Source organism: Megalops cyprinoides, chromosome 22 (assembly GCF_013368585.1).
Source record: "Megalops cyprinoides isolate fMegCyp1 chromosome 22, fMegCyp1.pri, whole genome shotgun sequence".
In the NCBI taxonomy this organism is placed as follows: domain Eukaryota; kingdom Metazoa; phylum Chordata; class Actinopteri; order Elopiformes; family Megalopidae; genus Megalops; species Megalops cyprinoides.
In genome coordinates this window covers 15,070,431-15,135,944 of record NC_050604.1, presented here as the reverse complement: position 1 = coordinate 15,135,944, position 65,514 = coordinate 15,070,431, and the positions used below count along the sequence as shown (strand labels likewise).

General features: G+C 41.7%; 3 protein-coding genes across 4 annotated transcripts; 2 read left to right on the top strand and 1 right to left on the bottom strand.

Moving 5' to 3' along the window:
* The first annotated feature begins 5,456 nt into the window (after nucleotides 1-5,456).
* LOC118769733 (mothers against decapentaplegic homolog 1) lies at nucleotides 5,457-17,690 on the top strand. 2 transcript variants are annotated; one of them, XM_036517020.1, is made up of 7 exons: nucleotides 5,457-5,514; nucleotides 11,143-11,701; nucleotides 14,589-14,852; nucleotides 14,982-15,098; nucleotides 16,304-16,525; nucleotides 16,797-17,053; nucleotides 17,347-17,690. In XM_036517020.1, the coding sequence occupies exons 2-7, from the start codon at nucleotides 11,302-11,304 to the stop codon at nucleotides 17,488-17,490; spliced, it is 1,404 nt and encodes a 467-aa protein (XP_036372913.1). In that variant the 5' UTR covers nucleotides 5,457-5,514; nucleotides 11,143-11,301; the 3' UTR covers nucleotides 17,491-17,690. The 2 variants fall into 2 exon arrangements, with proteins under 2 accessions (XP_036372913.1, XP_036372912.1); XM_036517019.1 differs by having other exon boundaries at nucleotides 14,979-15,098.
* A 2,742-nt stretch (nucleotides 17,691-20,432) lies between these two features.
* Nucleotides 20,433-25,362, top strand: mmaa (metabolism of cobalamin associated A). The gene is made up of 7 exons (XM_036517140.1): nucleotides 20,433-20,643; nucleotides 22,207-22,632; nucleotides 22,921-23,043; nucleotides 23,285-23,455; nucleotides 23,615-23,700; nucleotides 23,938-24,087; nucleotides 24,724-25,362. Exons 2-7 carry the CDS (start codon nucleotides 22,236-22,238, stop codon nucleotides 25,009-25,011), a joined length of 1,215 nt encoding a protein of 404 aa, XP_036373033.1. The 5' UTR covers nucleotides 20,433-20,643; nucleotides 22,207-22,235; the 3' UTR covers nucleotides 25,012-25,362.
* An 8,750-nt stretch (nucleotides 25,363-34,112) lies between these two features.
* LOC118769444 (endothelin-1 receptor-like) lies at nucleotides 34,113-47,260 on the bottom strand. Its single transcript, XM_036516544.1, has 8 exons — nucleotides 46,924-47,260; nucleotides 45,171-45,734; nucleotides 41,331-41,458; nucleotides 39,307-39,505; nucleotides 37,485-37,637; nucleotides 36,671-36,804; nucleotides 36,218-36,326; nucleotides 34,113-35,484 (listed from the first exon to the last, which is right to left on the bottom strand). The coding sequence occupies exons 1-8, from the start codon at nucleotides 46,999-47,001 to the stop codon at nucleotides 35,344-35,346; spliced, it is 1,506 nt and encodes a 501-aa protein (XP_036372437.1). The 5' UTR covers nucleotides 47,002-47,260; the 3' UTR covers nucleotides 34,113-35,343.
* Nucleotides 47,261-65,514: the final 18,254 nt, after the last annotated feature.

The window sequence follows — 65,514 nt, the reverse complement described above, 5'->3', positions numbered from 1 at the left end:
AGTGCCTTATTTCCCTGGGTTTGCTTCTGGCCTCTCTACCACTGATCTTGCATTTCTCCCATTGCTGTTGGGCCCCACACACACTCCTCCATTTGCTCTGTCAATTGCGACTGATTTCCTAACACATATTCTAGCACCTCCCCCTTCTCGGTTCTGAGTCAGCCTGTGCCATACCTAACCAGGATTGTTTTGGATTTTTCTGCTGTTTTTTCCATGATCCGTTTCATTTGGGAGGTGGTTACTTTAGAATATTAACTTGTTAGAAGCTCCTGTGGAAACTATTTTAATTTTATGTCTGCACCTATGGCAGTAACTGCTCTAATGTTTCCCTTTTCCCTTATGTGTGTTAGCAGACCATAACTCTACTGTACCACCCCTTTGACTATTTACCAGTTACATCCATTTAATCAGTACTGGCAAATTACTTCTGCCAGCCATTCAAATAAGCACTTACAACATTTCACTTGCTTTACCCTGAGGCCCTGGGTAAAGTTCTAATGATTTCCCACTTTGTAGTTTTCTACTAATCACCGCCCTTAATGTCAATGGTATCTGGATAGAGTGCATTTGGAACAGAAATTTGGGTTTTAAATAAATACGTTTTCAATTGTCTAAGACTCATTCATCTCTTTCTTGTTTTTATTTTATTATTAATCATAAAACAAACAACATAATATCACATCAAATGATGTTCCCCCTTCTTTAACTAGGGACCATATGTTGTCCATTTACTTTTGAGAAACGGTATATTTTAGGTAGGCCTCTTGACTAATGTCTCAGAAGATGTATTACACTGACCCTTGACAAACCAGTAGCTCCAGTCACACTTAGTGATAACTGCCAATAAATCAAGAGAAAAACTTGTCATTCTGTCTACACAGCCCTCCAACTTTACATGACACAGCAATTACCTAGTCCCCATATCCTGCTACATTAACACTCCACAGACATTGATTCTTTATTGGAAATGCAAAAATGTGAGATTGACTTCTCTGATCTGTGTCCCAAGCAGCTACTCTACAGAGAGTGGTAATTAAAACATGCTCACCCTCTCACGTCAGATCATCCAAGGTGCTCCCAATCATTCCTCAGTCCTGATTCCAAATTGATAGGATTACTTTCCCCTGAGTTTTCATCGAATGAGTTGAATCAGGAGCTCATACAGACAGGGGTTTGCAGTTCAAAGCTACTATAGTTTATTATACATATGCACATACAGAGACAGACTAGAACAGAACTCTCACTTGGGTGAAGTTCAGGCAAAATCTTCATTCAAGGTCACACCTATATATCATCCCAACACCCCTCCCTGTCACACCGTTATCTTTGTGTGGTCAGGGAGAGAGGCATCCTTCATTCCTGTCTTTCCTGACTAGGTCAGGGTAGGCACATAAAACTGCAATACTCAATATGTGCTGACCATTAATCCTAATGATTTGATTATCAAAATCTGCACCTGTTTGAAAGTGTTTCTTCCAGCTCCATGAGCTCTAACAACTACATATGATGAACTATAGGGAGGTATATGATCCAGGTGCACAGTCAGCCAGTGGTCACCTTTGCAAAGACATGGCCCTTGGGTTATCGGCCCGAAAGTACCCCTTGTCAGAACCTAAGCGCTTTCGCCCTGAAGTCCTGAATTTTCTAAGCTTTGGTCCTGAAGTCCTACATTTTGGTTCTGCAACCCACAGTCTTGATCCTGAAGTCCTATGCTTTTGTGTTGACCCTGAAATAGAGATGGCAACACACAGGAAGGCAATTCAGACTGAAACCCGACTCCACAGACACAGGATGTGGCTCTCTGGAGGGCTGTAAAGTCACCTCTTTGAAGGGTTATCAAAGGTCAGTTGGAGGTGGCTGGTCCAAGGCTGTTGTCATGTCTTGAGAACGCTTTGGTGAATTGTCATTGATTGATGGCTTTCCCTTTGAGGGTCATGGCCTCAGACTCTGAGAGGATTGGGGGTTGGTGGAGGGGGGGGGGGGGGTGCCTAATGACAGCAGGCAGCACTGGATGCTCAAAGCCAGAGAGCTGGAGGTAAATTGTACTGGAACAGTTAACTATATTACATTACACCACCCCCCCCCCCCCTCCACCCCTAACACAGACACGCACAGAACCATCACACAGCTGTGGCATGACATCATCATTCAGTCTGGATAAAGCTCCTGCCTAATAGTCAGTGTGTGGAAGACAGGCTTTCAGGTGCCATTTTAGGACATGTTAAACCTCTGCATGCCATTTTCCTATAGTACGCGTACACATGCAGTCAAGCACTACATATTTCTGTTTTATAGCAAGTTCAAAAAATGTATCAAGTATTTGTGAGGAGAGACTTTTTTGTCATTCAGATGGTATAGTCAGTTTAGCTGATTTATTTTCTGAGATGTTAACGTTAAGCTTCCGTTCGTCATCTTTATATCCCGTATGTTTAATCATTTTTGCACATCACTGGAAACGGCCCTTTTAACTTACTACTGTAGTAACCTTGATCTTTCATATATTTTGTTGCCTTTGTTTTGCCTTTCATGTTTTAGTATGAAAATGCTATGGTGTGCATTTTCGTGTGTTGCAAAAAAAAAAAAAAAAAAAAAAAAAAAAAATCCAGATATTCTTATATTCAATTTATTGAATCTGGTGCAGTACAAATTTCGCGCGCCAGTCATGCTGCTGCAGTGGCCGCTGTATCGGTGCCGGTATAGCAGTTTCTATCAATGATATATATCCAACCAACACGTGTTGACTTCCGTTTAGATATTCTTGTAATGTAATGGGAGTAGTCACGTTTCCAATGTTGATTTTTAGAGTTTGCAGTATAATTGAAATATATTGTAGAAACAGACATATAAGTGTGCATTCTATGTTTCTGTTTTCTGTCTGCAACGATTAAATGTATTTATCAAACGGCAATAACTCAAAAATAATACGCTGACGCAAACAGGTGGAAGAAACAATAGCTGCTTCTGGAAACCGTAGCACAATTCACCCTTTTGTGGAGTGAGGATTGATCGAGAGTTTGATCTTGAAGTGTGTTGCTTTATTGAAGCAATCGCCGTCCATTGAGCGCTCGCTTTAAGCTTTCGGCAGTTTTAGTCACCGCAGTACTCTCCTTTAGCAACGTTTGTTAGTTTACTGAAAGTGATTAATTGGTTTCGAAACAACCTGGATAGGGATCACACGACTGTGACTGCACAAAAAGAGAGACTTATTTTCATGGATGTTTGCTTCATTGTCTTAAAGGGGTCTAATCATAATCACCAAGTATTACCTATGCTGTGAAACATTTTGTGACGCGTCGGGGCACGCTTTAATTAGGACTGAAAAGACAAAGGACTAACAATCGCATCCAGGGGCATTTCCATTTTGATTGAGATTCGGCGGTCGGGTGTTCGTGTTGCTCCTTCTCATCACTCTCCAGACTCGCACTGTTTTCCCAGATTTCACATTCACGTGCAGCCTGCTTTCGCCTCACTCAGACATTCTGTCGCCAGCCGCGTGACGTAACCCGCGCTAGTAGCTTCCACTCGGAATGGTTTCCCTCCGCCGTCACCCCAGAGTTGGGGATAATCTAGTCCCGTTTGAGCGTTTCCACAGTTCTTTTCCCCTGTCTGATGCAAAAAGGTCACAAACCTTTTGTATAGACAAACAGTAAAACAGAGTTTACACGCATACATATTGTAATCCAGACAGTAAATGGGTTATAGCTAAACAGGTTTGTGGAATATCTTTGGCATGTCCAGAGTTCAATATAGGTGAAGCTGCATGCACTAGATAGGCCTATTGTATGGTAGAAATTCTGTTTTCCCCCCTGTATTATGGGTATGTAAAATATCAATTTATCAATTTATCAAATGTGGCTGGGTTAATTAATGTGGTATGAATTTACAATTTTTGCATTTTGTCAATATACATTCACAAGCTATGAATATACTTGCTTCAGCAAGTTTGGTAAAAAATTCTTTGGCTTTATTTCTGAGATAATGTATAAGAAATGTAATACACCAGAATGATTTTCTTTTCTAAATATCTGTTTTCACACATTAGTATGAAATATTAATGTGCTGATTTGATTCATTGATGAGTCTTCATTTTAACATGCTAACATGATCACAATGCAATGTTATCCAGTGTGCTGAAGAGAAATTAATGATGATGATCCTTTTGAAAATCGATGGACTGCAGTTTTCATATGAGACAGAAAGTCCTATGCTAAGGTCAGTCATGCAAAAAGCTTATTTCTGTTGCATGTCTTTTAAGGATTGGTTTTTGAGGTTTCACCATTTGAAATGTGATTCAATATTGTGAGATGTATAATTCTGAGATGGGTCATACTTATAAACAGGCTGTCTATGGACACTTCCTCTGACCAAACAGTAGCTGAACACACTAACTGATCACAGTCTCATTGAACATTCTGACTAAGAATTCTGAAAGCACACTCTTAACTGTAATATCGATTTTTAAGATATGATTTCCCAAAGAAAAAATGTCTCTGCTAACTATCATTAATGTAATTTACTTCAAACTATTGTGATTTAAGGCGAATTTATTTTATTTTATTATTTTTTTTATTTTTCACAGGACTGTTTTGACAGGTACCACTGTGGAAAAACAGACAGGTACACAGCTGTGTATCTGATACAAAATTCTGTATCTACTGACCTAATATAAGCATTCAAACACATGCAAAATATACAGAGTAAAGCGGTTGGAGAATATCATTGATAAAATCAATTCACAACACTGTTTTAATTTTTCTGTTCAGTCAGTCTGTTTGATTGTGATAGCGTATTAATAGCTTATAATAACAGTATAAACCTCCTCAGTGAAGGTCAGGCTGTCATTACACAGTATAACTAATAATTGCACACTCACATGCAATTCCACAGCAGCTTTATACTGCCATCTGAAGAAAGAACATTAAAATGATGGCCATATTTGTTGCTTCCCATATAGAGGCACCCATAAACCTATCAAGGGGCCTTACCTGCATGTTTTCCCAATGCCACAATTAATTACAGAACATTACACAACAATTACACAACATTAATTAGGCTTTCTAAAAGAAGTAATAATCAGATCCAAATGTGTCAGTTAAAATATGGTAATATATTGTCTAAAGAGTTCTGACATGCCCTCGGGCAGTAAGATCACAGTGACCAGTAAAGTGTTTAAGCTTGCTGAGTCTTGCAAACAAGACAGGCCATGACAATGAACTTGAACAAAACAGAGAAACAGCACCGTATGATTGAAACACTGTTGAACCAGCCTGTTGAACTCAGGAAACCAACGCATTGTAACATTGTTACACTGTTACATAATGCTTTCCACGGTGAATAAAAATGTTAACGTGTAAATGGGTTTGTTACTCGGGGACCGCCCCTGCCTGGATCCCGCGGAGTGATACCGACTCCTGTGCGGAGGGTGCGCCGGCCCGCGACTCACTGACGCCAGGGAGAGCAGCTCTAGCCAGGCTGTGTGTGAGCCTTGGAAAGGAGCTGGTCGGAGCATACGAGGTAAACTTTACTCTACTTTTTGACATAACAAAAACGCACAAGTTCCTCGAAAACCTGTATCTGTCTCTTTTACCACATTAACTGTATGCTAGATAATGCGTCTAAATGTTTATTTTGAATGGTAATAACGTGTTGCGGCTTCTCTTTGCAATCTTGAAAGTTTTCTATTATTATACTAGACACTAGGTAGCTGCCTCCCTGCTTACCCAGCTACATAGCTAATTAGCTTCCATAGCGGTGTTTATCATATGCTGTATTTCTAAAACATGTGCACATTATCTCTATAGTAGTTGAGATTAACACTGAAATAATTTTACTTTTAAGAAAATTGTTGTGAAGTTTCTGTAGTTATTAGCTATATCCGAATAGTTAATGTTGACATTTGTATTGCATGGTGATAACATTTTTTTTTAACTTGTTGTCATTGATGTCTGATCACTCACAGTTAGTTTCAGTGTTTGTTCAATTGCTTATTCAAATTAATTTGCATTTATGCATTTTTACAGTTGTAGTTATAGAGTTCATGGTTATGTGTATGTAGGCAATTCCTCAGGTCTCTGCATTATTAACCACAGCAGCAAGCCATTATCATGGACCATCTCAGGAATACGGGAGTCTTATAATGGTTAAGTTCGCATGCGCCTTTTTCAGTTCCCTGGGAGCTTTGTTCATGTGTACAGACCCTGTGTTTAACAGTCTGTGGTCGGAGCAGTGCAGTGGGCACCTCTGTGGCCTCACACCTCCAGGGTCGGGGGGTTTGAACCTGCCCTTTCCTGGGTGGAGTCTGCGTGTTCTCCTCCATGTGGGCTTTCTTCTGGTGCTCTGCTTTCCACACACAGTCCAGTGACATGCTGTCTAGGTTAATTGGCATCTATAAATTGCTCCGTGCCCTTTGTGTGTGTGTGTGTGAGTGTGTGTGTGTGCGTGCCATGTGATAGACTGGTGTACCATCCAGGGTGTGGTCTCCCCATGTATCTTGTCCCTTCCAGGTCTGGTTCTGGCTCAGGGATTGGTGAATGGATGGATATGAATGTTTGTATACCAATTATACAAGAAAGTCAGTTTCAGCCCTCAAGACAACTGCGCACAGTGTAACTATAGTAGAAAAATTAACCACATGAGTTAATCCTTGCTTTACAGTACATTTGTGAGCCATTCTCTGGATACATTAAATTTATCAGGTTTTCCAGTGCTGCATACTGAACAATGATGTGATCATATGCTAAGCAGAGGGTGTTCGCCCGAACACAGCCATAATCCAGGGCTTGTTGTCTTGAATGGTCTGATTAATTGTTGGAGAAATGAGTGTTACAATCGGGAGCTGTGTGCTGGCCATGTGAGGGGCTTCAGTCTGAGAGCAGGAATGCTTTAGATAGGTAATACAGTAATACTGTATCTGTGGCCTGAGGTCTGTGTTTAGGTTCAGGCTTTTCATTCCCAGTGTGCGTATATTCCCAATGTTCAAATTGTTTGTGTTAGGTGGTGCTGATCTGTGTGTTTTAATGGTGTGCACATTTGTTTAGAAACATCATTTTTGCTGGTCAGATTCAGATAATATATATAGCATGTAAGTGTGTTGTTTGCATTGGGCTGACACTTAGGGTGTGACCCAGCACAGCCATTTATATTAAGCAGTATTATAACAGGGTCTTTCTCAGTCCTGGTATAGAGGGAGGCTATAATTGAGCGTGAGGTTAATGGAGGCCCCATCTAGCCTTGATAAATAATGTAAGATCTTTATAATGCTGAGTCCCAGGGGAGCGCCCAGAGAGCAGCATTACTGTGTCCTCATCCTACAGGAGATCCTGAATTGATTAACATCCCTGAAGCAGCACAAAGTGATACAGGGTAGCATGAGGGGTCATCAGTCAAAGTCATGCCACCAGCACTCATGCTATGATCCATTTGGTTACAGCACAGGCCTACGCATGCATACAGTCATATAGACTTGCAGAGATATAGACTAGATCACGTACACAAAAGCACACATACAAACATGTACACACATAATCACACATACTGGCGCAAGGGATCTGTCAGTTATATCTACAGTTGCGTCTACCATGAAAAGAAGTGGCAAAATCTTTGCCTGCTCTAAAAAGATAGTGTGTCTGTGAAGAGCCAGTGTGTCGGCTCAGGTGGGAGGTGACCACAAGGTCATGGTTTTTATGGCGTTTTTTGCGGTCTCTCAGAGAGGATGTACTGTAAGACCGAGGGGGAACAGAGATGAGCGCGCGCTGGTGCGACCGAAACCCTGCGCAGGTCATGCGCCAGCTTGACATCATACCCCTGGCTGATATGATGTGGAGGGTGGGCGTCTCAGCCCAGCTCTGCCACACAGACAAACCGCCGTGTTTTAAGGACGATGATGTCATATTGATGTCTGTAGAGGTACACATGGGAGGAATAAGGGCACTGTTAATTTCGTCTGTGACACATCTCAGGCCTCGCATTGTCTCAAAGCGTCAGTACAGCCACATCTCGGCTTGTTATGCAAGAGTGTGATTGAGGCAGCGGTCAGATGTTATGCAGACCTCCAGGTCTGGAGGGAGTTAAAACTTGGGGAAAAACCATGGGCTGTGACAGTAGATGATTGTGCTCCCAGACCCAGATGTTTGAATATGTTTTCCTGGAAACTGAAATGCGTGGAATTTGATTAAATGTTGTTTTTTAGTGCCGGACAGCTGGTCTCAGATGTGCAGGCTCTCGGTGGCGGTGCGTGAGCTGGTGGGAGGGAGATTTGGGGGGGGGGGGGGGGTGTCTGCAAGTGTGTCGCGGGAGGAAAGCAGCACCCTTCTGGCTGTGTTATCCGTATCCTCAGGTTAGGGGGCTGCAGTAGGCTAGGGCCTGTGGTGCAGACCCGGTGGGTGCCAGGCTGGTTTTATACCGGCTCACTTTTTTTTAAAGCCTGTTGAATCTTAACAGGGGCAGTATGATGAAACATCTGTGAGAGTGCTCTTCAGTAAATCCTTTAAGGTACTCCAAAATTAACATCTGCCAATTCACAGATGCTGGTAGATTTTCTCTTAAGCCAGTAATTTGGAGGGTCACCAGTCACTCTGGCGGGTGCTTTTTTGTGTAAAAAAGAAATCATCATGGCCCGTTATGTTAGTCTGGCAGCCTTTGAAAAATGCAAGATGCCCAAATATACGCCCCTTTTGGACCGGGTCCTGTTGGTTTTTTCCTTTAGGTCCATGGCAGAACCCCTCTGTCATATTTGATTTTTGTAATATAGTACTGGTCATCTCTGTACAATCTGATTGTTCAATCACAAGCTGCATATGATGGCTTAATTCAGCAACTAAAAACTAACTAGCTAATTCTGGTCTGAGACGTAATTGCCCTTTACTATGCCTGTCACATATTTTGATAACTGAGTCTACTATCAGTTTAAAAAAGTGGAGGCACACTAACTACACTGAATCAACAGAATGGTAGAGTAATGAAGTCCATGTTCCGCATGGTACATGCCATCATTAAAAAGAGGAGACCCCTATCTTATTTTGAGTGTCTGTGTGAGTAAGTTTGATTCAGACTTGATCAAGCCTTTATGTCCTTAGATAATGTCTAGCGAGTTAACTAGTTAGCTAGTGGTAGTAGCAAACATTACTGTGGTTTAGCAGTCATTTTTAGCAGTAATGTTATCTTGCTGGCTAGCTTTTTCAGCCAACTACATACGTTGCTACCATATACATTTGTGTTTGTATATTAAATATTGGATTTAGTTAAAAAGTAGTTTGATTCATAGTGAATTATTTTGGCTGGTGAAGAATCCAATTGGCTGCTGATTTTTTGTCATCTACCAGCAACTCTGGCTGGTGGACCAATAAGTTAATTTCATACTCCGGGTGTAGATCAGTTATTTGTTTGAAGTGTCCCCATGACCCACTGCACTCTGCTCCTGCAGGGGTCAGGAGGACAGAGGCACAGCCTCTCTCCACCTGCAGGAAGTGTGGACCTGCACCGAGGCAGGAAGTGACGTCACCTGGCGCAGATAGGGGGAGATAAGCCCGGTCTCTGTCCCCGGGGAGCTGGCCTGACAATGTGGAAGGTGTCGCGGGAGTGTGCGCTCGACACAGAGGATGTCTCCCACCAAAGATGTTTTCCTTTCACGCAGCTTCTCCATATGGGTCCGCTTCCCCGCCAGTACCCCCCCCCCCAGAGGCGAGCGGCTGCGGGGCTAAATTTAGGAGGGACTTTGAGTTTTCCCCACGGCCACAGATAGCGGGCCCCACTGGTGCATCTCCTGGCTGTAAACAGCACCTGCCTTCAGAGGGCCTCGCGGTTCCTCTGCCGGCCTTTGTGCAGCAGTCACATAAATGTGGCTTATGTCTTAGCGGCGGCCCAAAAATAAAACGCCGCTCACGGGAATAAAATGCCGTCTGTGTGATTCGAATACCACTGCTGTGAAGAAGGTGCCGCGTGCAAGTTTAAAATACCTCACATTTGAATAAGTTACCGCTCGCGTGAATAAAACGCTGCTCATGTTTATGCTGGTGAACGCTGGGGGAGAACAGATTTTTATTGCTCATAAGGGGAAATTTGATATACTTCTGCGTTTACTGTCAGAGATGGGCTCATAAATAAGACATACTGCGTTCAAGAACTTTTAGGTCATGGGAGTCGGGGAAGAAGTCAGCATGTTGATGGAAATTATTCTAATTAAATCAAGGTTCATTTCTATTGAAATAGGCAATAGACACATAGACCTCTCTCAAGTGTCTGCTTCGCAGCTGGGAGCTTCATGGAGGGCAGGCTTGATACTAAAGGCATCATGGCTGGAAAGTGTTGTTTTTCTTTGTGTGGTGGAGGTGAGGCTGTTCCCAGCATACTGAATGCTTGGAATTACAGACAAGGTCTCCCTTTAGAAGGACCCTCCGTAACTTAAAAGAATGTAATTCTGCCGTCACTCTCATACTTTGATTGTAAAAAAGAATTTAATTTACGAGGTCACTTGCTGTCATTGACTCCAGGCTATTCTTGTTCTTGTATTCTTGTAGTTTTATGAAATATGTGTTTTTGTTCCCCCTGTTAATGGCTTGCGTATATGAGTGTACATTGTGAATTTGTGTTTTGGGAATACAATTAATGGCCATGTTTATTCTGAATCCCAGGATGAATTCCTCTTGTTATTACAGCGTGATGGGTTTTAAAACATTGGTTGTCCATATTTGTTTTGGAAGGAGCAATTTACACTTTTGATCCTATAAATCTGGTTCAAACCACAAGTCATTTCCTGTATTCTTTTCATTCTGCAAAATGGAAACCTGCCACCACAGTGCAAACTCAAAAATTGTTAAACTCTATCTGTTGATTAAATTAGTGTGTTTACTCATTGTGCATATCAGACAGGAGATTTGTGTGATCTCTTGCTATATAAATAAATGCTATAAGTAACAAATCACTGAAATGCAGATGGTCATCATCTTTTCTTAAAATTTTGAAATATTATCAAATGATCCTTCCTAAGGCCACATCTATTGGACTGAGATGTTCATAAAGAGGAAGTATTAATGTCCTAATATAGAGATAACAGATAACTGACATTTAGAGTCTTTTGACAGCATGCTGGAAGGAATGTGTGTTGGTCATTTGAGTTTGTAACGGTGTTCTGTTCCTCTTTTTCAGGTATGCTGAATAGGTGCTGTGATCTGCCGTGAAGACTGAGGACAAGCCCAGACTCACTGGTTGTGCTTTTCTGCGGTGTGAGGAAGAGGAGAGGCTGTGCTGCTGGGCTGCTCCTGGCTGTAGGGCGAGAGACAGGGCGAGGCGCCGGGGGGGGAGGCGATGAACGTCACCAGCCTGTTCTCCTTCACCAGCCCGGCGGTGAAGCGGCTGCTGGGCTGGAAGCAGGGCGACGAGGAGGAGAAGTGGGCGGAGAAGGCGGTGGACTCCCTGGTGAAGAAGCTGAAGAAGAAGCGGGGGGCCATGGAGGAGCTGGAGCGGGCGCTCAGCTGCCCCGGCCAGCCCAGCAGCTGCGTCACCATCCCCCGCTCGCTGGACGGCCGCCTGCAGGTGTCCCACCGCAAGGGCCTGCCGCACGTCATCTACTGCCGCGTGTGGCGCTGGCCCGACCTGCAGTCGCACCACGAGCTCAAGGCGCTGGACTGCTGCGAGTTCCCCTTCGGCTCCAAGAAGAAAGACGTCTGCATCAACCCCTACCACTACAAGAGAGTGGATAGCCCAGGTGAGGAAGCGCACCCAGCCTCACCATACAGTGGGGTAGCGTTACTGGGCCCAGGCACACTGACCTACATTACATAGATAATCTATATTTTAACAAGTTGTCTTTAAGAAAGGGGGCATAGGAGTTTTTTGTGACTTCCCCTTTTGTGCTCTTAAAACAGTCACAAAGTCACCCGCAGCAGGGTTACAAATGGCAGCAGCAACTGTAGCGGTCATTGCTGATGGAAACGGGAAGCAAGTTACAGTGAAACGGGAAGGAAGACTCCTTACATTTAGCAGTAAAGACACTAGATGGTGTCCCTGTTTGACTTGTGTTAATTACGCACACTGCAGATCCCTGCAGTTGGTAGTGAGAGCACTGCAAATGCAGCATCCATGTTATTCCAGTTGTTTATACCCAGCTCTGGTGATGACACACCTCTGGTGACCATGTGAAGCTGGAGCAAGTTCTTTCATTGAGATGCAAGGGAGCAGAGTGGAGGGGGAACTCACTGCCCTGGGTGCAGTTTTAACTACAGCCTATATCAAGTGTGTGACTATAACTTTAGTTCTCGCATGAGTCATCTCGTCCCATAGGACCTGCATGCATTTTCTTTTTGCTGTTCATACTCTCCCCCAAAAATACATCAGCCAAATATATCACCTTCCCTTTCTGTCAGAAAGGTATTGCACTTTCTCTTTCAGCCAGGTCTAACAGCTCCTTCTGTGAGCCAGGTGTATACCCTCCTTGTATCACCCTCATCTACTATTAACCAGATGTAGTACCCTTCATTTCTACCAGCTAGGTATATATTTTTGTGCTATAGTGTCACTTTACAAACACGTGAAAGAACAGCTTGTGAAGTAAAGACAGACGCTTCTCTTTGCTTGAGAGAAAAACACACCACTTGTTTTCTGTTGGCTAAGCAGAAGAAGGTCAGCTGACAGGACAGAAACAGCTGTCCACAGGGCCGTGGGGGAGGGGAGGAGGTGGGGGCCGCTAGGGGCAGGAAATTACAGCCCGGCAGAATGAGAGCCTTATTCTGGGCATGCTCTGGGGGCGGCTGCTGGGAACACTCGGAGGAAGTCTGTCAGCCCTCACAATGACAGGAAGGACCGAGGGGTGAGAGGTGAAACACCTGTCAGTCCACACCCTCCCTCCCTGCCCACTTTTCATGTCTGCCGAGGCCTTGTGACTCGATCTAGACGTGAGGCAATGAGTTCTGCTGCATTAAACCCCTGTATGTGCCCCACCATGTTTGTGCCCCGTGAGCTGTGTTTAAATTTTATGTGTGTTATATGTACAGCAATCATAATGAGTATCAATATTAAAAATAGTTCTGGTATTTAAACGTGTGAAAATAAGGAGGGCCGTGACAAAATGGCTCAAACTGCACGTGGTGTACCCCTGTCACAACCTTGGGAGAAGCCTTGGGTCATGTCACAAAGATGAGACAGTAAAATGCTTTTGCTGATTTTTTTGCTCTGAGGATGGTTCTTTATTTGACAGACAGTGAGGCCACTGTGTGAAACAGGCGGTGAGTGTTGAGAGAGTTTCAGTATGGCACTGTCCTTTTTTATCCAGTGTAACAGTAATAGGGCTAATGATGCAGTGCCTGACTCATGTCTCTTTTTACCATCAGCCAAAGCAAAACTCCCTGGCAGTCAGAATGGAACAGATTCATTTCTCTCTGTTTTCAGAGCATGATACTGACCTCACACTTATATTTCAGAAAGGGGGGAGATGGCAAAATGAAACTCCTATCTTTCTTTTGTGTTTGACAGCTTTGGAAGTCTTCCACATTGAGTTTAGCATAATGTATTTGTAGACGTTACAAATTCCTGAGAACAGTTCACCTCGGAGATGTTGTTTCAGTGCAGAATGTCTGGCTGGAAGGCACAAATACACTGAAACAACAACCCAGAAGCTGTAATTCCAAAAATGTAGGAACAACTGCAGTCAGTGAGAAGAAAGTGGAGATTTTACAGTGGAGTCATTAAATACTTTATGGTGTATTTACACCATACTGGCCAGACTGTGCTATACCCTGGCGTGGGCAGTGTAACGTTTACGCTACCTCCAGGTAAACCTCATCCATTTCCGATATGGTACTGGATGTGGCCAAAAGGTTGTGGAACGAGGCTGCTTTCACAAAGGCGATGGTGCTGATTTAATCAGCTGCTCTATGGGTATCCTGTTACAGCCCTAGAACTGAGGTAGAGAGACATTGCAGTTACTGAGGAGGGGAAGTGTACAGTGTATTCTTATGCTCATGAAAACCTCATTTCATTTAAGTATTGATAGATTGTTGCTGATTACCTAAAATGAAACCCTTGATTTCCCTACACAAGCAGATTAATTCATTTCAGATTAATTTAAAAATTTGCAAACTACACTCTGATTCTGATTACTTGGAATTTCCCTGCTACCATGTCGATCGTAATTAACTGGAATTCTGGTATCATGGTAGGAATCCACAGGCAAAACGCACATTTTGGAGACGAGCAGTCATATAATCACCCTCACCCATTCAGTTTTCATTTCTCTCATGCTTTCCACTTAATTTACGTAAGGACAACTGGAAACAACATCCACTCTCATTTTTTCTATTCGAAAGTTGACAAGTTCTGTACGCTTGGTGAAGAGCAGCTGACCTCTACTTGAACGGATTTGAGTTTGGGACTGCTAACCAGCCTCCTTGAAGAAGAAGCCATTTCGAAAAATAAATAAATAAATGAATAAAACCGACAGGGCCAGGTAGGCTCACGTGTGGCCAGTGAGAGCAGCGCCAGGGTGTCTTTACCACCTCACACAGCCCTCCTGTCAGAGGAGACTGAAATAAAGAGGCCCTTTCCTCTGTGCAGCATCTCTCCGATTGCTCCTTATTGATTTGTCTCTGTTCCCTCAGTGCTACCTCCTGTGCTGGTACCCAGGAACAGCGAGTTCAATGCCAAGCACAGCATGTTGCCTCGGTTTCGCAACCCCCTCCACCAGAACGAGCCCCACATGCCCCACAATGCCACCTTCCCGGACTCCTTCCCCCAGGCTGGCAGCCTCCCCTTCCCCCTCTCGCCCAGCAACAGTTACCCCAGTTCTCCGGAAGGGGGCAGCAGCTCCACCCTCCCTCAGTCACCGTCCAGCTCTGACCCCGGCAGCCCTTTTCATATGCCAGGTGAGGTGCCTTTGTCAAAATCAGTAAAGGAAAGCCAACAAATATGGTCATGCATTTCTGAAATGTCTAATTGAAAATTCATATTTGCTCATACGCGTATTTGATATATACCCTGTTCATATTCAGCAGAAACTCCCCCACCAGCATACATGCCCCCGGAGGAGCAGGTGACTCAGGACTGTCCCCAACCCATGGACACCAACATGATGGCCCCGCCCCTACCACTCGAAATCAGCAACAGGCCAGGTAACCCCCAGAAATGCTCACACTGTATTCAGTCCAGAGTAGGTCTGTGGCACACAAACAGCTGTGGAAAAACCTCATAAACATGCCGGTGTGTAAACAATTCCCCCTGAGGCTGACCTGAAAATACACCTCTGTTCCAGTTTTACATGTAAACATTTTTTGTAACACAGCACAATCAATATTACAGTTTATGTATGAATTATTATGATGTACAAATCTCCCAGTGGGCTCATAAAAGGCTGTCTTTTATGCGTGAATTTTTTTATTTTAACAGAAATGGAAATCCAGATGGAGTATACTTCAAATGCACGATTGCATTTGGTTTGTTTCATTAGTTATCTGGTCACTTGTCCTGTTCGTTATCATCTGAATAAGTTGTGAATCTGGAGCATTTTAATAGGCTGTATTTAACAGGTCTTTAGTGGCATAATTGCGGACTGGTGTTGTTGAATGACTTCGAGCCACACTGGCTCAGTTTGAACTGAGCCATGTTTTTGGAACGCTCCCCACCCTGGAAGTTGAGTGTGCATGTGTGTGTGAAATGGTGTTTATGTTTGAGCCACTATTCCCAGAAACTCTGTATTTATTGTTATACATCCAGTGTAAAATAGCAGCAGAGTGCGGCCCTGACATGCAGAGGAAATGGAGGCGAATGTTGAGATATTTGTTGGAGGTGGTGCTGGGTAGTTTCAGCTTTCCAAGCTGCATCCTGTGAAGTGGGTTGGTTTCCATTGTCAGAGTAGACAAAACACACCTGCAGGCCAGTGCCACTGTGTAAAGGAAGTTTGCCAGAAATACGCACAAAATAAACATTATTTTTTCCCAACGAGCAGACAGCTGGCATCACCTCTCTAAGATACTGAGTAAAGGGCTCCTAATTGATGTGTTACTGTACTTTTTACTGTACAGATTAATCAGTTTAATACACAGTTCCAGAATTGTGGAACTTTTATATGTTGTTTAGAATGTTCTTTTGTCTGCACTCAGTCAGTGTGCTTGAGGTATGCTTAGTTCTCCAAGACCTGAATGGGAAAATGCGGTGGAATGTCCCAAACTCTTGATGTTTTAAATGTAGTACTTCCATGAACTCTGCACGCACATTCAAGAACAAAACTCCATAGTGGTCAGACTGAAAGTCTCCCATAGCTTCAGGGTCCGGTGAGGTGTGAAGGTGTGAAGTGACTCAGTGCGCGTCTCCTGTTCAGATGTACAGCCAGTCGCCTACGAGGAGCCCAAACACTGGTGCTCCATTGTTTACTACGAGCTGAACAACCGCGTGGGAGAGGCTTTCCAAGCGTCCTCCACCAGCGTGATGGTGGACGGCTTCACTGACCCCTCCAACAACCGCAACCGCTTCTGCCTCGGCCTCCTGTCCAACGTCAACCGCAACTCGACCATCGAGAACACCCGACGGCACATCGGCAAAGGTAGGCTTGGGCGCGCCTCTGCGAGGAGGAATCCTCACAGCAGTAAAGGAAATGATCAAATCAGTCAGTCTTTTTGTATATTTCAATATGAGGGAGTGGGAAGATCTTATAAAAACTATTTTCAAACCATATACCATTTTACAAGTGTTGGCGCTGTGCGACATGACAGGTAGCTAAAATGTTCCTGGCAGACGGTTACATCATTTTCAGGATTGTTTGCTTTAGGTCTGTCTTTGAGCTGTCAGGCTGTGTGTGTGTGTTTTTTCATCAGGTGTACATCTTTATTACGTGGGAGGCGAGGTTTACGCCGAGTGCTTGAGCGACAGCAGCATCTTCGTTCAGAGCCGCAACTGCAACTACCACCACGGCTTCCACCCCACCACCGTCTGCAAGATCCCCAGCGGCTGCAGCCTCAAGATCTTCAACAACCAGGAGTTCGCCGAGCTCCTCGCCCAGTCCGTCAACCACGGCTTTGAGGCCGTCTACGAGCTCACCAAGATGTGCACCATTCGCATGAGCTTCGTCAAGGTAACATAACGGATGCCACTGCACAGCAGTCATGCACACACATATCCACCAAGACAGGCACACATCTGGCTAGACACACATGTACTCAGTGCCCACAATTGCACATAATACATACACATGCACACGCACACACATATACAGAGCTGAATTGCGTATATTTACACCTGTAATTCCAGTAAAACAGCTTTTACCTTCATATTTGAGCCAGGTGTTCAGTAGGTCAGTGTGCTGCATGGCGCACAGATCTGCGAGATGCATGTTGAATTTGCTCTTGATTTTGGCCTGTATTCTAGGGCTGGGGCGCGGAGTATCATCGCCAGGATGTGACCAGCACCCCCTGCTGGATTGAGATCCACCTGCATGGTCCCCTTCAGTGGCTGGATAAAGTGCTCACTCAGATGGGCTCCCCCCACAACCCCATTTCTTCAGTGTCCTAGACTGAACTGGGAACAGTAGCAGACTTTTATCACTTGCCTAGATGGAACTGGGAACAGTGCTGGATTTCATCGTTGACCTATACTGAACTGGGAACTGTAATGGTCTTCATCAGTGTCCTATATTGAACTTGGAACCAGTACTCAGGGGGGAGGGGGGTGTTTTACTTGAAGGACGTCCGAACTGGGCACATTGCAGACTGGCGGGGGGGGGTGACTACGTTTCTGGAAGATACTTGATCTTTGCGACCAACTGTAATAATCAGACCATTGTACTCATTACCAGTACCCTCCTGCTCTCGTTCTAGTGGTCTCCATTTCATCATGTTTCCAGTTTACACAGCAGTATTCTGTGGTAACCCCAGGCAGTCTCCTGGGGTGCTACAATGACACACCTGCGTAGAATGGAGGGAGTGGAAGGTGACCAGCCGGGCTAAAATGAAATGCATTCAGAAAGACTATATTAAAGGAATTTAAATAGAATAATTAGATTATGGCTGTAGTAGGATGGTATTTGAAATGTCTCCCAGACATGTAACTGTTCTTTCGTAGAACTGAGTAAAACGTAGCACAGGTTAAATAGAGGTCAAGTTCAGAATCCCATAGCTGATATACTCTCATGGGGTGGGAGGGTGGGTGGGATGGGGTAGTGTCAGTAGGATGGGAATTAAAAAAAAAAATGTGCGTAATGTTGCTCTATTTGTGTTCCGGTCGTGTTCATTCAGCTAAATTTAAATTAGTGTTTAGGTAAACTCACTATTAGAGTAAGTGCTGTGCAATCTGTTTGGAAGTGAAGATTTGTTTGACTAGTGTTGCAGGGTTACTGCAGTAGCTGATAATGTGATGACGCGCAGTTGAAGTTGAATATGTCTCGAGCTGTGCACGGTACAGCTCATGTGTTCAGACAAGGCTGCATTGCAGAGGTTTCTGTCCATCTGTGTCCTCCTATTTCATTGACTCTGCAGGGCTTTGCTGAACGACTGTTATAAAATAATGTGTTTGCCCGAGCCTTTTTTGATAACGAAGCATCTTTTGAGTTGTGGACTGAAAAACAAGCTGTTTCAATGCTGATCGAGTTACTGACAACCGTGAAAACACTTTTATAAAACGCAGACCTTTCATTTCTTACCTTTTCCTTTTTTTTAACCCATCTGCTATAAAATGTAAAATGTTTCTATTTTCTAAAAAATGCTGTTGTCTTGTACCTGCACTTTTTCAATGGCTCCCTTCCCTCTTTTGTTGTGGTTTTTGAGTAGTAATTCCTGAAAGTAGTTCTATTCCATGGCTGTCAGGCCCCTCCTGGAAGACTCAATAAAACTTTCAATACAACACTAGTCTTGTTTGTTCAAAATTAACATGTAAATGATGTGTTTATACTTAATAAAGTCAGAACCTGTTTGCTTTTTCATTGACTTTGATGTTAGGTCTGGTGTGAACTCCAAACATAGTGACCTTCACCTTTATTAATCGCATGTGTAAATTGTAACGAGGATATGATTCATCAGAAAAAAAATAAACACAAGCCATCTATTTTTGAGCTTCATGAGGTTCGGGTACATCTCATGGAGGATCACTGACCTCTCCCCCCAGTAGAATGTTTCCAGGTGTTAGTTCCTTCTTATGAACAGCTTTTTTTGAGTTCAATAAAATAAAATTAATCTTTGATAATTTCCACAAATTATTTATCAGAGATATGGAGATGGCAAAGGCCACTCAAGAATAATTCATCATTAATTAATAATTCATTTACATTAAAGCATGCCTTCTCAAATCATTATCATGCTATGGCTGTTTTCAACCACGACCAGAGCTTCTTGGCAGATACTACCAGATTTTTAGCCAGACATGTTCTGGTGTATGATTTAATATGTCTTGCCTCATGTCTAACAAAGGCAATAATAGTAGAAGTAGTTAGATCCACATTCATATTTCAATACGACCTTCATCTTTTGGACATCAAATATACATTTGATAATATTCACGAAGCTCCATTTTTGTGTCATCTGAAGAAGTACCAGGTGTACGTTCTATTCAGTTTTGCAGACCTGTGCATCTTATTTTTGGCGTTGTGGCTTCTTGTTTGCATTGCTGCTATGAACAACATTTTCATGTAGAATACATGAAATGGAAGATATCAAATTTTATTGAGGATAAAATCAACCACAAACACTACCTTTTGGGTTTGAATTTGCCTCAAGTCATTTTCCTCCTGGCGTGCTGAGATAAAATTGTCAAATATACAAGGTCAACCCTTGAAATCACATCTTTCTTGATTGTGGATACGACACTCTAAACTGGCAGATTAATATAAACATGGATATATTGGAAGGACTAGGCATCATGTAGTCTGTGGAGGGCAAAGATCCTGAAATATACCAAAATATGCTTAATATTTGCCTCATAAGTATGAATTCAGTGTGTAGCCTAAACTGCTTTACTGCCCTGTGTTTACATAGACCTGCCAAGTGTCTATAAACGTTTAACATTTGTGAGATTTTTATTTTTAGGCAAGGTATAGTTTGAAACTTAAGTCTGTGAATTTATATAGAGAATGAAATATTCTGGGAAACACTGTGTTACTTATATATTGGGCGGACAAAATGTTTCTGTAAACAAAAATCAAGAAAGCCTTTTTCATGTTTTATTGTACTTCGGCAAGTATAAGATCATCATAGTGTATGCTGGCATCTGGTGGTCTAATGGCGTTAGCGCATCTCCTGCTGCCACTGCAGGATTTTGGGATGCTTCTAATGCTACATCTCAAGACACTTGTTCCCCCCTTCCAAAAATATTTCTATAACGACTAAATAAAAACTAAAATGGCAACATAAATTAAGAATTGCAGCAAACATCTGGGACATTTGGTGATTCCTCGAATCTCGGACTTTCTGGGGGAAAGAGACTGAACGTCACAGGAAGTAGGAAGTGAAGCTACGGTATGGTAGGAGTCATCACGCTACCCACCAGTGACTTCTACTAACGTCTGTGGAGGTTGGCTGTTAGGTCAACCCTACTGCTATTTCAAAGCCAAGTTCCGATTCTCCAGATGAAACCCATACCGTGAAAATGCACAAAATCGGCCGTGGGAAAATTCTCACCAAGGAGTGACCATGAAAAGACATACCGGTACTAGGACAGGGCATTTTGCTGAACCGGGTAAGGGCTGTTATGTCAGCTGGCTATCGTTAGCTAGCGTAATGCAAGGTCCATTTGTAGCCATCGATCAGCGCCCACTAACGCGGCCTTTTGTGATTTTATTGGACTGGCCACAGTTACGAACCTAGCGATTTAGCTAGATAGCTTGTTAAAGTACAAAAGCAGGAAAAGTGGATAATCCACACGGATAGCCAGCCGGCTAGCTACATTATCAGGCTTGCTACCTGTTCTAGCAAGTTGGCGAGCTGTCCAGCTTTGTGTTGCATAATGATTTCTTTGTGCAGACAGCACAAAGTAATGTTCTCTGAATATAATTTCAATGCTAACGATTTCAAATGAAGTGTTTAACCGGCCCCAGAGTGGTTTCGTGCCAAGTGTACAAAGTTTTTCGCCCACCCTACTCATTTTACTAACGGTCACCTGGGGTTTTGTGTACTTGCTTTGTCTGGACGTTTGATTTCAGAAAATTTGAGAGAAGGAGGAAAAAAAAAACCAAACAAACATATCTTGTATGTTTGGCAGTTTGAGTACTGTGTTGCTGTATAACCTGGTCTGTGTTGCAAGTGACCACCTGCAATGTACCAAAAAAAAAAAAAAAACCCCTTAGCTGTCAGATTTTGGAATCCCTCAACTTCAGTTTAGATCTTTTGAAGCGCCCCCTCCCCTAAGTGAGGGCCGTAAACCATAATGGTTTAGTGGCATTTTAGAAAGCTTGTTCCTCAAAACTTTGAAAGTTCGTAGACTTGTACAAGTTCTGTTCAAACGCTGAAGCTAGACGATAAATCGAGTTTCCGAAAAGTCAGCACCGTTAGCAAAAACATGCTTACTTGCATTATGTATAAAAGTGCCTTTAATAAAAGACAGGCACGTAGATTGCAAAAATATGATGCCTAGGCCTAAAAAAAAAAAAATCGCGCACAGCATCTTTCCACCGCTAAAATTTAAGGTGAAATATGGCAACGTTTTATACCCTTCTCTGAAGTGTCCCTACAGGTGACCCAGATAATTAGAGAGAAATTGCCAATCAGCAAGGAGCGTACTGCAGCTGGTCACAAGGAATCAAATTCCAGGAACGTGCTCAACATGCTCAACAAAAAACTAGGAAATATGTCCTATGCCAGAAAAGAAATAAAATAAACAAAAGCAGGCACTTGCAGCTAACTAAAAAAGGCTTATGCTTGTTATTTTCCTAATATACTCTAACTAAACTTTGCAGTATGTATAAATTGACATTTATATATTCTTTTTATGGATGGAATTAAAGCTATGAATTGGTACTCATGATGGTAGAATTAAAATAAAGGCTAGATAGATTGTTGTAGTGAAGGTCATTGTTTCACTGTTGGTTTGAAATGGTTTTGGTTTGGCAAGTTCAAAACCCACCAGGGAAGTGTTTAATTTTCAGCAAAATCCGAGACAGAGGGTCTACTTGGTATGGAAAGACCTATGATGATATGGACAGGGCATGACATGTGATAATTTTATGAGTGTAGTTAGCTGATGGAACTGAGCAAGCAGCTCGGCCTCTATAATGGTATGTGACGGTATCTGTCTATCTTTTAGGTCTTTCTTGTGTAAAACACTACTGAACAATGGGACCTTCACAGGTCTTCACAGTCCTTCACCGTGTCGGCCTGCTGTCACCTCTGCGGACTGTGATCCTCCGCCGTGCCGCAGCGGGCTGTAACTCCGCCCTTCACTGCGGCCAATCAGCACGATGGACCACCTCTCAGGGGAGGAGCTATGGGACTGACTCCGCCCTGAGTCATCACATGGGGGAGCTGACTGACAGGGAGAGCAGGGTGCTGGACCGGCTGTACGAGGGGCTGGTGACGGGACAGAGGGCCTGCCTGGCGGAATCCATCACCCTGGTGGAGACACAGCACCCCCGGAAGAAGGAGCTGGCGCAGATTCTGCTCCAGAGAGTCCTGGCCTACCGGCGCCAGCAGGAGGAGGTCAACGGAGGGAAACCTGTAGCTTTTAGAGTGGGTCAGTGTTGTTGACCATCTCCTGCCATGCTCTGTATTACTTTTAACATGACTGCTGTTAGAATTCACATCCTGAGCACTATGCAGTAATGGCTTGATTTACAGTTCAAGTTCATCAGCAATTTAGTGCATAGTGTCCTGGAAATAGCCATGCGCACACATGCTGTAAGTTGACAGAAGAATTCAAAATACTTGTCTGAACTTTGTAATTTGAAATATTTCTGGGTTATGTTTGTGTGGGTGTGCAAGCTGTGGTGTAAACATACTGCTGTTTCCTATACTGCTTCAGGGCTGTCTGGTCCTCCAGGGGCGGGCAAATCTTCTTTCATTGAGGTTTTTGGGAAGATGTTGACAGGAAGTGGCCACAAAGTTTCAGTACTGGCTGTAGATCCGTCTTCCTGCACTACGGGTGGTAAGTTTAAGCACTTGTCAGAGCAGTTATGTTCCCTCTGGTGTTGTAAGAATATTGCTGTGTTAGCTCTAAGCCGCCAGCTGTCCACTCACATTATCACCAGCACTTTTCAATGATGTTAAGTGTTTTATAAATCATTTTTGTTCGTCCCGAGGAGGTAATTACGCATTCCTCACTGGGTTTTTCCAGTCCATGCAGTTGCTTTTGTGAAAACGATGAGCTCTTTCTGCCTTTGTTTTAGGGTCTTTAATGGGCGACAAGACCCGCATGACAGAGCTGTCAAGGGATATGAGGGCGTTCATCCGCCCGTCCCCCACATCGGGAACGCTGGGAGGGGTCACCAGGACCACTAATGAAGCAATAGTGCTTTGTGAAGGAGCGGGGTACGATATTGTTCTGGTAGAAACAGTAGGTAAGGTTCCGCTGTTCAGGTGTATAGTCTTCTATTTTTACTCAGTTTTACGGTATTATTGCACTGTAGTGTTAGTATATCATAGTATAACCCAAGTGTGTAGTATTGCATTAGCTCCCTGTTTCTACAGCTTCTGAACTTTATATTCCGTCATGTCAGGTGTGGGTCAGTCAGAGTTTGCTGTAGCAGACATGGTGGACATGTTTGTTTTGCTGATTCCACCAGCAGGGGGCGATGAACTACAGGTCAGTCTGAGAAAAAGCAGCATTAACTTGGTAGAAAATGATATTTTTTTAGCTAACATGCCATTTTGTGACTAGATTGTTTCCATGAGAATTTTGGTATAGAATTCAATGACACATTTTGCATTTGTTGCTATTGTAAAACAAGTTTCTAAAAAAATTGGCAAACTCATTTAAAGTGTTGATTTGTATACCTGTAGTTCTGTTGATATGTTACTGTAGTGCTTTTAATCTGTGCAGGGAATCAAAAGGGGAATCATTGAAATGGCTGATTTAGTGGTGGTCACTAAAGCAGATGGAGACTTGCTAGTTCCTGCACGCAGAATGCAAGCAGAATACACCAGCGCTCTGAAACTTCTCCGGAAAAAGTCCAAAACGTGGAACCCAAAGGTACACTCTCTTAGACAGACAATGTGGCATTTCCCTCCTGACCTTGAGTGACCTTTCACACGTGACCCTGACAGGTAGAATATGACCTGTCACTCCTGAACCCGAGGGAGTGTGCGACTTTCCATTCCTGATCCTTAGTCACACTTTAGTGATGCTGTGTGTTGTAGTGCACAAGTGACTGGTGGCACTGTCTCTGTTTCCACGTGGTCAGTCCAGTGGTCATAGTGGAGACAAGTTATCTGCTGGGATGTGTGCATTCTTCTTTAGGTAATCCTACACAAATAAACTACACACTTCAGTTACTTTAGTGCAATGGTTGTACTCTTGGAAAAGGGTGAACTTGCTGTATTGCTGCAATATTTTAGAGTAAGATTCCTGAGTCGTGCTCAGCTGGTCTGTTGAGGTCACTTTAAATCCCTGTGAAGTGATTTGCATAAGTCCTGTAATGGAACTGGTTGAACAGTCATTACTGTGAGATGTAAAAGTAGGCATCATCTCTGGCATCGAGTTGGAGAATCTCTGCTGCATTTCCGTTTGATAGGCAGTGTATGGCCCTGGGTTGTATGGCGTGATCCCGCTCAGAGGTGTGGCTTACGGGACGCGCCCCCCCCCCCCCGTTTTGCTGTCCCCCTCCAGGTGGTGCGGCTGTCGTCGCGGACGGGCGAGGGGGTGCCCGAGCTGTGGGCGACGATGCGCGAGTTCCAGGACGCCACGCTGCGCAGCGGCGAGCTGCAGGCGCGCAGGCAGAGCCAGCAGAAGGTGTGGATGTGGAACCTGATCCAGCAGAGCGTGCTGCGGCACTTCCAGGAGCACCCGGCCGTGCGGGACGGCCTGCCCGCGCTGGAGGACCGGGTGACCCGCGGGGACATCTCGCCCGGCCTGGCCGCCGACCTGCTCCTCAGAGCGTTTTCCTCAGCGAAGTGAAGCTCATTGCAAGACAGTGCAGCCTTGGAGCATAAGCACAAACACTGTTAAACACAAACTGCTGGACTGTTTTTGCAGTATGGAGGGAGAGTGATTCATTAGATTTTTATTGCATTTTTTAAAATTATCTGTTCTGAACTGAATAAATCAATGATGGTTAACGGAACCTGAAGTCGTCATACATCTCTTTGTCTGCACCTTTGTGGCATGTTAATGTGTGGTCTATTGGCATGTTAGCCCACATTCCTGAGCCATTATACTGTGGAGCAGACGTTCTCCAGGCATCCTGTGATCATGCTCTAGGCTCTAAGAGCTTCTCTGTGTCACCTGCATGTTTCAGTAGGCCTGAGGTACCAGGCTCTTCTCTGTGTGTCACTGAAAAAGGAAGTGTCACAGACCTGCTTCCACTCATGATCCACAGAACTTGGGGCCTATAAAATAAAGGCATTTAAGGCAAATTTCTATTCTTCCAGTTTGTAGCTGCTACTGCTACTGCCGTATTTTTTCCCCAACACAATAGACCACTTTTATATTAATAGAACTTGATTAGAATACGATTTGTATTTTAAACCTGCCTTTGGGCCCCAGGGTGATTACCCAGACCAGCCTGTGACCCAGGCGGCCATGCTGCAAGACCTGGCAATATGGTTGCAGCTGCACCTCGAGGAAAAATGTCTGCCAAGAGAACTGCTGCTGGGAGCGGGCCATCTATCCTGCCTGGAACTGCCTAGAACTGCTCCCAAAAAAGCCTTCCATCCCCTACAACAAGTGCTGTGGTAAAAGCCTTCCAGCTCCCAGAAATCTGTTCCAGTGTGAGAGCAACATTCATTCTTTACAAAATCACCCTGGTAACAGACATCTCCGCTGTCCAACAATTTGCTGTTTTTGTAAAGGCTCTTTTTTCAGTGGCAGTGGCTATTCTCATTCTGTTGATGTTGAGCAGGCGCCTCCCATATTAATCTCTGACATCGGTTTCTTATCTTGATGACATGTGCCGTGGGACCTCTGGTGATGCTCATTAGTGTTCATGAAATTGTTAAGGGTTATAAATATGTATTACCAACATGCGTGTGACAGTTCTGTGAACATCCAGGTATCTTTTGTCTGGGTGTTTCTTTAATGTAACCACTAGATGGCGATACAAATCAATAATTCAGACAAGTTTTCTCAGCTCCTCTACTACTGACGCAACTGGCATTCAAAGTAATAATAAACATAAGCAATGTTTTTGTTCTGTAGGAAAAAAATCTTGATGCATTTACAGTACAATTATCAGTTAAAAGATAAAAAGATTCTGTAATTCTTCTCTGTGCTTGGCTTTTTCCTGTCAGGGACCAGTGCCTATTTGGCTGTGTTTGGCTAATGTTTCAAACTTTTGAAGTAGAGACTGTCTCACAGTGAATGCTGCTGGCGCACATAAGAACAAGCTTTAAATAAATGTTTCTAATTAAGATTCCTGAGATGTGAGAGACGTCGAGGGATTATTGTCAAAGCTTTGAATTTCAGTACTGAAGCCCTTAAAAAAGAGCAGACATCAGCACAGTACAGCACGGCCATATAAATGTAATGTTTATGTTTGACCAAAGCATTGTTAAATGATAATAGCATGGGGTTGGGTTGGAACAAACTTGTTTCTCATTAGTGCTCTCCCTCTTGGTAAATTATCCCCTTAAACTTTGACCTACATAAGTAAACCTTCATCTACCAATGAATTCCTCTGCGAGAACAAAACCGAATCCGCACATTTCAGTTACGATTACACACATTATTCTAACACTAGTCTGAAGGCATTTCCATTTATACATGTATAATATAAACACGTGTAATGAAAATAAAGTTCAGTAAAGCTTTGTCTTCTTACTTTTGAAGGGACACTTGCACTGTATCTTCGCATGTGATCTAAATTTTTTAAAAGATTAAAAACAGACAGAGCACTCCAGGGGGTGAGAATTTCCATGTGGAAGCGGGAAGGATGTGGGGAAATGAGCTGGCATGTATCAGAAAAGCGTTGTGAACAAATTGTCTGAAGAATTCACTCATAATTAGTTTCATGTTTATAGCATCAGAAGAACGCACATACTTGCGCAATATGCAGCATTCAAACGCAACTATGGGGTGCCAGTACAGTGGGTGTACTCTCAAGTCAAATATTAAAATATATCATCTAAAATGACACATTCATTTTGTGTTTATGAACATGCTGTGTTTCACAGAAAAAGGAAATAGGAGTACTTTTTGGTACTGGCCCGAGAAGGACTTTGGCATTCAGTGGCTACAGAATGACCTAAGCCCTTGTGCTCTATGTGAGATGTAGTCAGAGCAACCAATGGTTTTTCTTCTGGTACTGAGCTTTGGAGCTCTAATGCTGCTTTTCATTTTTTGACCCAAGAATTGCTGCAAATAAGCAACTTTTTTATTCACCATTGGTGACCATCTCAAATTATCATGGTAAAAACTAACCAAACAGCATAACTAAAATATGTTGTTATCGTAACACTGTTGTAACACGTCATTCTCTGTAATAACAACACTTAAGTGATTTGTTGCATTTGTACACCAAGTAAATGTTCAGCACTTGAAAATAAAATAATTTATATTTTCCTTATTATTTCCCTTGCTCCAGTAAAAAAACAGACTTTTCTGGATGACTTGCCATTTGTTCAGTTATGTTTTTTTCTGAAATTTTAATGATTCTTGCTCAAACAATATGACTCCAAACAGTTTAGTACAGGAGACATGAATACATGCAAGCGGGTTGTATCATGTTTGGGCATTGACATTTTACTCTAGTGTGGCGGACAGAACTTTCCTTTGTGTTATAATATGCTGCCCCTCAGATGTGGTATTCGCTGTTTATAGACAGATTGTTCATGCATATTAAAGCGATCCTTTCGGCTTTTATGAATTAAAAATGGGCTTACCACAATCGAGTGCTTGGGCTGTTTGCTTCAAGGGACTGCTATTCAGGATGGAACAAAGCACGTGGCTTGGTAGGGACAGGAAATATCAATAAGAATTCTGTCAAAGTTAAATGAAAACCTTTTGTGTACATTTGCAGTGCTTTGTCTACCTTGATATACATAGACCGTGGTTAACCCAGGTCTGCAAAAAGATCAGCGTAGAGACTTGTTCGTCAACAGCAATCGTCTCGACTAGTGGTTAGACCCGCAGAATGCCTGAACGAGTCACAGGAGTTCAGACCTACGGAAATTGAAACTTCTGTGGAAGTTATGTTTAAATAAATTTCCCTTTCAAATCCTTCAGTGTCAACAGTAATCAGCGTGAACATTTCCTGTTTACTTTGGAATGATTGACAAAAAGAAAAAGTAAATCGAACCGAAAGAAGACAGTGACTACTGTCTCTGGACATCCAAAAAACTTTGGGCTCAAACTATCACCTTTTGACCCATTTGTAGAGACACTGAGTAGGGACAAGCCCCTGATCGTAATATGTCTTTATCTGAACATCTCTGTTCAGGACAGTTGTTGCGTGGTGTGTACACAGACAGTCTGAGTCAATCTAAGCATGAACCGGATAATCAGTACAAATAAATAAGCAATTCTGACATGCAGAGAAACATCAGGATGCGGTAGGAGCAGCAGGTCACAAGGACAGTTGTCAGGAAGTCAAATTGCTTGTTTCCATCAGCCACGTGCAGCTACGGCTGGATGGCGGCCACATGAAAAAAAAGGATGTGTCCACTCTCAGCCAGATGCAGTTGAGGTGGGGTTGAGAGTGGGTGGCTCCAGGTACAGTTGGCTGTTTTGATAATTTTATAAATAGTTTCTTTAACTGTTAAGGAAATAACAAAATGCAGCTCCAACAGTACTTTAATCCCTGCTGCCGTAGCCACTGTCATGCTGCACTAAAGTCTTACGTTTTTGCTTTGCTTGAAATGATTTTCAGTGTTGGCTGTGCTGAATGTTACAGTTCACACCACTTTTCAGAAGGCAGAAGTGACAGACAACGTTTTAAGACAGATGCGCAAATGTCTTCACTGGTTTTAAGTGAATGTAAGCAACATTCATTTGCCTTTAAAAAGCAAGTGCATTTGCACCGTCCTGAATTGTTGTGATTTTTTCATTGCTGTGGGGTATTTATACAAATCTGTGTTTTTCAAAAAAAGTTTGTTAGTTATCAGTTTGTTATAAAAGTGTTTCATTCAGTTGCCATGTTAACCGAGGGGTACTTGGACTGCTTATCTAACATTACAAGCCAAAAGATGCAGGAGCTGCAAAATATGTGAAGTTGGGCCTTTTTCTAGGTAGCTGTTTGTACTTGATTAGGCGGTAGTTTTCTGGATAGCTACTAGTTGCACTGGTTGCTAGCTGTTCACCACCACAAGAAAGATCGGACATAAGATGTGGACATCTGTAGAGAAGCTGGCCAACACTTCTCCCATAAATGAGCCAAAAGAATAAAAGGTTAAAAGAAAACAATAATTTATTTTTAAAACCAAACAACAAAACAAAGGAAACCAGCCTAGATACAGCACCCGTAGGAACAAAGTGAGCCTCTCCCTTGCTCTCAAGCCACACCTGTATTTAATCCACTTCCCATTAGTCAGGTGTGGCTTGTTACCCAATTGGATGGTTCCCTTACAAGTCATTGTATGCACACAATTAACAAATTGTTACACAATTGACAATTAGCACTTAGGGAGAGGTGGTGAAAGCTCTCCTTCACAACATCTGAGGTCCATCTGTAGCTAACTGTACCTGACAATGGGAGGGAATGCAGATTATTTTTTTGACAGATGTGTCCGCTGGGGCACTTGACACTTGCAAATAATATAAATAAGCCAAATAAGCCTTCTCATTTCCATCAAGAGGCCATAACAGCAACTAAAGTACGAATAAGAGGGCTATTACAATGAAATAACACTGTCTTAAATTGTTATTTTTTAATGATAAGCTATGTGCTGAGGGTGGGTCTATCCCTTGGTGTATATTGTTATTTCCAGTGAACAATATTCAATGTTCATTCACTTTTTCAGTTTTGTTTCAGGACTCAGTGTTCATTTTCCACGTTCTTCCTCAAACAGGGCATATTTGGACACCAGAGTCAAACAGAATGGTTTTGAGTTCCTTTGCATGAAATATGAGGTCACGATGATTCTTGAAGAAAACACACTTTTGACGGTATAGCAGGGCTGTTCCACATTCCGACGCAGTTTATCAGAAAGATTTCACAGTAAAGTAAACACACTGAACAGAACTCTTGAATCGCATCAACTTTCATGTATTCCCATGGGACCGGTCATAACTTGGAACATGTAGTCAAATATATCCTTGGTTCACTGAAAACAGCTGTATAAGTGGGACAAGTGTTCACTTGTCTAGTGTTCACTCACAGGTACCTAGGCTGGGTAAGCCCCTAGGACCAATATTTACTTGTGATATGCATGTCACTGTGACAAGTTCTCCTGAAATTGGTACAGTATAGCAACCTTTTTTCAACCTTTTTGGGGCTAAGGCACATCCAAGGTCAAACCAGAATGTCAAGGCACACCAATTTAAAGTTGGTTATCAATTATGAAGAATGTCACACACATAACGCATTGGGTTCCTCAAAATTCCACGGCACACTTCACTTTGCCTCACACTGGTTGAGAACCACTGCAGTATAGAACAATGTGGGCCCTAAAACAGGTATTCAATACTAGTTTATCACTAAAATACATCTCTGCACTGGTGAGTTCCAGACAGGGGATGCTGCTGTAATATTTTAGGGGACTGTTTAAGAAATTCTCTAATGTCAGTAATATTTAGCAGTGCATGGGGCTACAGAATATCAATATAAATGACATGCTTTATCAGTGCTTATAAATTAAAAATGTTAAAGCTGAACAAGATGTAACTAATTAGCAAATATTGTTGAAAGCTGCCCTCAAAAGGATTAAAGCACTTTCATAGTTTTCATGATATATCTTTTCAGATATATTTTTTCAGTTAAAGCCAGACTCAGCTTCTATACTGAGTTTCTACACAGAGGGTTCTAATAGCTCCCAGTAATAGTGTGTGTCCCCAGTGTCTATCCAGTGCCGTTTTATCAAATGGATTTCCCCTTCGCACTTTAACAATACTGCAAACATCTTTCTCTTACTTTTTAAACATGAAGTGTGACTGCGGTCGTAGCACAAAGTAGACCATTGGCAGAGAATCCTTAAGCAGTGGAAACCTGCAGGGTTTCATGTTGTAAATTTCTGTGACATGAACGATGGCTAAAGGCAGAGAGTCGTGCAATCTGCCAGTAGAGAACAGCACGTACAGCTCTCCTCTTGTTTTCCCGTCTGTGCACAGTGATTGGCCTTCAATAAATTTAGTAAGAAAAAAGCTTTGGCTCAGAAAGTCATATTCTATATAAAGGTTCTCCCTGGCCCCTTCGTGTCCCCCTGCTATTTGCCTGGGAGCTTTACTCCATTCAGTGCTGGCAAAAGATCATTTTCCCACCAAATTCCTCAGACCTAAAACCGCTCTCTCCCAAAAGGCAGAAGCACGTCACATGAACTGACAAAACAGTTTTTTTCCCGTTCCTGTCGTGAAGCACAGACATAATTTTCCACTTCTTTGGCCACAGTTACAGTACCAAAAGAATGCTGAAATGTTTGGAGGACAGTGGATAGTAGAAAAAAAACATACATTACATAATTTCTCTGAGGCTTAGACTAAATTTAACCTTTGACACTGCTGCTATCACTCTCTGCTTTCATAAAAGACACCATTTAAAACCCAACAGGGGCTCACATATGGTTCAGGTCTTTAATTGTTAAGTGGCAGGCGAGTCAATGATGTGATTCGGTTCAGGTCTGAGGTAATATGATTGATGCCCTCATACTGTTACCTTCTATTTAGATTTTAATGCATGTTTTCTTCAAAGCAGCCAGCTTGCCTTCCTCTAAATGTCAGCCTCAGAGGATATAACATGCACAATGACATTGAGGCACAAAAGAATATTACACTTGGTATATCACCAGTCCTTTGTTTGTGATGAATACTTTGAGTTGCTCAATTTTAAACTCCGATACAGTTGATGTGCAAAAGCATTTCGAGTTTGGTGGAAGAAGACCAGGTTCGTTGTATAACGAGAATGCTGCCGTGAAGTTGCCAAAAACCAGTTTCGTCCAGTTTAAGACATCATCATCTCTCACAGAGTGGAGATTGAGTGTGGTTATTTAAATATGTGGAGATGGAAAACAGAAATTTGACTTTTGACTCTTTCAGTGACGGAGGCCAGCATACGTGTTGTTGAGGAGCTTTGTGTGTGTCTGACGTCTGACTGTGTCTGACTGTGTGAAGTGTGTTTATTTGTGATGCACAGCCAGTGTACTGGCAGCGCAACTGAGCTTTTATAAATATGACAGGCATACTGCACATGTGTCATGTTGATTCATTTTTGTGGTATGAACTCTGAAATGTCTTCAAATACAGAGTTGCAAAAAATGATTTCTAGCTCTTGAGAAATGCTTAAGAAGTCAGCATTGCTGGCTGAAAATGGGGGCAATGGAAACAAACACTTCCATAGTCATCATTCTGAGAATTCATAAGCTCTGTTCTGAAATACATCTTCTTCTTCAGTTTTCATTAACAGCGTTTCGTTCCATTTCAGGTCAGAGGTCATAATAGTGTTCTAGGAGCTCTGACCCATACATACAGTGCCAGTCGAAAGTCTGGACACACCTGATTAAGATAATGGGAAGGATGTAATTCAAAGACATTTAGATATAAAGACTTACACTTAAATGCTTGAAATTTGTTCCATAGACAAACATAAATAGTGAAGTTGGTGCCCACGTATGAATTTCTTTCCAAAAAATCTTTAATTTTAAAAAATATTTTTTGCGATTTTGAAGAATCCAAAATATATAAGGTAGTGTTGATTTGTTTATAACATTTTTTGTCAGTGCATAATTCCATTTGTGATATTTCATGCTATTAATGTCTTCACCATTATTCCAAAATGTGGGAAATAGTAAAAATAAAGAAAAAAAAGCGCATCCAAAGTTTCCCCTGGTACTGTCAATACCCCTTGCTTTCCTGTTCCCACTGACAGTTGTCACTCTCATCTCCTCTTTCCTGTGTGTCCGAGTCCTTCACATCCGCACACAGCTGACACTAATGACCCTGAGTCAGGCGCTGCCAAGCAGGTCACAGTGTGTTTTCAATCACTCCCAGACAAAACTCGGCTTCACGGGAAACCGAAGAAGTGTCTCCCACAAGGACCTTTCCCTGGCAGAGGCAGACAGTGCAGCTCTATGTGATGTCGGGACAGTATTAAAAGGGGAGGCATGCACTATTGAAGGAACTGCAATGGTGCAACTGGGTTTGGATTGTAAAAAAAAAATCTTTTATTGAATAAGCAGCAATGTTTCTATGATGAGATTAATTTTATGTAATCAAAACAAAAATACAACCAAGAAAAAAAAACACTTCTCAGGTTTGTTTGTTAAGTGACCCTTTGTCTGAAGTGCTTCTTTGTCAATTCCTTTAAATATCCTGGGTACAGCTACAACCAATCACAGCAATAACATGTTACACACACTGTTAATTAGTACTGTCTTTACCAAGTACTGTGCTGAGAAACAAATCAACCACAAATATTAAGTGCATTGTTAAATCAGTGATTCATAAGTGTCTTTTTGGATGTTTGACGCTTGCGTATCTGCTATAGGCTGTAGTTCATGGAAACAATTCTTCATGGCTGTTTCACTAAACGGGTCAGAGTGGCACTCATTTTCATTGTTCTGTTAAAACCGAGCATGGGCTTATTAATACTGACACAGGTTACAAATCAATGTCTAGTTATGTTGCTGTTCTTAGCTTTATGTTTATCACATAGTACATTCATACATACACACATATGCACATGCATGATCATTCACACATAGAAAGGCATTCATGTATGGAAATACACACATACCATATGCGAACAGCATTTTCTTTCATAAGACATAAGTCATTCCTATCCCTCATATTGCAATATTTCACATCACAACAAGACAGAATCAATCCTGCTCCAGGCATTGGATATACAATATGATGCTTATATACAACATAAAAAAATAACAAACTATATGAAAAGTTAAAATAATGACAGATAATACAAATATAATTAATGCGGTAATAATGAACAGAGAAAACTGTACATTTTAAGTACATGGTTTCACAGTGGTAAAGGAACAAAGCTTTGGCTGGTTATATTACTGTATCCAGCTTTTCACTCACACATCAGAGACAAATTATTCAAAATTTTCCTGCTTTCCCCCCCGGCTTTGATGAACAGACATGGAATACTTACTCCTTAACTATGGCAGAATATTCAGGGCATTTGAATGCTTTCTTAAAACTGCAGTAGACGTTCTGAGTAAAAGAGTTAGCTGAACAGCCTAGTCTTATGGCCTAGCGTGGTAGTTAATTTTTTTTAGGTCATCAAGGTGGACCATACCACCTTTTCGTTCAAATTTAAAATGTGACATTCTATGCTTTTTCCCCAGACATGCTGAGACAGTTATATATTGTTTTAACTTTTTGAGCACATACAAAATATTATATTGGATTACAGATAACAACATGTTTGAATCCTTTTTAAAGCCAATGTGTCACACTAATGTGATAAAATGCCTCTGGTTTGAGCTCCAGAGACTCTTCCGTCACCTGTATGGGGAGTGTTGCCTAAATAGCCCTGTTTGCTCAGCTATGTATGCATTTCACAGGCTGAGCTCATGAACGTGTATGAATATCCTACACATGCTGATGTAAGCCAGGATGTGAGAGGGGAGGGCCCTGTGTGGCTTACTCCCCATAGGCCTGCATTGGAGGGTGAGCTCAGACCAGTAGGGCCCGATCTGACGGTTGGTGTCGGGTTTCCCTTCTATCAGGTCACACGCAGGGCGCTTCGCGTTTCCTTCCTGCTGCTCCCAGTGGCCTCGCCCTCCGTGCGGATGCCACGCGGAGCGCCGCTGATTAGGTTCGTTTGCGGTTTACGTTCAGCTGCATCCTGTCCCAGTCTCCCTCCCTCTTCCACCACAAACAATGCTTTCCTTCTTCTCGGGGGGACACTCTGACGGGGCTGCCTATTAGATCTGGTAAACGCTGTGAGTTCTTTGGAATCGTTCGCTGGGCTCAAGTACAATCTACATAGTGCTTGTTGCATCAGGTTCAGAACTTGCTAGGCCGCTCTGCGCGACGGCATTAAGGCTCTCAGTCTGTTAGGGGAGTCTGGTTTTGAAAAGGTCAGTGTCCCTTCCATAAGCCGGAGTGCAGCCTGTGGGGACCTTGCTGTAAATGCACAGGGTACCAATGGGGGCAGAACCAGCCATGGGTCCGGACGACTCAGTCACTGTCTTTGTGCTGGCTGCGCTCTGTGTGGTGGTTGTTGGGCTCCTGGTTCTTCCAGTGCTGTATGCTGGTCCCGTTCTGTTGTGTCATCGTGTTAAGTAACGTCCCCGAATGACAGCAGCAACACAGGCATGTCTGCCAGAGAAACGGAGGGGCAGAAAGAGACAGAAAGAAAGAGATAGAGAGAGATCATAGATGTGTGTCAGGTGACAGCTATAGATCACCAGACATAGATGCAGCCACATCACACTGATTGCTTGTATCTGGCCACAGTAATCGTGACTGAAAGCATACAGAGTTAATTTGTTTCCTGTTTAAGGAAGGAAATAGTGATATATGTCACATATACACTTAGGAGCTGTACTGTACTGTTTTTGTCTGAACAAAATAGTACTCAGGCTTTTCAGAATAACTGTCTCTCACGATTAAATGTGAGCGCGTGCAGGCCACAGTCTGCTAAACAGTTCATATTCTCAGTTAACACTGACAAGGCAGGTAAATGCCTGTCCATTTCACACTGGCTCTGAAGGACTTCCTGTAGGTGTGTGAAGAACAGTATCATTGCACAATAATTTGGTGTACCAGCTGAGGGTTTTGGTACTTTGAGAGAATGTTCCCAGCAGCTGGGGGATAGAGTGAAGTCTGTTTTTTATCTGCCCCAGGTCCGCAGACAGAATGCAGCATGTGATCTCATTCTTGAATAAATCACCTCCTGGTTCCATTTTCCCAGAAGAACATCTCCAACGTGACCCTCAGGTTAGTGCTCCCATTGGTCACACATGGGGAAGGTTGACATGTTTGTTTTTGCAGTGGACGAGCAGTGAAATAAAACCCTGCTTGCATTTGGCAGTGAAATGAAGGGACCTACCTTGAAACAGTTCTTGAATTTCTTGCTAACAAAATAGAGGATGATGGGATTGATGCAGGAGTTCACAGTGGCTATATTAATGCCCAGGTAGTCAAGGACCAACAGGAAACTAAAGGAAAGAGGAATGCCACTTTATTGGAAAAGCATTTTATCTCTTATGTACATCCAGGTAAAACTTTCCACAGGGACAAAAACTAAATAAATCAAAGGAAGTACACTTGTTTTTGACCGTCAGGTGTACTATCACTACTATTCATCTGAGAGGTGTTGTACATCTTTCCATTAATATCCTCTCCATCAATATAATACTCTCTCAAGTATCAGAAAAGACTCTGACAATCTCATTATAAATCCTATATATATCCTATATATCCTTGCTTAATACAGACCAAAACAAGCGCTTCATGAACCCTTTGAATGTGCACCAAAGTCAGTAAGGCTGACTTTACTTACTTGAGAAGTTCACACCGGTCTTGGTCGTTCTCATCGTACAGGAGTTTTTTCAGGATCCGGCCAAGGTGCAGCGGAAACCAGCACAGAGCAAATATCAGCACCAAACAGAAGACAGCTTTGGCCACCTCTCGCCTCTGGAAGAAACAAACTCCCAGTTAAAGACAGTCATCAGGGAGATGCTAGCTTGAGAGGAAGCATGCAGGATGCGAGCTGTGAAAACAAAGGAAACTCGAGCCAGTGTTTCCAGTGCTAAATGTAGCCTCTGAGCTGCCTGATTGGAGAGTGGGGGTTCAGAGACTGGGAACAAGGTCTAATGGTCCTTTGGACGGCTGACCTAGAGTTAAAAGGCTGTGAATCATTGTAGTTCTCCAGCCCTGCCCGATGGAGGTGCTGTCTAATGGTTTCTGATGTGTGGTAGTATACTTAGCTTCCCTTGTCTAGTCAGGTTGCACAAATTAACTTAAGGCAGGACTTGAATAGTGTTATGCTCACACTCACTGGTCTGGGAATGTCTTTAACATGGGTCTGATACTGTTGCTCATTCAACTTGAATTGATACACTCATGTACTGTTGTGCTGGAAGTCACTCTGGATAAGAGTGTCTGCTAACCAATCATTACATTATCTGACTTTGTTTCATAGGGGCACTGTCTCTTAGTGCAAGTCCCTGGGCCTGCTCCTTTATGGAGGCATCTGGTGGTACACTTTCCCCTGACAAACCCCATCGGTGTGCTGTTTATTGCTGCAAGTTTACTTAACATAGAGGTGTCTCATGATGCAGTTCTCTGGCCCTGGCTATCTCTAGCCGTCTTACCTGTCTGAGGTGTTCGCTGAGGGCAATTCTCAGACTGCCGTTGCGGTGGTTGAGCATCTCCAAGGTCATGAGGGTGTAGAAGATGGCAGTGCAGAGCAGGGGTAAGCAGAAATAAAACCCAAACAGCCACCAGTCCTTCACGTCCACATAGAACTGGAATAAACAGAAGGGGTTCAGAGATAGAACACTAGCCCCAGGCCTGCTACGTTGAAGTACTACCAGATCAGTTCATGAAATGCTTTGTACTTTTAACCTGCATATATATTTTTCTAGTGTCACTGACAGACTTGTTTGTTTCTATGAAAAAGAGACAGAAAATACTTAAAGTGGGAAAGACTACAAAACGGATGTCATTAAACATTTGGGCTGAAAAAATATTCCTATTCCTTACACTATATACACAGTCATTAAAGGCTTTGGTGCATGGTACCACTCTGGAGCTAAACTGAATTGTGTAATTTCCCCAGCAAGCTGATTTAAATCAGATTCACTCAGACTCCATATGCTTCAGGTCCGTATATTTCCTGTGGTTTATTCAAGCTCTCAGCATTAAACATTAGGATCTGTGTGCTACATCTGGACACATCTGGTTCCACTTTGCGAAGGAGCACACCAGCTCTTTGGTTCTGCACTCGCAACCTGCAATCAATTAAGGAGCCCAGGTTTACTAGGGAGGACAGTGTTCCATAGAGCGGAGACTATTTGATCCCATTTCGTTTTCTCGCTGTCATATTCACGAGCATCATTTGTTTTAGGTGTAGGTGTCAATTCAGTTTGCATTGTCATGTAATTAAAAATGAAAGTTTTTAATTACATGACGAGAGGGGAAAAAAACATCATTTTCTTATCTTTGCAAAGGGAGAAGCCATTCTTAGCCTCTCTGGGTTTGTAATATCATGAGGTAGCAGAGCCCCTGTCTCACGGTCATTTAGCATGACGGGCAAGCTGCAGCATGCCATTTTATTTCTACTTTATCTGTTCTACCAGAGCTTTTCCCGTTTGTCATTGCTGGGACCATAAAAAAAGGTATTTGGTACATTACACCGGGGATGTCACTTTAAATCTAAATTAAATATGAAATAAACAATAGATTTAATCTAGTGAATCTCAGTGAACATCTCAACACTGTAAGTCCTTTGCAATTAAGCACTGCCACATTGATCAGCAATGCTCTTTTAACGACTGACTGGGTAAATAGCCTGCGCGTGCTTTCAGCGTGCAACAATGGAGTGTCAAGATGCTGTTTGGGTGTGTAACTCGTGATGTTAAATGTACAATGCATTTCACAGGAAAAGTCAAGCTGAGAGTCAGGATGTTTAACGTCTGCCGCATAACAATGCGGTCTGACACTTTTTCCTGCGAATATGCCCTCCCTGTCCTCACGCTCTGTCTCTTCGTGACGTCGCTCGGTTCCTGGAACCGTGCTGCTTCTATTTCTGGAGGCCGCAGATCCATTTTTTATGCCAACATGACAGGGGAACAATATTAACGGAAGAGGAGAGGACACAGACTTTACATAGACCACCCCCATTGCATATGTGCACAGAGGGGCTCCGGTTGACATTTCCTAGCAGCGAGTGACAGAAGTGGGGAAAGGCCTTTACATTGAATTGCCTTCCTGCGGAGCTCAGTTTCAAAAGGCAGCGCACAGAACAAACGCAAATTGCCAAATATCGGCAGATCCGCGCAAACAAGGTTAAGTGGCCATTTCAAAACACTACAAGGAGCTATTGAGAAGCTTTGCGCTAAAGACGATCGTTTCAAACACAGAAATCAGATACCACACACACAGTTACGCAGACAGCCGTGAGAGGCACTGTACCCTCATTATGTCGGTCTTTGGTTTGAGCATGCACGTGCGTATCGTCTGGTTGCTGATGTTGAAGGTGACGATGTCGAAGCCGATGGCCTCGGGCACGGCCAGCATGATGGACAGAACCCAGATGGAGATGATCTTGATGGCCGTGAGCATTGGAATGCCTACCCCCTGCACCCTGCTCCAGGAAGCCACCGCTCTATACCTGCGACCCGAAACAGGAGAGTGCATTCTCATCAGCTGTGTATCTGTGGCCAAAACCACAATAACAACCCCTCATCTGCCTGATACCTGTAGGCACATGTCTTTGCCTTTCTTCTATCAAGAAAATGACAATTATCAATATATGTAAATGAATGTAATCTGGATGATTTAAACAACTAATAGAAACATAATGGATTGGACAACATATCAGGGGAAGTACAGTTTCAGTTTTAATTATTTACTCATTTTTAATAATGACACCCAAGAATTTTTACAAGCAAAAGTAAGTGTTTATTGCTGGGATGCATTTGGGCCATTTGTAGGTTTAGCTGAGAGGCAGCATGCGTTTATACATCTAGAACTGCATTTGCCAATTCGTCTTGTTACTCATTACCCAAGTATTTTTATATGTAAATGACCATAAAAAAGATCATGTTAATATTTTTATGTAATATATTTTTCGTTAAACATTTTGGGATTCCCCTCAACACAATGGTAAAAGTTGCTTCTATAATTTTACACAAAGCCTATATACCTAGCTTCTGGTCTTCCAAGCACGCAATAGACGCAACAGTAATCACATTACACTGTGAACTGTGTGTAACATGACACCGTAAATGTGTCTCCCTGAAACCTTGGAGCTGTTGAGTATGCCCTCGTGTGAACACATGTGCATGTTACTATCTATTAGTTGTGTCTTCTGTCTCTTCAACTTCAGTTTCTTTTTTTAAATTTAGCGACTGACTTGTTGAGAGGAACAAAATATCGGAAACCGCTCCTATTTCATTTCAGAGGCAAATTACTGATGTCAGGTTTATAAAAATGCACAATTCATCTGTGAAACTTTTCTGGTGTTTGAGGGGGAAGTTAAAAATGGAGAAAAACAAACTGCTGTGGGTGGCTGGGCGCTCAGTAGATGTGAGGAGGGGGAGGAGGAAGAGACAATTTAAAGGAGGTCATGACTCTCTGTGACCTTATAACCTTCTCACACTGCTTACCTCAGACAGGGACAGAAATGACTCACGTCCTCCATTTCCTTTAGAGAAATGCACTCATCTTTCCTGCAATTAGTCCTACGCTTCACTTTTAATGTTACAATGATTTGGTTGACTGAGGAAACGTGACCAATGCCATTTATTACCACTTCTTACCTATAGATTTTTTTTGTTTAGTTAAAGATGTATAAAAATTGAGAAAATGGTTTGAGTGTTGATTGATCCTGGGATTACAACAATTTACTAAAATGAGGATTTACTCAAGACATTTACACACATTTAAAGGTGTGAAAAAATTGTAATTAACCATTTAAGGTTCTAAGAGTATTTTTGGACTGACGACAGATAAATCATGAATGCAAATTTCTTTTTAGTTATGATTGGTCAAGTTCTTTTGAATACTGAATTATGAAGCTGAAGTTTTCAAACTTTTCATATTCTTGAACAATTCTTATTTCAAAATAATAATTCAAATAATGTTAACATGTATGCATATCATATTCAACTTTTGTTGAATATTGATAATTACCCAAAATCTACATTTGAATAGTTAAGTATCCAACACCTGAATTATGTTTTTTCTATGTGGAAACAGCAACCCCAGCAGGGAAGCTAGTATGTCAGCTCTTGTGAATATCATAAGTTTCTGTTGAAACTATTTTATTTTCTCTGGCTTTGACATTAAAGGTGAATGGGCGGAGGGCACATGTATTGTAGCTAAATCAATGTTAGGTTTAAGAAAACCATAAAGAAAAAAATAAATGAAAAAAAAAAAAACACATTCTTGCTACGCTGTGGATAGTTCTGTATATTTGATGGTGGTGTACCCACCTGTCCACGCTAAGGGCCATAAGACTGAGCACAGTGATACCCACTGACGTCTTCTGCAGGAACGGGACCAGTTTACAGAGGAAGAGACCAAAAGGATAGCCATCAAAGGGGAACCGCATGGCCAGGAGCTACAGAGAGAGAAATCACAGCATCCCTGTCACAGGGCCACTGCCACCACCTGCGGCTATAGAGACAAATCACAGCATTGCTGTCTGGGTCAGGAGACACCTACAACACCTTACAGGGAGTCACACCAGCTGTTTTTACAGATAATTTTCTTTTGAATTTTCTTTTGATTTTTTTTTTTTTTCTTTCATAATTTCTGTACTGACTGAGAGTACTACTACTAAAGTCCCTTAAAGACAAATGACAGGGATAAATTGAGTTGTCATACCTTGAAAAAGAAAAGCAAGGCTAACAGTGGAGTCATCAGACTATGTAGCACTATGTTGGTTACATTTTGAACTGAACAGCAAAGTCCAATCACCCTTTGTTTCGGGTGATAGATAATTAGTTAACGTGTAAATCAGTGAGATTAAGTTGCTCATACCACGTCATTACAGAAAGCTTGTATTTTCAGTATCTTACTGGGCAGCAACTCTCCTACCTGGGATCTAGTGTCATATCGGGGTCAGAGTTCTTGTTTCAGACAAAAGAGAGACACATGGTGTCCCGCTTAAGTTCCCACTGTCCCAGGTCCATAGTTATGAGGAAACCCAGCTACTGAGTCCTCAGGATTAGTCAGGAGTGTCTCTGGCTAACAAAATACGTTGTTTCCCAGCAGTATGGTCTTGACTCTGCATGGCAACAGAGATTTACACGGCTCTCACTGTTCCTTGGCTCACACAGTGACACGGTGTAGGCTACGTGGGCTTTGTCCCATGATTTGTGGAGTAACTCCTCCAGCATGTTCGGGAGTTGTCTCCAGAGGCATGGCCTTGACTAAATTAGACCCACGCTCAGATTACCTCCTGCGTGGCTTCTTTCTACAGAGAAATGGCCATGTCCTCACGAGGTCCCATTAGGTCTGGGCAGGCTTCAGTTTGGCAGCGTTCCCTGAGCAGGAATAGTTTTCCCCCCTCAAACTGGGTGGGATAATCCCGGGCCTTTTGGACTGGAGTTGAAAGGAAGCTCTTCACTGGTGCATCCTGGTTTGTTATTTACACAGCGCTTTCCAGACAATTTCAGCGCTGCAGGCAGAGGACAGGCGGCCACTGCATGGCTGTTAAATTGTGCGTGGAGCTGGATTAATTTTGGGAACTGCGTCACATGTATGGGAAGTGTGTTATAACTCAAGGCACAGGCCTGGTACCGTGTGTGTGGTACATTGCATCCAAACATTGTTATCCTGCCTTCCGTTCTGTAAGAAAGTACACTGAGAAATTCCCTTTTTGTACCTGGAAAATTTCACATCTAAACAAAAAAAGTCCCTTCTTTTGGGCTGATAGAGTTCACCTGAAAGGCCTCTGCCACACCTGTTGCACTGATATAAACAGATATCTATTTCCCATGGAAATTGTCTGTGATGCACCGTGAATCTCCACTGTGTCATTATGAAACAGTCTTTTATTATGCGCAATGATGTTTGACACTTCAGGTTCTTTTACAGACCTTTTGAAAGTCCCATTATGCATCCCACTAGCAGCTACAGTGTTCTTCCAGTGTTCATGTTGAAATATTAATAACTTTTTCACATTTAGAAAAGACTATGTGCGATTGTAGAATTAAAAAAGAAAAAAAAAACTAATCAGCAGTGTCTCTTCATCTTAGATAATGTCAAATTTTTAAAGCTCAATATCTTGAAAAGAGTCAGACTGAAAAAAAAGTAATCATTAAAACTTCACTGTGTATTTATGTTTTGCTGAAAACCAGATTGGTCTTTTTATGAAAACCTTCACATAACTAAAACACTCTCAGTAAAGATGCTATGTGTCTGACCCTTAGGGGCAAAGAACGGAACATAATCCCATCCATAAACACACATTTTATCCCAGGAATCCATCTGGAAATTGTGGAACTCTATTTGAATGGCCTTTAGTGTCAAAGCGGTTTAAATTTTAAGAGCATTTGTGAGATTTGTTGCCTTTTTCATCAGATGACATAAAGGTTACTACAGACAAGGCTTTTGGTGAGAGTCTTTAAAGAACATAACTATAAGCATCCCAATATGGTCCTAATACTCACTGGTTTTCTGCTATAAAACAGACAGTAAATCACAAAAATAAGACAATCTTGGAAAATACAAGGATGACTCATTTGTGACACTGGAGAATTTTTCTTTTTGTTTTACATGGGCTAGACAAAAAATCTAACTTCTTAAGTGTTGTGCAATCAAAGTGGAATAATTACAAGATAAACAATGACAGATCCTAAAAGCAGGGAAAATAATGAGACTACACAAACATTTCAGATGACGAATGGGTCATCTGTCACGTCCTTACAATAATTCGCACTGATGTAGGAAAGGGGAGAGGCAGTTTAACCAGGAATATATCACATAAAATGGGGGACTACTTCCAGATCAACATTCAGACACAGAACCAAAGCCTTTGATCCTGCAATCAACTCTATTTTTGTTTCTGTTAATATGATGCACTGAGGAGAAACTTTCTAACAACCATATGGTGCTTCTGGTTCTTGATAATTTCATAAGAGTGGGACAAAAAAGGCAGCAGATATTAAACTAGAAAATTTAAATAGGATGCCAGTAAGATTATCTGAACATTGTGCATATTTCATAGCAGAAAAAAGGAATCAACTGAACATATTAACTAATGTAATGATATTAAAATATTTACACACCATGCAAGAGATGTTTAATCCCACCAGAATTTTTCTTATTTTCTTGTTATTTTTCTTGAATACATTAAAGCCACCACTCTGTCTGCTGCCCCTTTTTTGCATGCAAAGTAATAACTTTATGCGGGGAAGAGAAGCTAGATTACAAAGTACGTTACACCAATGGATAATTAAATGTCTTAAATCCAAAATCTAAGCATCTCTTATATAAAACCACCCCTTTTATAAAAACTGATAGACAGCCAGTGCACACAAACCATTAAGCTTTTTTTTAGAACCACTCATTTCCCAGTGGTTTCCTAGCTGACCTAAGAGTCCAGTCTTGAAATGTTGCCAAAGAACATAAAGATCTATGAACTCTTGCGAGAATTAAAACTTTTCCCCCTAATTTTCTCCAGTAATAGTTCTGTGATCTGCACAATGTCGTCTTCCTCCCACCTAATACAACCAATGATTCATTCTTACAGTATATTCCTGAATCTCAATATATAGTTTTTTTTTTTTTTTTAGAAATTGGAGACATTGGAAACAAGGACAGAGTAAAAAGGCAAAAACGAACTGGAAATCCACTCATCTTAAATGATTATTTTGGATGGGTAATCATAAAGCATATTAAAAACCAAATTTGGCCAGGGCTTTAAATGTACTTATGTGCTGTATTAACTTCTTGGGGGAGTAATGAAGGTGGAAATTGTCTAGTGACTTCTGGAAAGGCCAAGCTCTTTTGGAGACCGCACTGTGATTACCGTGTTTATTTTAGTTGCCTGTACATCAGCGACTCTCATGGGGGAAAAAAAACCTTTGAGCTTCCGACACAGAGATGTCAAAGATAATGTTGATAGGGAGGGTCTGGCTGAACTCCTAGATAAGTATTGGTCTAGTAACACCGCAAACCCTTCCTATTGTGCCAGTGAACCAAGATCAGTGTGCATTCAATTTAGAAGGCACAGATCAATTATGGTCATCAATGCTTCATGCAGTCGCAGAGGAAAAGGAAAGTTTTACAGCTTTTGTTAGGGAACAGGTACAGTGCTCTCCTACCTTATATACATTCATGGGAATGTCAATGGTGATGTAGATCAGATCTCCCAGGGCCAGACTGGCGATCAGTGCATTTGGCCCATTCCTCATACACTTGTGCTGGTAGATAATCCTTAGCAGTGTGGCGTTGCCCACTATGCCAACAACGAAGACAATGCAGGAGATCACTGTGTTGATGTACTTGAAATACACTTTGATGGAAGCGCGTTTGACGCACGCTGGTGGTACTCTCCGTCTCACTGTGCTGTTGGCACTGGACTGGGGGTCATCAGCCCGAGAGCTGTTGGAGAGGGGGACTGAGGAATTGGCAGAGGGGGAGTCGAGAGCCAGAGAACTGTTGAGGGGGGCCGAGACCGTGGAGCTGGTGTTGCGGGGGCCTGTGGGCTGTGTGGAGATGGGGACGTCTGTGCCTAGGTATTCAGTCGTTCGGTTTATCTGACACATTCCAGGGCCGGCCATGTACAGCATGAACAGCAACACGTGCCAGAACGTAGAACCCATTCTGATACACACTCCTCGCTTTAATATAAGGGAAGGAGAGATAGAGTTCCACCAGGCTGCGGACTGCCAGAGAAAAGAAAAGAGGAAAAGAGTTTTATTTAAAAGAGATCAAAACAAGTTCAGGCTTACAATTCAGGTGAACACATCAAAATCACATGTGCCGTATCACTTATTTAATGATTCCCTTTATCACGAAACTTCATATCAACCCTTGTTGTTTAGGCAGTCAGTAAGCAAAAGTATGCGTTTTCTTCCACAAAGTAAATTAACGGAACAGCTCAGCAGCATGATAAAAAGGGCCACAGCTAAACTCACAAAAAACGGAACATTAGAAAATAAGTTTGACATAATGTCTGCTGTAGTGGCTTGGAGAAGTAGAATAACTTGCTTTTGACTTCAAACAAGTCTTGCCGAAGGGGCACAGATGGGGATGCCATGACTTGTCACAATCAAACCGCAGATGAGACACCCCCCCTCCGCGTTATTCCTGGAAGTACCAATCAGGGATGGCATTGTGGAGGCAGTGTGGGGTAAATATGAGTTTTTTTTGTTTTCTGTTGTTTTGACAGTTTGTCCCGTGCGTAGCTTTCATCAATGTGGTTCCTCTGTCTGCATTTCCTCTCTGTTTTTGATTAAAGCAGCAGACCAGAGATTTCGCAACATAAACTTTCTTTCAGCATAAAAGAGAAATATTTGGACCCAGCTACAAGTTTAGCTTATTTCCAACTTTAAATGAATGAAGTAAATGCATGTCTAAACATTTTTCCTTACACAAATGGCTACGTATATTGAAGCAAGTTTTCTCATACAGAAATGAATTTTTCAGTTAGATTTAATTTCTTGATAAGAATCTGAATAGAACAAAGTTTTTTATGTTCACATGCAAATTTCTGATCTTCAGGCTCATTATAAAGTGATGAAACAGTTTGTTAAAAAAGTAAGTAGAGAATTGATTCTTAAAACCAGGTTCTGAATAATTTAATTTCAATTAGACCACACAAAGAAGGCAGAGAGCCCTTCCTGTGTATTAGTGTTCCTTTTTGTTCCAAAGCACTCTGCAATAGGATTTTCTCAGCCAACAGTATTTCCTGTTAAAACTCCCAGCTGCCATCTCTTACACAAAGAACTATTTAGCAAAGACATCCCTTTGTGTGGCATTGCACTTTAGAATTGGCACAGCCCTGATGGGACCCGTGACAGAACATTAAACTGATATATTTATGAATAATAAATGCATTTGGTTTTCACCTACCGTTCCTAAAGTGTTTGCCTCCCCTGGAACCGGCTGAAGAAGTTTTTCGAAGGTAGCCCCGGGACGTCTGAATCGCATCACATGAGTAATTAACGGCGTATCAAAGTGTGTGGCGTCCCTCCTGGTTTGTGTTGTCTGTTGCGAGGTGCAGCGCGCTGTGTCTCAGGGTTTCCTGGGGAGGGATCTTTCTCTTTTTTTTTTTTCGTGAGCAGCGGAGCACTTTGACTGGGTGTGATTGTAAATCTCCACCTCCCCCAGTAACCGGCGGGGCCCCAGAGGAAACAGCAGCCTCCACTGCCCTGCCCGCTGACAATCATCTCTGAGCCGAGGCTCACGGGCATCTGGGAAACGCACAGCTGTTAGAGTGCCTCCCTCTCGGATCCTGCCCATGTGCGCGGCAATTTCCTTCGCTAAATGCTCCAGAGAGAGGGAAAAGACGCTGGGAAATGAAGTTGCGCACCCTGTCCTCCCGTCTTTAACGGCCTGTACGTTTAAACGCAGGCAGGGAGTCCAGAGTCACACTCATGCTTCTGCTGAATATTTGCTAGCTTTGGACACTGTATGTGACCCGAACTGAGGAAACACTTGAGACCCAGCTCTTATTTATGTCACAGTCTGTGACAAGTGGCTGGAGCTCCATCTGTGAACAGTCAAATTTGACTTTTGAAAACAATCGTTTAACATATCAAGGCTGTACCAACATTTTTATTTCACTAGGAGAGAGTCGAGAAGAACCACTGTAGTTTTCTGTAGTTTTCTCAGGATAACAAGATAATCAAACCAATGAAAAAATAAAACACTGAACAAACACCTGATAGGGGGCAGGGGGCATGGTCTTACATGAAGTCTTCTTTAGCATAAGGATGAATGAGAAACAAAGGAGCTTCACACCGTATATTCCGCACTCCCTCTTCTGCAAAACAGCACAGAGGCAATAATATGTCAACCCTCCTGTGCATCTGCGCAAGTACATCAGTTTCCATTATACATCTCGTGACTCTGCGCAAATGGAGCACATATCGATATTAGTGTCTGAGAGCATTAGGATGGTTATCAAGCCCATAAAGATGAAGTTCCCATATTCCTAAAGAGCTGATGCAGTCACCTGCAGCTACTTATGGCTGTTGTAATAAGAGAGCTGCCCATTATCTCAGTTCAGTATTAAGCCCTTTTTATGGGATAACCTGAAGACAAATAATAAAGAACTTCATAGTGAGCCGCGCTGAGCTGAATGTGGTGCTAATAGAGTAGGTCTGCAAGAGGAGGGTAGCCTCTGTGCAACTGCCCCATGACTGCCAGTGTGTTTACTGGAGTTAAAAGCCAGAGTGCTCCCTGAGGGGGAACTGTTACTTTTGCAGCATGATTCTCATTTCCTGTAACACTGTGTGTCTACCAATGCTTAAATCAGCACCCTCCAAACACACACACACACACGCACACACACGCACACCCTCCCAAAACATCAGCCCTCCCCTCTGGAAGTGTTTTTTTTGCATGGTTTTAATGAAAACAATATGCACTTCCCAGCGGTAAATGCTCAAGCAGGGATTTCATTTGCTTAACTGTGAAATCGATGATAATGAATACTTTTCAAATACGCCATGACAATACAGTCAAATGGGGTCTAAGATGAGAGTAAATATATTCATTATTCATTTATTTGGCAGATGCTTACAAGGCTATCATGGCAAAATACATTTAGCGCAGGAGCAACAAGGACAACAGCGTAGAACAGCCAGCAACACAGTAAATATGGAACAAGCTGGAAAACTGGTAAATGTAAGCATACAATGATAATCGTGGTAACACTTTCTTTGAAGTGTATGATTATAATGCATTAAGCAGCTTAATTACTCCATTCATAACACCTTTATTTGCAATGTTCTACTATGTGTGACATGAGCATTTGTTTATGTTCATAATATATAATCATTAATGATATATACAAATGCAAATATATCAAGCATTAAAAAGGATTGTGAAGTAATGTAATTAGTATTTACCTTAGAAAGGTAATTATGCTTTAGTAAAGTACTTTAGTAAAGTTATTATGCATTCATAAATCCAGCTCCATAATCCTTTATCATCATACACCTAAAATGCATTAGCTTATGATTACAATTAATTATGCACATAGTTATCCTTAATAACAGTATGCATGCATTATCATAATGTATGCATACAACTGAAGAGTCATCTATTAGAGTAACACTGCATTACAGAATTATGGAATAATATCTAACTACAAAAATGATAATTAAAGAATAATTCTGTGATAATGATTACATACAGTTGAAAAAATGTCTTGAGATACCTGGACATCCAGTGAAAGTAAAATAGAAAAGGTAATATAACTTGCCACATACATTAATAACAGCAACCATTATTATTTCAGTTATATAAACTGGGCCTTCTCAGAAAATAAAACAGAGAGGAGAAAATTCATGCAGGGAATAATTTTTAAGACTGCCTTGAAAATGAGATCATCTTGATTGGATACATCTCAGCTTTTGAAATGACAAAACTGAATGATCATTATACATTATATGTATTAGAGACATAGAAATCCAGAAGTCCTGAATTTGACCTTTTTTTATTTGAATTAATAATAGCACAGTTCTGATGTCTTTCTTAAGTTTAAGCAGGCACTATGGGCATGCATGTTGCTATATCACAACTACTGCTATTAAAAGCACATATGCATCTTCGAATGTGGGAGATATATGTAATTATATAAATTGCAACTGATTTAATAAATGTACACTTAACCCACACATTAACCATATGCACATCTCTAGTCCTAGCCCTCTATTTACTTATAAAGTTACATGGTCATGCATAGCAGTACTTCATTGCAGTTATACAGTACATATGTATGTAATTACAGTGTAATTACAGAGTTCTTTTGCCAACTGAATATACAATATGACCTAATTAGGTAATGCTAATATTTACCATCATTTAAATCTAAAAGGATTGTGTTTTCTTTAATGGAAGGCATAAATATATCATAGCTCCTGAATTAGTCATGGTCAACAGTGTTTGATATTTTATTTATCAGAACGTGACTTGCTGATGGAATCTGTTTCCAAAGTCCCTTGGTAGTTCACAGTTTTCTATAGCATTTTCGCTGTGGAGGGTTAGTTAGGCTTTGTTAATAAATACATAAATATATAAATGATGAAACCTTTACCTGGTCCCAGTTGTTTTGACTTTCATGTTGTTGTTGTGTTATTGTTTTGGTCTTAATAACGTATTAATGGCATTCCGTCTGAACTGAGAGATGGCAGGCTGCCTGCTAATTCATCTGCTTGTTCTCTGATGGCATCTGTGAAAATGTGCTCGCTGTATATTGGTACATCCCCTGTGGGAAATTGAAGCCCTGCCTGAGTGGGATGGAAGCGATTTCCTAACTGGGACACTTGCTGAAAGAATGGGGGGAAAAAAAACAGAAGTCAGAGGCCAGTTTCATTTTCATTGAGATTGATGCTGTGCTATCTGTGTGATGACAGCGTTATTGACTCAGGAATGCTGGCCGAAAAAGAAGGAGAGCGACCTTATCAGTACAGTAAGCTGACACAATTGTCTACTACCGGCATGTTCATTGCTCTTCCTGTGCCATGGACGTTCTGCAGTCTTCTTCTGCAGTTTGTATGGACAATATTTCACAGCCTCCATATACAGCACACTTGAACAAACTTAAATAAAAAAAACAACAAGTCTTAAAGGTCATGCGTAAAGTTTGTGTGATCAAAGATCACGATGAGGTGAATTGTTGATGGGAGCACTGGCTTCGGTAGTATTTGAGTGGAGACAGTCTGTAAAAGAATTCAAATTGTCTCATAAAGCATAATATTTTGAGCTCTGTGGAAAGCAGACACAACTGCCTTTAGATTTATAGCACAGTCAGCCTCAACTGGCGTCAAACAGGGAAGGAGACGTGATATGCGCCTCATCTTTTCCTAAATGTTACATCTTAGAAGGAAGCTATTCATTTTTACTGTCTATGCAGAACATGAGAAAGGTCATGAGAAGTTATGTTTTTCTATGTGTCTGGTCACGCAGAAAACGCATCATTCGACTCGTTTGAGACCCTGAGAGTGAACTCTAATCAAAACCTCTCTCTTTCTAGTCCACCCACAGAATGTCTGCAGACAGAAATGAGCACATTTTAGCGTTTTCTCAGAACCAGTTGGGGATCAAAGCTGGCAAAGATGACAGTTACGAGTTTACCTCATGTCTGGGAGACTGTGGTAGAGCAACACAATCTTTTAGCCTCACTCCTGACTGATACTTTCAGTAATGAGAGAGCAGTCAGCCGTGCCATAAAATTAAATGCGCCTGCATGCTCACTCATTTTATCTAAGGTGGCTTAATGATCGTGTTTGACAGAAAAATATGAAAAAGCACCCTCTCGAAAATACTTCGGCAAGCGGTTGCTCTCACAGTGTCCCAAAACACTTCAGAGTTATTCTGTTTCCAGCTACACCCTGTCTCTTATGTATACAAAATACAGGCAATGTTGGTCTTTGCTACTGCTCAATCTCTAGAAGGCACAAGGTGTAGGAGCCATTTGGAAAACTCTTTGAACATCACTGAGATATCATCTTTGCTTGACACACGGCGTTTAAGGTTTTGGAAGGACTTCACACTAAAGTCGGTCCTGGAAGATTTTTTTTTTTTTTTTTTAGACTTTGCAGGATGCTTTGCAGAGCACTTACTCATCAAACTGTCAGATCATCTTTAATTGCTCAGAACAGGAAATGAGAATTTCATTTGCAGTAAGATAAGATACTGCGGCATAGACTATAAAGACTCCTCTCTCCACAGACCCCAGGAGAGGGGCTTGTAACGTAATTGCAGTGAGGGAGATGACTAACTGACCCTCAACAGGAAAAGAGACCAGACAGCTGTGCAACAGCCTCTTCGTTCTGAAAGTGTTAACATCCCTTTGCCTTGAACAGCATGCCAGATAGTTGGTGAAACAAAGTTGGCTTGAAACATTGTCTCAGAGCAATCTATTCATCCAGAGACCTTCACCTCCGGCAGGTCTGCAACATCTGGGGGTAATTTGAGCATGGCGTGCCAATGGTCAGCCTGCTGAAGGCAATGCATCGAAACAAAGACAAAAAATATTACAGCTATAATACATGGAGGATGATGCTTAATTTTATTAGGAAAGAAAATCTAACAAGTCATGCTGCAAATTTTTACTTTATACTGTTTCATATATTGTATTTTTTGGTTTATATCCCCCATAAAATCCTCTCTCCCTCTCTGAGGCAGACAATGTATTTTACCCTTGGACTGTATCCATTTGCTTTAAAAGAGGCAGTGCTTACAAGATGAAACTGACAGTCCAGGGACACGAAGCACCTCACAAATCACCCGACAGGTTAATTTTGCATGGCGTGAGTGGATTGTTGATGTAGTTACTTACCATTGTCCAGCCAATCCTGACACCCACAGCTTTTTGGCTGCTTCAGAAGTAAAGGTGTGTTGGGTAATTATGCAGATGAGCCACAAGGCATTTTGGTCCATGCACACAGGGAAGGGGCAGAATGCTGAAAAGCCACAGTTTTGCCACATCTCCACAGCTCTTTAAGGCAGCTGTTTCTCATACAAATTCTTTTCCTTCTCTGTGTGTTTCAGTCCAGAACATTTTATTCCCTTTTTTAATCTTCCTTGATTGCACACATTGTTTCCTTCAACTTTGATGTTCAACACATGGGTGATTAATATGCATTCATTCACAGAGAGTTATGAAACGCTATGAAACAGTGTTATCCTCTAACCACATTTATTGGATGGTTAAGATGGATTAATCAGCCTCTCTCTGCTCGGTGTGCTAAGCATAAAACACACCACCTTGCTGTGACGGGTCTGTTGGCTCCACCTCAAAATCGGGCAGGCAAGGAGAATCTGTCTGTCGCTCTGAAATGAGTGAAAACAGGCCAACCTTGTTCATGCTAAACAATCATTTCATTATTATCTTGATGTGTGCAGAGCAGCATATTATTTTCAGGAAATTATGCGGCTCCAAGTTAAACAAAATGATATATCATGTTACAGAAACTAATGTGCCCTCGGTACAATCTGACATGTGCATGTTTATGTCTGCCAATGTGAGTGTGTTTGATTGAAACCTTATATTAACAGAGAGAGTAAAGGAAACTAAGAGGGTGAAAACCCCACTGGGAAAACAGACTGGCAAGAATTATTATCACTTTAATGTTTTAATGAAGAACTTCACTTGTCAACACTTTTCCTGAATACCTGTCTGAGTGGCAATTGGTGAAATGCAATTTAGCCGTTACTGCAGAATGGGCTTGAATGACGCCTTTCTTTTTTAGTGACAGATGTTAATACAGTTGGATGCCTTTCAAAGGGTGGTGCGCAAAATCCCAATCCACTCATAAAAAATATCAGTTGTGTTACAAACAAGTGATGGACAAAAAGTGACTTCCACTCTCTTCCAAAAAGACAAAGCTTACTGCATGTTGAAACATGCATATTTATGGGCTTTTATGGATCACCAATCTTCTAAATGCTTCTGGTGTACTGTGAAAGATACAGTTGCCAAAATGCATTTGCGTAAGTACCATTATTCAGTGAGCCAAAAAAAAATCCAAAAACTCACAAAGATATATGAACCCACACATATATGACATATAAGCACATGATAAGCTTTGTGCAGAGTTAAATTTATGCATGTTGATTAACTGTCTAACACGTGACTACAGCAAGAAGAACAGTAATTATTATTTACTGAAAAACAGGCAGAACTCGTGATCCTTTGAAATGAGTAGTCCTAAATGAATAGATGATTATTGTTGGAGGAATTTCTATCGTGACACCCTCTTTGATGTCTCTCGTTGTTGTGATTGACGCTTCATCATGGGCTGACAGCCAGGAAGTCTCTCTTTAACTTCACAGCTGAACTAATATTTATTTAGCATTTTCGTCTATCAAAAGGCACAGTCATTATCCCAAAAATGTGCAAACAGCTGAACCCACTGCCTTCAGTTTCACTTTTGAACTTTTATAACTTAGTATGAGAAAATTGTAAATATGCTGAACTCGCCTTTATGGAACACACAGTGTAGGTTGGTGTGAAGTAGAGAGCAGTCACTTTTGAGTTCAGGAGGACATTTTTATGACTCATTTTAATATGCTAATCTTCAGTTCCCCTCACTGAATGAATCTGGAGCTTCCGTTTGTACATTTTACTGAGAAAGGGTGGAAGAGTTTCTCTGCAAAGGAGAGGAAATTGTATTAAGAGAAGAAATTTTAAAAAAGCTCAACTTTATCAACTTTATTTCAAATACCTCATTATTTAAACAGAGCTTGAGACTTCCATCAAAGATCTTCTATATACAAGACATAAACTTACATGAAATACTCTTGCGTATATGCACTGGTGTATGCTGTTTGTATATACAGTACTTATATTGCCCTTGGACTAAAATGGCTGACATATACCATAGAAATGAATGAACACATTTTAAGAAATACTTATAATGAAATAATGGTTCTTTAAATGGCTGTGTTCTGCATGGGAAAATTCAGGCTGAAGCTTCATGTATGGATGATGTCTGTGGAGATTTATAGTATAGAGTACAGTATTATACTATCATATTATAAACCATCCATTGCCTCTGTGGGATGTGCTGTGTTTATTTACTGCACTAGATATTCAGCCTGAGGGAATCCCTCCATCCCACCAGCACTGTGTCCAGCATGCACCATCCTAATGGACAGTACCCCCCCCCCCCCCCAACACACACACACCCCATCCCAGGAAGCCAGTCCCTCCCCAGGCTTCATTCATCCCAGGATCAGCACATCAGCCCGACAGGAGAGGTCAGAGTTCAGAAGGATGGGGACAAGAACTGTCTGGAAGCCATTTGTCTGTGTATGTGTGTGTGTGTGTGTGTGTGTGTGTGTGTGTGTGTGTGTGTGTGAGTGAGAGAGAGAGAGATGTATGAATAATGTAGAATGCATTTTTCAGCACATGCACATTGTCAGACAGGGTTATGAGTTTAACATTGTGCAGGTTTTTGACAAATCATCCAATAAATCAAATCAGAATTCAGACTGTCTCAGAAAGTTCTAACATTGCCCAATAAATCTACCTCTGAACAGTCTCTGAAAGCTTATGATAATAATCCTGCAAGGAATCCGAATGCTGAAAAAATTGGGAAAACGAAACTGCCAGAAATTCACAGTGGGATTCATTCCGTGATCATGTGGTCAGAAAGTGTGGGTGGGGGAAACATTTTTGTCTTAACATACAGTAGCAGACCCCTGATGGATTACTGTTTCTCTGAATTGATGCCAGAAGTTGAGAGTTTACAGACTCGGTTTAACATACTTAAGCACAATGGCAGTTCTCTTGCTTACAGGATGGGTATTTCCATGCCCTCAGTATTGCTGTATGCCCGAAGCCTATCTGATCTGAGATCAGTCAGGCGTGCTCCCAATGGTGTATTAGTCACCACAAGACCTCTAAGCCCATCCTCATCCTCACCACCTCTCTGGTCCTATGAGTCAGCTTAAGCACTAGGCAGAGGTAAGGCCTGTGTGAACACTTATAAGCCAGACATCTGCTTTTCAAAGGCTCACACTCACTACTTCCCCAGATCATATCATGCTGGCAGCCCACTCACAGTGGACCAGCACTTGTAATGCTATAACACTGTGGAGTTCATTGCAAGTGAACAATGACATTAAACTGCTAAAGCTACTGTGTCAGACAGTTCATAAAATGAGGTATGAATCACAGACAATATCTTGTATTAAATACATCTTTAAATGATGTCTTGCTCTCAGTCTCAAATGCCTGATATCTACATTCTGATGCTGGTCGTCATTTTGAAACATCAAGAGACTGGTGCCCTGAAGCCTGAGCACTCTCAGATATAATTAATACCTTGAAAGCTTCTGTTTGAACTTTGACTGCGGTTTTGTGATCACGCCATATGATACTTAAAGGTAATGGAATCGTTTCCTCCTTTGATAATACTCACAATGCCAACGTTGTCTAACAATACACAGGTTATTTCTGGAGCGATTCATTGAGCAGCTGCACAGGAAGCCCATGCCGGCCATGTTGTAGGCGTGTGCTTACAGTATTGTGTTTGGACCTGAAACTGTGCCAGACACTTCACCAACCTCATGACTTGAAGGAGCAGCTGAGAGGGACACTCTATCATACTGAATGATGATTCCTGGGTTTGGCATTACGCAAGTTCCTTGCTTGACTGATCATTTGGTAAACGGTTTTACTGTGATGCATTACATTACATTGCTGCCATTTAGCACATACTCTTATCCAGAACGACTTACATAGATTACAATTTTTTACAGGCTACCCATTTATACAGCTGGATATTTACTGAGGTAATTCTGGGGCAAGTACCTTGCCCAAGGGTACAATATCAGTGCCCCAGTGGGGAATCGAACCAACTACCTTTCGCTTACAAGTCCTGCTCCTTGCCACTATGCTACACTGCCACCCCATGAGTAAAAGTCACTTAGTATATAGGTATAATGCATTATACTGGCACTGATTACTTTGCATTTTTGGTTAAACTTTGGTTAAGTGTTACCAGTTAGCTGATTAGTTGAATGTGTGTCATACTCTTGTGCTGGTCAGTTGCATCCTGTTACATGTACAATAGGTAATGTAAATGGGGTAGACATAGGGGTGGTGCAGTTGCACTCTCTCACCTCAGTAAAACGCAGTCATGGCAACACTGAAAGGCTAAGAAAACGTGTTCATGTTTGTATACGTGATATCTATGGCTGCCATTACTGTGTCACGACCAAGTGCCATGACGCATGATGGCCACAGTGACTCAGCCCACCAGCTGTTTTACAAATGCTCCAGAGCTGCGTGACAGACACCCGAGCAGAAAAAAAAAAACTGCTATTTGCTTGTCCACACATGTTTCGATCATTAAATTGTGTTCTTGATTTACTGTGGTTGTTTACAGGCATTCCTTTTGCGGGAAATATCCTTGACTTCGTGTAGCATAAATAATTAAATATAAACAGTTTGCTTCCAACAGCACAAACACTTACACATTAGATGAAGATGGTCCGTTTCCATATTTTGTGCGCTCTCTCTCCTTTGAGAGCAAAACTGTGAGAGGATTGTAATGAGTGATGGGCAAAGAGTCCCTCTGTCTCATGGGAATGTGTCATGTGACCGCTGGTGGGAGGAGATTCCTGCTATGCAGCTACGTGACTCTGGGAACAGTCCTTGGGGAGGTGGAAGGCCACAGCCTGGGAAAGTTCAGAACACACAACATGAAGCGCTCTTAAACTCTGACACACAAACCAACCACTAGCCAGTCACTTTGACCACTCCACTGTGGACGCAACTAAGAGAACGACCGCCACGCCATGCTCTTTGACCACAATATAAGCCTTCCACTCTGTGGAGTTGTGGTCAACAGCGGAAGTACATAGCAAGTCATGATAAAGGAGTTGTGCATGCATTTTAAATCAATATCGTACATGATTTTTGTTATTTTCACACTGAAGGCTGTACATTTCTCTGGTTTCATGTTCGCCAAAATGTTTCATAATTATGATATGCAGAACTGAGGAAATGTTGAGAATCCCATGTTATAAATGTATTCTTTTATGTACAATGGGTAACATCTATAGCAGTTAAAGGGGACAGACATATAGTGGCCTGTATTGATTGCAGCACTCACCATCCAGAGCACTTCAGGAAAAATGTCAATTACTCCTTTCATAACATTGAACAGGCTTAGCTGTATCAAATATTAATTCTTCTACTGTTAACCATTGTAGGAGCAGATTAATGGAAATACTGTACACTAAAACACACAGGCACACACAGAAAGAGTACACACAGAAACATGCACTCACCCTTGCATGCAAACATGTGCTATTACCCATTAAATATAACGAACCAGGCTTGGTTGTATTTTCTTACTCCAACTTAAAGGTCATGAGAGTTGCAATAAAAATTATGTTTGTACTCACAAACAGAGCATCATATTTAATCATTTAAAATTTTCTTCAAGTTTTTTCAAACCTACAGCATGCCGAAGGCCTGACTCAGAAACCCCAAAGAGCGTAACACATATGTCTTCCCCCCAAACAGCGTAAAAACTTCATTTGTCACCCCTGTTTATTCACGAGCGTGTTTTCAGAGTCTACAGGCTGTTAACTTATCATGTCTGAGATCCCCAGTCCTCTCCCGCACTGCGAGTCCCCTTAGAGGATGAGGCAAACCACATAGGACAGGAAGAGTCCCTCACTGTGAGCATCAGTGAGAACCAGCACTGACCCGCAGGTCCTCTCGCACAGGACGCCGCTTGTAAAGAAACCCCACACACATGCTCTGCAGGCCCAGAGCACCGCGGACCCAAACTCCTGGGCCTGCTTCACAGATGTATTTTTCCAGGGCCGATTCCCAGTGAAGACATGCAGTCACACAATGTGCATCCAACAAAAGCAGACACCCCCCTGACCTGGATTGTCAGGCCAAGTTTTCAAACCCTCAGCAGAACCTTCAAAGGCCTCCTTTGGTTTAATGACAAAGAAACAAAGGGGGAAAAAAAATAAAACAAAGAAACTCATTAAAAGGAAAGGTTATGGCCCTCCTGCTCCGTCTACCTCACTGCGGTCGATCATATATCTGCGGGCAAATATGTCTTCTTTCTCATCGCCACGGCGATCCTGGGATGTAGATCCTGAGGGGATGTCCTCATCCTCGCATCCCGTGTGGCTGGCGAATGTTTACAGGAAAGCACCGAGCTTTCGAAATAGTAGCCAGATGAAATCAGAGAAAAAGCGCAGCACACTTTTCCACGCGGATAAAAGGCTTTGTTATATGGGACGCATGTTCTGCGCCCCGGGGGTCGCATCAGTGCGAGTACAAATGGCCACAGTTCCGATGTGTGCGGAACATCAGGGAAATTACACTGTACAGGCCAGGAAATGCGGCGCTGTTTGGTTTAAACCTCGCACTGTTTTCCATCAGTTCTGTATGGTTTACATCTCATGCTTTCCCAAACCAGTATCATACGGTTTAAGGCTTTTCCTTTTCATACCAGCAACGTACGGTTAAACCTCAGCCTGAGGCCCTGTTCAGACTGTCTCTTTTCGCAGCGTATGTACGTTTCCTGAGTGAATGCGTTTGTACCTGACTGTAAAGCGACAATTATCATGTGTTATCTTGTAATTTTCCATTATGGTTTTAAATCACATTTTCTCCACCATCAATCACATCCTCTCTTGGAGTGTACCGGCATCCCATCTGCGCAGTGTCTGCTCTGACTGCAGAGGGGCTGTGTCTCGGTTACCCCTGTGACTCCCTCTCTCCGGACTGCTCATCACTGGTGTTTGCTCATACACCATTGCTTTAGTTTGTTTATCTCTCTGATCTCAATGACACCATCTGTGTGTGTCATGCATTGTATTAACTGTGGTTTTTTTGCATAGATCTTCTCAGGCTTTGCTCTGTGCTTAGTTCTGCTCTGTATCACCAAAAAGAGTACCAGGAGGCTTTGAAGCAAAGCTACAGTATATATTACAGTCACGTCACAGAGTGCAGACAATCCCACAAGTGGCTTCTCGAGTTAATGGAACTTTGAAATCAAAAATCCAACCATTTCAAGTTTTGCACAAACCAGGAAAAGCCTGTAAACTGTTAATTGTAGAATGTCATTTTTGTGCTTTACAACAACATTAGCACCTTAGCAGACCACTGTCTTCAGAGGGGGGCTGCTGCATGCACCCCTCACTCCTCTGTACTCTTGGACAGGAGCTTCAGGGAAGCCTAGATGACCCTGTGATTGCGGCACAGTTAAGAAGGGATTCTCAGGGCAACAGCTACCATGTGAACAGCGTTGCACTACCGCCAGTGTGAGGTTCTTCCAGGCAGGTGAGCCGACCGCAGACTGCAGGCCTCCACACTTAGAGAAGAGAGGAATGGTGGCTGCCTTTAAACAAAAGCCCACTAACTGTGCGAAAAGCTCATCTGGAACTGTGCAGAAATGAAAAATGGGTCCTGCAGTGGAACCAGCTACCATCATAAATAGATTTGTTTATTCCTTGCTAATTCCTTCATGACTGGATTTTGGTGGGATCAGTGCTTTTTCTTCCTTTCAACATGAAGTAGAAATCTCACTTTCCTGTGCTTGCCACCTGCTTTATGCATTAGTACTTCTTTTCAGAAAACAGAGGTGGCCTCATTAGATAGTGTTTATAAAGGGATCTGTGTCACTGAGTCACTGTTATTGTTATCCATGATGTTATTAGTACTCATGCTGTTATGCCAGTAATAGACTCTATATGGTATTCCCTTAATCCACTTCTGCCCTGACCTAGTATGGAACAGGAGCATTCTCACAGTTCTTCTGCTTAATAATAAAAATAACAATAAAAACTTGCAGGTCATTGTATTTTCCATTGCATATAAACAGACACGGCAAACTGTAATTGTATTCTGTCAGCTTGATATTCATATTGGACTATTAACATTAGAGAGACACCAATAACTTTCGTTTCTTCATGTCTATCACTTCTCAAAACTACTAACTGGTCATCAACGAGAACATTTTATCATCTGGGAGTAATGAATCTGGCTAAAAATGTTTCCTTGTAAAAATGGTGCCTTGGCTGTAGCAGAACATATAATTGGAATGAAACTTTCCAGTCTCTTGTGCTGGCTAATTTTAGGATTTTTCTAACAAAGTTTTATGAAGTCAGGGTTCTTTGTCTGTGATATTATATCTCCTGTTAAAACGCTGATGATTCACTCGGTCATCTTTACATTTGCTTTTTCTGGGTGTTGTTGCAAGCAATTAAATGGTTAATGATCAAGGCCATGTAACCAGGTTTTAACCTACCATTACCCTCAGAAATAGTATAACACTAATATGTAACACTAATAAAAAAAACACTAACATGTTATAGTAATTCTACCTTGGCACATGACTGCCAAAACTGTGCATTGTTAAAATTATTAAAACCATTTAAATCATTATGTAAACCATATGGGCTATAAAGCAAGTTAGCCCATTACTTTATGGTATTCTTCTGTTAAGCATGCAAGTGAAGGTGCCATAATCCACATCATCATCGATTTATTGCAAATGCATTTAACTGGGCTCTGAACAATTGTAAAACAACCATGTTATTTGTTTAATTAAAACAAGGTTAGAGGTCAGCATATTGAATGTTTGTACTTTTGGCTTTGATGCTGTGATTAAGGACTGGCAATACATTTTTCTAATTTTGCTGTTAGAGATCTAAACCCTCTACATGTTTACACCAGTATATTTTTGAGATGTCATGACAAAATACAGTATAAGACAAGTTAGAGATATATCGATCTAAAAGCTATAATTTAGCAAGGAGGATGGTAAGCCATGACACTTTCTGTAAATGGCATTTAGAACTCATCATAGACAGACAAAGGGAATGATGAGGCTCGAGTCACTTAGTCCGTTCATCAGTTGGACACAGTTCACATAGGGGGATCCACTACAGGATACAATTTGAGACATTACAGATATAACAAGTTGCAGGCCACAACTGGACACACTGCAGACTGACCTGGTGCTGTTATAAATGCATAAAAAAATGCATTATGTTTCAGCTTGCACTCTGATCATTTTTCATGAATGACATAATTGGAAGCTTAAGGTGTTAACTCATAACCATCCATGCCAAGATCGTTTCAAACATTACATCTGGAAGTTGGATTACAACATCCATGAAAATTCACAGTTAAAAAAAATCACCATAGATAACATTAAATGCATATCTGATTTTTAAAATATCAGCTTGCGTGTGCAGAATCAAATTGAAATATGTAAACATGATAAATATCGTGGAAAATCACTCTGAGCTGCTGGGTTTTGCCAAGCAATTTATTACAATCAAGGAAAATCTTGGTAACAAGAGACTGGGAGGTTGCATCATAGTGGTAATGAATGGCTATGTCAGTTCCACCTTTTTAAGGAAATGTTGTATAGTTTAGATGTAGTATGCCAGAGAGGTATTCATTTGTTGTAATATTAGGTCATTTACACAATACCCTTACATAACATGACAGCACATGAATGCAAACATAGACAAACACATATTTTATAAATAGTAGCAATATGCCAAAAGAAAAGGGAAAAATGCTTATATAATCTGAAAGTGTAGGAGGGGGCAGGGGTTACTGTCTATCCACCAGAGCTACAAATCACCGTTTCACTCCATTTACAAATACTGATATGTCAGGATTAGCAGCATGCACTCTGGAAGCATGCTTTCTGATTCAGCCTGAGATTTCCCTACATTCTCATCCATATTGTTTGACTGAAAATTTTCAGCTGAATATGTGATGTTGATTAGATTTGGACAAATGTTCCTACAATGGAATCCAGATTTCATTTCAAAATAATTTGAAAAAAAAAAGTGTTTTCAGAATACAGGAGAGAGCCTGTGTACACATTCTAACGATCATTAAGCGAAACTATTACATTTTCATAAAGCAATTGAACAGTTATGCAAAAAAGTTACTCCATATGTATAATCTTGCAATCACATTTCCTGTGATTTTCTAATACTGATACAGTATGTTTATTCTTTTAAATATTTCAGATAGTTGTACAGTAATCCTGATGACTGATTTTCTCTGTGGTAGAAGCATTATTGTACAGCTGATAAAGATTGCCTTGTTCATTTTCTGTTCAGCTTATTACCAGTTCATAGACTCTTTACCAAATGTCTGAAGAATAGCATGTGAAAACATTAACCTCTCTGAGAGTTCAGCTGTGTATTTAGACCTTGGCAGCATGCCCAGTCTCGGTGCTTGAATGCTTTCCTGCTACTGAACATACTGTTAAACCGTGATTCTGCGCTCACAGAAAAGGTTAAGGACAAGTTTATTACCCAGACCATATCATTCCCAAATCAAATATGCGCAGGCTCTGCCTTTAAAGCAAAATGAAAGGAAGTTTACTTCTAAAAGCAGTTTTACAAGTGGTTTTCTCAGAAACATATGTATGAGGCTCTTCATGCATGCAAACTATTGATAGCTCTTAGACAAAAGCTTCATATAAAGTGTTAAATAAAGCATTTGTTCTACATTCTACACACTTAAAACAGCAGTCAGCACAAACTGTCATAGATTGTGCTACGTCACCATTCATGTGCATATGACGTTACCATGACATTCAAATAAGAACTCTTGGTCTTATTAGAGTTTTACTTTTATTGCTAAATGTACTTCAAAAACCCTGACTAAATGCATATGCTACAATAAGCTAATTGCATAGGTTTATTAACCTTCACTCTCTAGTGCTAGTGCTCTGCAGATCAGATATACAACCTTGGCTTAATGTAAGTAACAGCAAACACAGTCATTTGTGCTCAAGCCCATGTAGAACTTACATGGCTGTCTCCCATTTGAAAGCGAAGGTGGGAATATACAACCCCTGCTCCAACAGAGCGAGTGAGTGTGAGTGTGCTGCTTTGCAACAGAAACGATACTGGTACCGGAGAGCATTCTCGGGTGCAGCTTCAACTGCAATTGGTAGGATGGTTGACTGAGCATGTGCTTTGCCTGCATACAAGGAAACGCTGCAACAGGAGACAGACATAATTTTTTTTCCACAACAAACAGAAATCACATTTTACATTTAACAAGTAATAAATTATTGTAGCTATTTAGTTGTGTTGTGATTCAGATCTAATGGACTGTAGTCCTCTTAACATGCCTGGCAGAGGTGAAAGCCATGATCACTGCTCCAATTGCAGTAATAGTGTAATGCCCTCAACCAAGTTACATAAGCTGGTCAGGAGTAGAGTGGGGTGCGGCCAGAGACCAGTGCTCCAAGTACATGTACCTATAACTCACTGGTAAACAAGTGGAGAGCTGGTTGTTAAATGGAGCTGGGTAAGCTTCTGTTACGACAATCTGGTTTGATTGCTGATGTTAACGTGAGACTCAAGAGTGCAACTCGTCATGGCCCTCAACCATAACTAGTGTGCCATTATCCATATTACGAATACAAATATTTTGCAGTTTTGACTTGATATATTACCACCGATGAATATTTAAGAATGTTTATTGGATGTAATTCATTCATCATTCGTTCTTTCATTTCCCATATAAACTGCAAAGACTGACCATGTCAATACTATTTAATTAAGATGCGTTCTGCAGTAACTATGGCAAGAGTCTTGCATACATGTAAACACAACCACTTGCATTGGTGATGTTAATATATGCATGTTTGAGTGGGTGTGCCCGAGTGCAGGAATGTTTGTGTTTACAGCCCAGAACTTGAAACGTAAACTACGATGTTTCGAGGCCAAGTAACTTCTCTATTTCACTGCAGTCCATGAGGCGAGAGAGTAATCGCCACATATTGCGTGTAACCACACCATAAACACACCCTTTCATCCCTTTGAATCACAAGTTTTTGCTTAGACTCAACTTCACCAACGCTAGTTCAGGTTTCCTGGATGATTGTGTTCCTCATTAACGCATACTGCTTATTATTCTGCTTTTCTTGTAGCTAATAAATTTCATTTATTATGTTTCTTAGGAACGCAAGCTTGTCTACCAACCATCAAATTGGGGAGTGAAAAGTGTGTTTTGTTCCGACTAGAGGACAAGTCACAGATGGGTTTACACTTTGAACACGAGTATTCCTGCAGAGGTGCCGCGTCTGCAGCCGGCGAAACCGTGTCGCTCGCTCATCACAACACGCAGAGTGGAGGACGATTCGTTTAGCGCTCGCAGCGGGGCTGCGCCGACTCGTACATGAAAACTCCCCGAAGAATAAACACCGTAATAAACTTCCCTCGGCAGAGACGTTTTGTTCTCAGACGCAAAGGTGTTTTGCAGCACAGCTGAATGTGATCACACGGAGAGATGTATTTGCCAGTCGTCGCTGTAAGGAAACTGGAGAGATCGCGCACACAGGGGAGAAGAGAGCTTGAGTAAACACTAGCTCAACAGGCCAGGGTTGTTTACCTGGAAGATTTGGGTACAAACATACAAAAATGTATGCTGTAATGAAATTGTTGGAATGTATTAATTAATAGTACGTGTAATATAAAAGTTTTGAACCATTACGTAGCGATACTACCTTATGTCTTCCGTACACATGCCCTTATGATATATTTTAAACTGAGGTGGATAACTGGTTAGGTTTAATAACAGAAACTGTTTCTGATTGCTTGAAGCACACACCATTTGCAATACAATCAGGCATCATGAGCAAGGCTGTATGCAGGGTGTAGATTTTTCTGTCCCTTCAGACGTGTCTTTTCTGACTTGAGCTGTGAAATATAGACAAAGAACACATCAGTGTCAAGAGTGAATTAATTAATCACACACATTTTCTAAAAGTAATATGTATTGAAATAATAAAACTCCACTGAATGTTATAAACATTCATTCTGTGGCCATTTATTTCTGACTAAATTTACCAAGTTCCATTAAACTGAGTAACACATGAATCTGTTGTGTACTGTAAAAGTTAATTAGGTTTTACCATTAAACCTCCAAAAATCTCACTATAGTTAACGAGTTTCATG

Coding starts and splice junctions, on each gene's coding strand:
- LOC118769733 (XM_036517019.1), top strand. CDS start 11,302: ATGAACGTCACCAGCCTGTTCTCCTTCACCAGCCCGGCGGTGAAGCGG. Junction 11,702..14,588: donor CAAGAGAGTGGATAGCCCAG/GTGAGGAAGCGC, acceptor CTGTTCCCTCAG/TGCTACCTCCTGTGCTGGTA. Junction 16,526..16,796: donor CCGACGGCACATCGGCAAAG/GTAGGCTTGGGC, acceptor TTTTTTCATCAG/GTGTACATCTTTATTACGTG.
- mmaa (XM_036517140.1), top strand. CDS start 22,236: ATGGGACCTTCACAGGTCTTCACAGTCCTTCACCGTGTCGGCCTGCTG. Junction 22,633..22,920: donor ACCTGTAGCTTTTAGAGTGG/GTCAGTGTTGTT, acceptor ATACTGCTTCAG/GGCTGTCTGGTCCTCCAGGG. Junction 24,088..24,723: donor CCAAAACGTGGAACCCAAAG/GTACACTCTCTT, acceptor GTCCCCCTCCAG/GTGGTGCGGCTGTCGTCGCG.
- LOC118769444 (XM_036516544.1), bottom strand. CDS start 47,001: ATGCGATTCAGACGTCCCGGGGCTACCTTCGAAAAACTTCTTCAGCCG. Junction 41,459..45,170: donor TTCCCATGAATGTATATAAG/GTAGGAGAGCAC, acceptor CTCTCTCTGTAG/CTCCTGGCCATGCGGTTCCC. Junction 37,638..39,306: donor CAAAGACCGACATAATGAGG/GTACAGTGCCTC, acceptor TGTTTATTCCAG/TTCTATGTGGACGTGAAGGA.